A 60,948-nucleotide genomic window follows, 5' to 3' on the forward strand; every position below is an offset into this window, starting at 1 on the left:
TGCTGCAACACAAAGCATCAGGGAATCTAAAAAATAAACTCCACTGATAAATACAGGCTGCACTTGTTGTAAATATGAGTGACACTTCAGTGAAAGTTTACTGGCAGCTTGGGCCTTTTGACAAAACAGGTAGCACTGAGCTACCTCCAGCTGCTTCCACTACATTTTCTAAATTTTCCTCAGACAAGGCACTCATTTTCTTAGTCTCTACCTTTCATCTTCACTTCAATGCGACATGTTGATGGAGTCGAGTGACAGGAGTCAAGTTTACATTGATCTTCAGGTGTCTTCTGTTTTACTGATCCAATGATCAGGGTTACATTATGTATTGTGAGGTCAATGGTCACCATGGGAATAAAGCTGCAAGTGCAGAAATCAGGGAGGAGGGGACTTCAGAATAAACCTTTGCAAAAAATCCCTTCTACTTTGTTGCTGTGTGCAAAGACTGTGCATGTTATGAAACCTGCTTTCATTTCTTCATGGTGTTTTCAGTTTAGGGGACGGGACAATGGGGCGGTATGGATTCCTCATTGGAAATTTCCCCCAGCTATATAAGCTTCAATAAGTAATGCAGTGCACTAACCTATCATTTGATATTCCAATTTGAATAGCTTTCTTAAAGTTTTATTCTTATATTGTATATCATTTGTACTTTCCACCAATCTGTCAATAATGCTTTTGAAATCAAACTAAAAGTGTTTGTAAGAAATGACCATGGTCTGCTTTAATACCATTGCAATGGAAAGACACAGAATAAGGTGACTTCAAATAAGTTTAAACAGTCAAGCTCCTCCTTTCTCACTTCTCGAAACAGATTTTATTTATGAACATCAAGAATCTTCAAACGTTAGCAAATAATGAGCTGGAATTCTAAAATAGCAACTGTTTGTGCCATAACTACAGAATACTCTCTTACCAAGTCCCTTAGTAAAACATTTTTATTAGGGAGTTTGTCAACAATGCTGCCATTATGGCATTAAGGAAATAAGTTGATTCCAAAACTTCTGTTTCCTGGCAACTTTAGTAAAAATTTCAATTATAAAGGGTGTATGACCTCGGTCTCTGGAATCCCTCAGGAAACAAACTATTTCCTGGATTCCTACAAAAGTGCCAACTAGTCACCCATCTCAGCAGTGGTAACAGATGAACACAGATCAGCAGGTGCAGTGCATACACAGACTTTTCCCAGAGGCTAATGTGATGAAAGGAGGAACCAGTTTTAAATTGATAGGCTTTGAAGGTTAAAACAGAAACATCTAAAAAAAAAAGCTACTGTATGGGATGTACCATGTTTTTGTATATAAAACTGCATTTATATCAATAGCTTTTTATCTAGCTTTGATGTCTCAGTCAAGGCAGACCTAGCATTGCAGACCTTCTCTGTTTACTGTTTATATGGCACAATCTAGTGATTTAAATGAATGTTTCCATAGAATCATACAGCAGAGAAGGAGGCCATTTAGCCCAATGTGCTTGTGCCAGCTCTTTGAAAGACTTATTCAATTAGTCCACTCACCACCCTTTCACCAAAGCCTTGGCCAGTCTAACTATTTTTCTAGCATACTTCTGAGTGATTTTCTTTTTAAAAATAGTCATAGTACCACACATTCACATAGCATTCTTTGTTTAAGTCGAAATCTCGGGGTTTTACAGAGGAAGAGGAGTAGAGGAGAAAAGGTGGTCACAGAAGGACGTACAGGAACTTAAAAGGATGGAAGAATTTCACAGTTGAGCATGGCAGTGGGAGGATGAATTCATCACAAAGAAAGAACTTTCCCCAGTCACAAAGTAATATAATTAACCTTTATCAATTTGTTCTCATCTATTCCCATTGCTTTTTTTAAAGAAAATGCTTAACTAGCAAATCCCCTCAACTTTGAAGACTGGACTATCAGAATTAACAAGTTTGGCAAAGTGAGTTAATGAATTAAACTAAAGAGCAGAAACGGTGCAATTATTAAAGCAGCCTGAGTTAAATATTGCACCGATTAATACACACTGCCAGATTACACAAGGGACACAGGTGAAATTTAATGCAGAGAAATGTGAAGTGGTACATTTTGGTAGGAAGAATGAGGAGAGACAATATAAAATAAAGGGGACAATTCTAAAGGGGGTGCAGGAATAGAGAGCCAGGGGGTATATGTGTACAAATCATTGAAGGTGGCAGGGCAGGTTGGGAAAGTGGTTAAAAAGGCATACTGAATCCTGGGCTTTATAAATAGAAGCATAGAATAGAAAAACAAGGAAGTTATGCTAAACCTTTATAAAACACTGGTTTGGCCTCAAATGGAGTATTGTATCCAGCTCTAGATGTCAAGGCTTTAGAGAGGGTGCACAAATGATTTATAAGAATAATTCCAGGCATGAGGGACTTCAGTTATGTGAATAGATTGGAGAAACTGGAGTTGTTCTCCTTAGAGGAGAAGGTTGAGAAGCGATTTGATAGAAGTGTTCAAAGTCCTGAGGGGTTTACACAGAGTAGATAGAGAGAAACTGTTCCAACTGGCAGAAGGATCAAGAACCAGAGGACACCAATTTAAGGCAATTGACAAAGGAACAAATGCAACATGAAGAGAAACTCTTATGCAGTGAGTGGTTAGGATTTGGAATGCACCATCTGATAGTGTGGTGAAGGCAGATACAATTGGAGCTTTCAAAAGGGAATTAGATTAGCATCTCAAGAGAAAAAAATTGTAGGGCTACAGGGAAAGGGCAGAGCTGTGGGACTAGCTGAGTTGTTCTTACAGAGAGCCAGCATGGAGATGACAGTCACATGTCCTTTGGTGCTTTAACCATTCCATGATTCTATTTTATGACTACATTACAAAAGTACTTCATTGGTTGTAAAGCACTCGGGGACGTTCTGATCTTTAAAAGTGCCTTAAAAGGCACTTTGGAAATGCAAGTTGTCTTACTTCCAGCAACAGATTTAGGTAGTCACATTGGCTAAGGCATGGGAGTATATTATCAATCCATTCCCTCAGTAAGCACATTGCTCCAGAGAACTAGAGAGGGATTAAACTAATGAATACCCTATTTATGTGAATAATTCCTAATGTGTCACTTGTCCTTTTATAAAAGTTCTGTGGGACAGGGTGGCAAGGATTTGTGTGATACTAATTGAAACACAATTCCTCACATAACTAGCTCGCAATCTTGGTTGTGCTATCAGCAGGAAATTTTAATCCAGAGAAAAATTTACCATGGGTACTTGCTAGCAGCCAGTCAATGAATGGCATCAGTAAAGACAATAAGAGCAGGTTAATTTCTCAGTCTCAGCCAAGGAATAGTATACAATTGCTGGAGATCTCAAGATAGATGAATAAAAATATGTTCTGTTGGTAAATATAAAGCTCAGATTACAAAGACTGCCTCTGGGGCAGTACTCGAAGCCAACATTGTAAATACCATAACTATACCATATAAGGCTATATAGAAAGATTAAGATAGAGAGGACATATTAAGGAGCAAATATGAAAATGTTTCCAAATTTTTGCATGCTTTTGAATCTTTAGACAAAACCGTCTAAAGCCATAATTTTGAACTGGTTTGTGTGACTGCGGGACTGCCTTACATTACTGTAGGGGCATTGATAGTTTAGATAGGAAGAAATTTTTTCCCTTAGCGGAGGGGTCAATAAACAGGGCTCCTAGATTTAAGGTTTATAGGGGATTTAAGGAAAAATGTTTTCACCCAGAGGGTGGTTGGAATCTGGAACACACTGCCTGAAGAGGTGGTAGAGGCAGGAACCCTCACAACATTTAAGAAGTACCATAGCATACAAGGCTATGGGCCAAGTGCTGGAAAATGGGATTAGAATAGTTAGGTGCTTGATGGCCGGCACAGACACGATGGGCCAACGGGTCTGTTTCTGTGCTGTACAACTCTATGACTCCAACAAAAAGCAAAAAATCAAATCATGTACTTGTCACCCCAAATGACAAAGGATATAGTCCCAAGAATTTATGAAGAAGTCCTCTTTAGAAATACTGGAGAAAGCCTGGAGTATTGTGCCTATAGAGCTCCAGTATCTTTCATTCCTAAAATACGTAAAGTTTCATAATTTGTCCGTTTCCAGTAATTCAGCCACGTTCATTTTGTCATATATGGGACACAAACAGCTCAAGTTGAGTGAGTCTCAGCTGTAGTATTTTCTACTCCTAACTTCATAATTAATCCCAAGCTTCATGTAGCACTCCCACATCATTTATGATGTCAAGTAAATAAAGGCACTTCCTGGGTATTTGTCATTACAACAGTTTACAGCGCTGAACATTTACAATAGAACTCAAGAGGACCACCTGCTGGTTGGATTTTATCACTGCTCTTCATTTTCCTTCACTGAAGATTTTGCTGTGACTGCTGAGCTTAGTACCCAATAAATGGAATACGTGTATTTATTAAGTGCATCAGTGTCTCAGTAGCTTTCCGCAGCTTGATGTCACTCCCCTAAAAGCTTCCTCTTGTTCACCTCCACGTTTTAACTAGAATTATGCTCATAATTCAGTCTTTGATGGCTTTCTAAATCCAGTGTCAGGGTGTAGCCATGGATAGCAAAGCCAGCATTTGTTGCCCATCCTTATCCTGACTCTGGGACTGTCAGCCAGACTAGGTAAGAACAGCAGGCTTCCAGTTGGGTTCTATCAACAATCTGACAGCATCATGGTCACGTTTTACTGTCACCAGCTTTTTATTTCCTTTTGTTTTATATAGGACACTTAGCAGACAGAGGAGATATTCATCCCACCAGCCTGGGCTGATCCAACTAATAGCAGGCCAGTTTAACCCCTGTACCAGCATACCCTTGCAAAATCTTTCTTTAATGGAGAGGATCTATATCTCAGAAAAGAACTTGGGTGCTGGAGTGAGAGTAGGAACATAGGAAATAGGAGTAGGCGTAGGCCATTTGCTCCCTCGAGCCTGCTCTGCCATTCAACTACATCATGGCTGATCTTCTACGTCAATGCCATTTTCCTGTACGTTTCCCGTATCCCTTGATATCTTTAATATCTAAAAATCTATTGATCTCTGTCTTGAATATACTGAGCCTCTATAGCCCTCTGGGGTAGAGAATTCCAAAGATTCACCACCCACTTAGTGAGGAAATTCTTCTTCACCTCAGTCCTAAATAGCCTACCTCTTATTCTGAGACTGTGTCCCCTAGTTCTAGACCCCCCATTCAGCAGAATGGCCTGGTAGTTCACAGAATCATAGAAATTGTAGCACAACGAGGCTAATCAGCCAACTCCCCAGCTGGAGCTATCTAATCTCATTATGGGCCATTCCTCATGTTTTATATTGTTTTTTTTTCAAAATATACCCAATTCTCTAATGAATTATGTTATACTGAAATACCAAATTATAAAAGCACAGTTAATTCACACTTAAATAGTTTAAACTCCCTTTATGACCAAAATCTCAGTCACTGCTTATGTTTAAGCATTCCATGTTCTGTTGAAAGGTCACAGATCTAAAACATGAACACTGCTTTTCTCTCCACAGATACTGCCTGACCCTGATGAGTATTTCCAGCACTGTCTGTTTTTATCCCTAATTTTTCAAGATTTTTTCATAACTATGGCTTACCATTCCAGATATAATTTTTAGTGAATCTTTGTTGTATCCCTTCCTCAAGGTTCCGATATCTTTCCTATAGTGGAATACCTAGATCTGCATACAAACTTATAACAGTCACCACCAGTCATGTACAAAATTCAACATAGTTTCCTTGCTTTTGTATTCAATGCCCAGATAAAACCCAGAATCCCATTTGTATTTTTCTGGTGTTTACCATCTGCACCCCTCCATTCTGTTAAGGGTATGTTTCCTTTAACTTTTCCTCCAAAATATATTACTTTACATTTCCCTGTGTTGAACTGTGTCAGCCTCCTCTTAGCCCACTCTGCTAACCTGTCTATAAACCCCTGCAATCTTAAAATTTTCCGTGCCAAACATAAAAGGATAACTACAGCTTTAAACAATTAATGTGGCTTTAGGCTGAAAGAAAGTTGCAAAAATAAAACATTGAAAAGTGTCAGGACTGTTGGAGGTAGACTGCGAAAGGCATGTAACATGACTGTGCTACCACTAGCAGTCCCTAAGGCGCATTGTAAATGACTCCATAGAAAGAGACAGCATAGAAGCACTGTGATTAACATCCCTCTTAAGTTAAAGATAGATTTTTCACAAAAATCTAAAAATTCTCACCTTTAAAGACTACTTAAAATACAGTCCTGACCTAACAAGAAATACAATCAACTAACAAACAAAAAATGCCATAGTTCTGTGCTTTACATCTTGAATTTCATTGTTCACTCAAATTTGAGGGAATGAAGGAATGTAGATATAGAGGGAATAAAAACTGAAAATGCTGGAAATAGCAGGGCAGGCAGCATCTGTGGAGAGAGAAATAGAGTTAAGAACTGATGGTCAGATGAAAAGTCAACAACATGAACTGTTAACTGTTTCTCCCTCCACAGATGCTCCTTATCTGCTGACCATCAACAATTTATTTTTATTTCCGATTCCCAGCATCCACAGTATTTTGCTTTTGTACCATGGCTGCATGGCTGATGCAGGATGGCAAGAATCAAATTAACTTTGGTGAAGTAAATTGGATTTTTGATACCTATTTTTCCATGCCAGCAGCACTCATCCCTCAATTCCTACATGGCAGCTTGCATATCTCCAATTTTCACTTGAATCCCATAATGCCTTACCCATTTTTAGCAACATAGGAATTGCTAGTTGCCCCTCTCATCAGTTCTCCCTCTCACTAGTTTCTCCTATTGCCAGTCATCCCTCTCACCAGCTGTGCTTGTCAATTAGTCTACAACAGACCTATTCTTCAATTGCTTCTGGTGCCCCTGTAAGTTTCAGCCAAATGCCTTCCAAAAACACGGATTACTACGTATCAGTCAAGTAATGACATATTAATTCAGATCCTACTTTTATAATAGTGGGTTCGTTTGTCTTTTTACTGCAGTTATTCTTGGCTTCTGTACTTCAGATACTCTCATTGGTGAGCTCTTACTTTCACTTGTCTTGATATCTAGATTAACTATTGTAGCAGCTCAGAATAACAGAAAACCATTTTTTAAACACTGTTTTAGCTATGGGTTCTATTTCATACTTCCATTGAATCTTCCTAGTCTTTGAAAGATAGTAGAATATCACTAACCTAAATCTTATTTTCAGCTTTAAATGCTAAACAAATTTATTAAACCATGAATGAAATATATAACAGGAATATAACATTTCTATAGTGGTTCTTAGACCATCCTAGTTGTTCACATGGAAAGAAAGAATTTGCATTTATATAGCAACTTTCACTTCCTCAGGTGCTTCATAACCAACAAATTGCTTTTGAAGTGTGGCTTATCTACCATCATTGTTTTAATCTAATTTCTCAATATACTTTAGTCCCCTCATACCTTCACAATTGGCTTTAAGTTTAATACGCTAGTTTTGGACATAGCACGTCCCTCTCAAACTCAATGTGAAATTCTAACATATTATGATTACTCTTCCTCAGAGGATCCCTTATTATGAGATTACTAATTAGTCCAGCCTCATTGCACAAGTCAAGATCTAAAGTGCTGTTCCCTGGTTGGTTCCACAATCTATTGTTCTAGGAAATTATCTCAAATGCGTTGCATGAACTTGTACTCCAAACTACTTCTGCCAATTTGATTTGTCCAGTCTATATGATTAAAACCCTGCACTATTATTGCATTGCCTTTGTTACAAGCTCCACATATTTCTTGATTAATACTCTGTCCAACAGTATAGCTACTGTTAGGGGTACCTATAAACTATCCCCCCAACAGTGTTTTCTGCCCCATTATTTCTTATCTCCAACTATACCAATTCCATTTCTTGCTCTTCAGAGCAATGATCCTTTCTCACTACTGTCCTTATTTCATCCTTTATTATCAGTTACCAATCCCCTTTTCCAATTTGTCTTTCTTTTTAAAACATCAAGTACCCTGGAATATTTAGATCCTAACTTCGGTCACCATGCAACTATTAGATCAAATCCATTTATCTTTATTTTTGCCATTAATTCATCTATCTTGTTCTGAATGTTTCACGCATTCAGATAACGCACCTTTAATTTTAACATTTTGCTATTTTTCCATGATTTGACCTTATTCACTATTACCATTAGAATAAAGAACAGTACAGCACAGGAACAGGCCATTCGGCCCTCCAAGCCTGCGCCGATCTTGATGCCTGCCTAAACTAAAACCTTCTGCACTTCCGGGGACCGTATCCCTCTATTCCCATCCTATTCATGTATTTGTCAAGATGCCTCTTAAACGTCGCTATCGTACCTGCTTCCACCACCTCCCCCGGCAGCAAGTTCCAGGCACTCACCACCCTCTGTGTAAAGTCTTTGTCCCTTCTGTCACACTCCACTTATCTTTACCCAAATCGCTACACTACTCTACAGCTTTGACTTTTCTCTTTAGATATCCCCTCACCGGAACCCTCCCCGCCACCCCCCATTTCACCTTTAAGTTGCTTCAGCTCAGTGAAAAGTACACCCCTAAAAACCACATAACATAAGAGGCCACAGGGATCAGAATCATTATTGTAATTCACCATACATTTTATATACACATATAGATATATCTAACATTAACAGATCTCCCATGGTATTGGTGAATCTAGGAAGGAAGGGGGCAATCATGAAGGGGGCAAGCAGGGACCAACAGCAATCCGTAGTCTCAGATTCAGGTGAATATTATCTTTCCTTTTGGGTGTCAGTCTCCAGCAGTTCCTTTAAGGACCATTCCTTTGGCTCTCGTGCGCCTAAGAAAAATGTTCACAGTCTGCACGGCACATACTGCGGTCAGTTACAATACATTTTTGCAAAGGAGCCTGAAACAGGTGTCAGGTCATCCACTTGCAGAAACAGTGAGCCATTTAACAGTTTCATGCACGTGTTCGGGACAACTAAAGGTTGCCTGACCAGTATGGTGTGCACTGCACTTCTAATGCAGACTGAGTGAGTGCATGTCCTATTGTGCCCTGCATAATGCTAGGCCATGGTCTTTTAGAAGGACTGGCACACCCCAAAGTCCAGAGTTATGTGTTGATCAAGGCACTAACGCTTGGGTGAGCCGCCGCAAAGGCTCAATGGGGTAAGGCCACTGTTTAAGGCCCTCCTGCCCTAGCACACCAAGGAGCTGCATCCTGTGTAAAACCACCTCAGGCTGTTTGTTTGACACAAAATGCATGTTGTAAATATAACCTATAATTAGGTGTCTCATTACACTCAGAGTGCCACATACGGTAATTAAAGAAATTGAACTGTGTTGCACTTTATGTAAAGTAAAATTTTAATTTTATGTAATGTACTTTTACAAATTTTATGAAAGGTATATTTTTTGGAAAAAAAGGAGGTCGACCTGATGTTCCGTTCATTGCTGTAGATGAAATTATGTGATTTATGGGAACAGGTTATTTCATTGGCAAAGATTAAGTGAGAAGTGTAGGAGCAATTAAGTGCATTTGGGAAATCAGTTGCAAGAGTCATGAGTTTTTAATAAGGTAAGTATTAAGAATTTTTGGTGTATTTTCTAATAATATTGAGTAGTTGGTGGGTAGATGAAGTAATCAAGTTCAGAGTATTCAGGCAGAAACAGTAGCAATGAATGAAAACATGCAGAGCAGATACCCAGATTTTGGTGCGTGGAGCAAAAAAAGATAGTTGCAAATTGAAAAATAGGAGAAAATGAGGAATAGGTTTTTGTGGGAGGCGGGGGGTGGGGGGGGGGGGGGGCGAAATTAACTAAAGGATCAGGCATTTGCATCCAGCAATGCACATTGCTTCATGCATTAGCTGGTTTTGTTGGGTAGTCTTGAAAGGGAAGATTTTGCAGATCTATGGGGAAAGGGCAGGGGGTGTGGGGCTAGTTGGATAGTTCTTTCAAAAAGCCAGCACAGGCAAAATGGGCCAAATAGCCTCCCTCTGTGCTGTATCAATCTCTAAGAATGAGGGCCATGAAAAATAAGATTTTCACTCATACAATAGTGGGCAGTCTTGAAGTTGGGAATCAGGCCAATTGTTACAGCACAGCAGAACAAACTTTGCTGCTCTGGAAGTGATCAATGTCAGTTCTGGGAACCCAAAGTGGAACAAGTGTTCCTATCATTCCCAGGCACTGTCATTCCACATCTTAGTAAACACAAGTATTTACTAAAATATTTTCATTAAAAATTTTCAAAAATTGTTAAATTCAGCTGTGGTGTGATAGCAGCAATTCTGAGCATCTAAGGATGTTTAAAGGTGCATTAACACCACAAACCAGACTGACACTAAACATGTCTACTATAACTTGGAAGCAATACAACATTTGTATTGTAAATGAGCACTTAATTGCATTAACTTAGGAACTTAAACTGATTAATATTCTAATTTCAGGACCATTAATTCAATACACAAGACTGCAGAAAAACAAATACAGAAAAATTACAAACCACAAAGTGTTATATTTAAAATATGACCTTACTTTGAGAACACTGTTCAATAATCTGAACAATGCAATGTTGTTGAAAACTGCAGTAGATAGCGTTATATATTTGCCTTCTGTGATTGTTCAGGCTCAAAAAGGATTTCCGATAACCAGCATTACAGTCTTATCATAGATGAAACACAGGGTCATCTTATCACCAATGATGTCATTTTGTCAGGTGTATTTCAGTTTAGTGCAGAATGAACCTTGCAACGAGATATTTTTCACAGCTTTTTAGTAAATGAATTCTACTGATTATGCTTGAAACCCTGCCAAATCCCATAAGTTTTTTTTTTAAAGATTGAAAAGTATTTCCATCTGTTACACGATCATTTACTTCACTGTCCTTCTGAACTGTCACTACCCAGGCTGGGAAGACATAGTGCTTTTTGGAAACCTAGATCAAGTTCATTTTCAAATAAGAGACATTTAAGGTTGTTTGCTGTGTACGTTAAAACATTTTTGGTTTAAGTCACGTTCAGTCTGATTTTAAAGTAAACACTTCCTGAAAAGGTACTCCAGTTAGATTTATTCTCTACAGAAATCAGCATTCTATCACTTTTAGTTAAAGCACAAGTTTCCAACCTGGATGAAACAGGTTTGCAAGATTAGAGGTTCTTGGTGTAATGCATGCATCCAATAGCATATATTGGAGATTTTAAATATCTTGTACATCAGTTTCATTATGATAATATTTAAGCCATGAATTAAATGAACCGCATAAGATACCAACAACAAATTCACAAGTGGAGTCAACTGGCAGAAGTTCCGCACAGTTGCATGTTTTTTTTCTGCGCAATTCACCAAAAATTGGTTAACCAGTGCAGAAAATAGAGAAATTTTAAATTATTTATTTATTTGCACTGAAACAGGACCTTCGGCCCACCAAGTCTGTGCTGACCAAGAACCACCCATTTATACTAATCCTACAGTAATCCCATATTCCCTACCACCTACCTATACTAGGAACAATTTACCTATCACCTGCAAGTCTTTGGCTGTGGGAGGAAACCGGAGCACCCAGTGAAAACCCACGCGGAGAACTTGCAAAGTCCGCACAGGCAGTACCCAGAATCGAACCGGGTCCCTAGAGCTGAGAGGTTGCGGTGCTAACCACTTCGCCAATGTACCGCCGATTACATCCAGCACAGAGTTTCATCTTTTGCACGACTTTAACAAAGTGCTAGAAGCTGGCCCCGCCCAGAAACTGACCAGGCTCCCAGATTGAATAATCAATATTGCAAGTTTTCCCTAATTGCGGCCTTTTGTGGGTCTTCGAGGAGGCTCCTAAAATTAAGCTTTCTTTTAGGCACAAGGACACAAATTGGCACATTTTAGAAGCTTTTTTTTAAAAATTTGCTAAGAAAATAACTCGTACACCAATGTAACTAGTAAATGGTTCTATTTAGTTTTTTTTAAAAAGTAATTTTCAGTTCTTTAAAATCTGCTTACTCGGATGTGGTGGACTAGATACTCTGATTAAAAATGTTTAATTTTATTATGATAAACCAATTTTCAGCGGTATTAATAAAACCACTGTTATTTGACATTTTTAATGCAATTTTTTAAAAATTACTATCTAAAATGTTGCCAATTGCACTGAATCAGGGAAGATTTTATGTTGACAATATGCAAATGAGTGTGAAAACATGAGCAATAAAAATCTTCTTAAAATTAGTGCAATTCTGAACGCAATTTGCATCCAGCTCACCGATTGCACCCAAAGCGAAACCTCTTTAACACTGGTACCAGACACCGATATTACATCGTACTTCTACAATGATTATTATTAATTATTAAAACTTAATAGCTTTGGTCATAAATATAAAATAAACACCTTGGTTGCATACCATGATGAAATCAGCATGTTGGATTTAAGTCCTGCTGTTCTTTAGACATTTACTACTGTAGTTTATTTGACACTTTTACAACACCTTGCTACATGGTTGACTTCATCTAATTCTTACTGTATTGGAATGTTTGGATTTCTCTTTTGACTGAACTCTCACTTGAAGACAGTGATATCAGCATGACATCTGATTACATAATGACAGCCATGACAATCAAAAACATTCTCATTAAAAAGTGTTGTCAGGCTACAGCCATTGTACAAATATTGCATCCAAACGGAATTATTTGCAAAATAAATTGATTCAAATCAAATTTTAGAGTATGAAAGTTAATTCATAAGACTTGCGCTCCATCTTCCCAACATATTACTATTCCAAATATGGTCAAACGAAATGAACAGCATTAAACATGGATGTTAAAATGATCATGAAGAATGAAATAAAAATACAGGTCTACAATGTTGACTGTAATGGAATTACTGTATATGAATGATCTCTGCCATTATCAAGCCTGTTATTTTTTCAATAATAATGTTTTTTGACACTGGAACAATCTTTTTCACACAAATCTGATTTCTTCTTTAAAACATTTTTAAACTCCACAATTTCTGCACTTGGGCGACAGGGAAACAAGGCTCAAAAGTAACTTTCTCTGAAAACTTTATTCCAATTCCAGGACTTAGATTAGTAATTATTGCGTTCATCTGGAACTGTCTTTGCTAAACATTGATGGGAAACAAAACCCATTTGCCAGCGTAATTTGTATCAAAATACCCAATTTTCTTTTGCATGTGGCATGCTAGAGGTACAGCACATTTGAACTCCAGTACACTGTGTACGTTTGTTTAGGATTTCAACGCTAACACTTAATTGCCAGTCTCCGTCATGTTTACAAGGGTATAGGGGGAGGGAACGCAATTTCTGCAGTCTTTCAGATTCAGTCTTTGGTTCCTTCAGTAATATAACGCACTTAAGGGGCATTTTTTGCGGATGAACACAAGCTATTCCAGCAGGTCCAATTCAATGGGGTTATTATCTTCTGCAATCACAAGCTGCGAAGTGTTGTACAGTTAAGTGTTCTCACTTTACACACCAGCTTTAGATGACCTCATAGGTCTCTGCTTATGCTGTTCTTCAGTCAGTTGCTAGGAAGTGCACAATTGCATTCCCCTTCCCCATTCCATTCTAAACATGGCCGAGACTGGCAATTAAGTGGTAGTAGTGAAAAGACACAAACCCACACACTGTACTGGAGTTCAAATGTGCTGTACCTCTAGCAGGCCACATGCAAAAAAAGGGGCATTTTGACAAATTACACCAGCAATTGTTTCCTAGCAATTTTTAGCAAAGACAATTCCAGTAAGTGAGCAACTTTTGCAGTACTATTTTCAGTATTTGGTTCTTTCAGTAATATAATGCAATTAAGTGGCAATTTGTACAGATCAACACAAACAAAATAGCAATACTCCTGGAAAAGATCTGTTTATTTAGAATATGGTACCCCTTAAAACCCTGTCTTTGATCAATCTCCTGAAATGCAGCAGTCTTTAAAAAATAAAGTAGAGCCAGTGTCAGGAATGACAGTCACCATCCTCAATTCCCACATTTAGCAGAATAGTCTTTTGAATGTAATGTTTAAAAAAAAGCTTGAAGGAATTTGCAATGATATAATTCCTCGTGTTTGCAAGAGTAATATGCATCATTCAACTGCAAATTATTTTCAAAGATGCAGACTTGAGTGAAAGTGGGGGAGTAGAGTTGAAGCACTGTACTTTAAGATCCAACACTGCTGATGGGCTACTAATTAGCCCCATAAAAATTAGTCACTTTGCTACTTTGGGCAAAGTACTGATTTCTATCGGGTTTATACTTTTAGAAGGCAGACTAGTGATAATTATGTTTTTCATCACCCACATTTGCTTGATCAGAGATTTATCACTTGCTTTAATATCCACTGTTTGCAGTGCTTCAGGAACTGCTTTCAGACTCAAATTAATGTCCAAAGACTCAGTCACAGTGCATGTATACTCCGAAGTGGATGAAAACTCTCACCATTTCAGCCTATTTAAAAGCAAACATTTTACTACAGCATTGGTATGAAGGAGAATCTGAGGTGTTGCACAATTGTGGACTACAGGCAACACCAGGAGACACGTCAGCATACTCGCATCAAATACACAATCTTTTAGCAAGTACAGAGACTAGAAAAGCTGGGGTCCTTAGAGCCAAAGAGGTTAAAGTGAGATTTGATAGAGGTGTTCAAAATAATGAAGGGTTTTGATAGAATAAAGAAGGGGAACCAGTGACAGTAGGGTCAGAAACCAGTGGACACAGATTTAAAGTAATTGGCAAAAGAACCAGAGGCGAGATGAGGAGAATTTGTTTTTATATAGAGAGTTGTTATGAACTGAAATGCACTGCCTGAAATGGTGGTGGAAGCATATTCAATAATAATTTTCAAAAGGGAACTGGGTAAACACTTAAAAGGGGAAACAATTTGCCAGTCTATGGGGAAAGGTCAGGGAAGAGCAACTAATTGTATAACTCTTTCAAGGAGACAACATGAGCATAAAAGCAAAATACTGCGGATGCTGGAAATCTGAAATAAAAACAAGAAATGCTGGAGATACTCAGCATGTCTGGCAGCATCTGTGGAGAGAGAAGCAGAGTTAACATTTCAGGTCAGTGACCCTTCTTCAGAACTAGCAGATATTAGAAATGTGAAAGGCTTTAAACAAGTAAAGCGGGGGTGGGGCAAGAGATAACAAAGGAGGTGTAGCTCGGACAATGTCACAGAGAATAATCGACCAGAAGGTCACGGAGCAAACGCAAACAATATGTTAATGGTGTGTTGAAAGACAAAGCATTAATACAGATAGGGTGTTAATGGACTGAAAACTGAACAGCCACAAGCACAAACATGAAAAAAGTGGGTAGGCAAACTGAACAAACAGACATAAAATAAAATAAAACACAAATATTAAAGAAAAATAACTAAAAGAAAAATGGTGGGCCCGTCATGCTCTGAAATTATTGAATTCAATGTTCAGTCCGGCAGGCTGTAGTGTGCCTGAGATGCTGTTCCTCGAGCTTGCATTGATGTTCACTGGAACACTGCAGCAATCCCAGGACAGAGATGTGAGCATGAGAGCAGGGGTGTGTGTTGAAATGGCCAGCAACCGGAAGCTCGGAGTCATGCTTTTGCACTGAGCGGATGTGTTCCGCAAAGCGGTCACCCAGTCTGCGTTTGGTCTCCCCAATGTAGAGGAGAGCACATTGCGAGCAGCGAATACAGTATACTACATTGAAAGTAGTACAAGTAAATCGCTGCTGCACCTGAAAGGAGTGTTGGGCCTGGGATAGTGAGGAGGAGGTAAATGGGCAGGTATTAGACCTCCTGCAATTGCAGGAGAAGGTGCCATGGGAAGGGGGCAAGGTGTTGGGGGTAATGGAGGAGTGGACCAGGGTGCTGCAGAGGGAACGATCCTTTCGGAATGCCAACAGGGGAAGGGAGGGGAAGATGCGTTTGGTAGTGGCATCACGCTGGAGATGGCGGAGGATGATCCTTTGGATATGGAGGCTGATGGGGTGGAAAGTGAGGACAAGGGGAACCCTATCGCGGTTCTGGGAGGGAGGGGAAGGGGTGAAGGTAGAGGTGCGGGACATGGGCCCGACACGGTTGATAACATAAGCATGATGGGCAAAATGGCCTCCATCTGTGTTGTATTATTCTATGATTCTATGGGATGCATTTTAAATACCCGCTACCAAAATAGGCAGCAGGTGGAAAAATATGTGGCCCACATACACGAGTCCCATGTCTCAGAGCCAGCGCGATTCCAAACGGGATGGCTCATTAGCATGGCCGGGGCGGCACTCCCCCCCCACAAAAATGACATGGAGGAGGGGGCAAGCGAGCTGTCCCCGGCAACAGTGACCGGTGCCAGTGCGCAGGTGCAATTCTTAAAAGGCTTAAAGCCCTCAATGACCCTTTAAATTTTAAAGGAACAGTGACTTTAAAGTTTGTAAAAATGAATAAAATAAGTTTTCCATGCCCACTCCCACCCCACCACCCCCCAATGGCATTACACATCATTTCTACCCTTTCCCCCCCCCACCCCCGGAATACCTACCATGAAAGTCAGACCTCCCCCACCCAAAGTTCAGAACCTTTGTCCTTTACCCCTTCCCATCACTCCCCCAACCAATCCAAAGAGTTCAACCCTGCTCCCCACCCCCCAACACTGAGAAAAGTACCACCTCCCCCCTCCCCACAGGAGTCGCGCCTCGATTCCCTGAACGGGGATTCGAAGGTGCAGCATTGTCGGAATGAAGATCCCAACCTGCTGGCAGAATCGCTGCTGCCTGCATATTAATTAAAGGTAAGTACCCATTTGCATATTATAATGTGGGTCTCGTCTCTGAGCGGCGGGGCAGCCGCCATGAGGCCTCCCCACCACCAAGATCGGGACGGGACCTGCCGATGTCGGGGTCGCTGACGGGCCTCATCCGTTGCTATCTTCATTCCCAGCGTTGGAGAGCCTTTAAAATCCAGCCCTGCGTATCACAACTATGTGAATGACCAATAGCAGGAAATAGATAGTACCCACAAATACTGGATTAATAAGGAAAAACTCAGATATAGATTAAAGGTCAGAATGCTGAACTAGACTGTTCTGCCCACTTAAACCACTGCCACATACCTCCCTTTACTCAGGGTGCATAGTTCCGTCAAAATTAGGGGAAGAAGTTGGATTCTGCCTTGTCCTAAGTTTACTTTTGATTGATCTTAAGGACAAAAGACAATTTTGTATTTTATTGATCCTTTTAAAGATCCAAGTTTAAAAAAGGAACAAGAATTCAAATAAAACAGCAAAAATGTGGTATAAAATACATAAAAGCTATTTCCTAAATAATGTCCAACTGCAGATAATAAAACTCTAAATTACCTTCACCAAAAACAGAGCTTCATCAAGAGATTAGACAATAGAATAGATTACACTTCTTCTAAAGCTTTATTTTGACAATTTGCAATATAATTTTTTATTGATAATTTGTAGTTTATGTCCCAGCCAAGATTCCTCATATGTATAAGCTAAATAAGATTAATCAAGTTGTCCACATATTACTATTTAAATATTTCCTAATGGATCTGTTTCACATGCAAACTTTCTAACAATTATAATAACCACTGGCTTCATTAGTAGAATCCAATAAGACTCAGGTAGTTACGTTAAATATAAACAGAGGTTACAAAAATCGATTTATACAGCACTTTTAATATGAGTACCATACTGAAGGTAAATAATTGGTCCCATTTGGGCAAATATGGAGATATTTGTTTCACATAACAAATTGCTGGAAACTATTTACACTTTGTTCATAGTTTTAACAGGACTGAAATAGTTACATCTTGGGGTAATATTTTTCAATACTTAAATGTAAGCAGTATTTTTACAATCCAATCAAATTCAGCTGGCTCAACTATGCATGTTACGGATTAGATACGAACAAAAACATTGTATCTTACAAATTTTAGCTTTTAAATGGTTGCTGCAAATATGAGCTGTGGCATTTCTTAGGCAGATACTCCTGCCAATTATGTAACAGCACACAGCTGAAGAAAAGAGTAAAAACACAAAATAGTTTAAGTTGGAAACAGTTATGCTTAGCTTCTGAGTGGTCACTTAACTTCCAATTAATGAACATTAAACAAGACATTGCAAGTTTCTCTTAATGTGCTTCCATTTCAATACACGTGTGAACATAAGACTTGAATTTGTTTCATCATCCTCACAACTAACATCCCGGATAATTTAAAAGTGTTCCCAATTTCAATTCCCACTTGATGTGTGTTACTCTTATTCTAGCTCTATAAAAAAGGAAATAGGCGTTTCTTTAAAATATATACAACAGTTGCCAAAAACAGAGCCAATGCAAGGAAAATAAGCAGCTTGTCAGTCAACTCTCGGCGATTGTATTTTGTGATCAGCTTGCGTCCCAGCTGAATTGTGCCGGTCATGTTCTTAAATTCTTCATTTGTCTCCTGAACAGTCCTTGAGGATGTTGCTTAAGTGAAAGGAAAAATACTAATTAAAGATTTACATTAAACAATACAATGCAAGACAAACAGCCACATTCCAAGTAATGAAACTTAGATAATTTTTTTAAATTGTGGCATCAGAAACCAAGTCAAGCTGTAAAATACCAAACAAGTCAGTGAGTCAAGGTGCATATTGTAACTGAGTGGTAACTTGATTATATTTCCCACTACATTACTGAAAACTAACCAAAGCACATTCACTTAAGAAAGGAGAATAACCACTAAAGCAATGACTAAAGAAAAAGAAAGAAAAAATTTATATAGTGCCTCATCACATCCTCAGGACATCCAAAGCACTTGAACATTCAATAAACTACTCAAGTGTAGTCACTGTTTTTATGTAGGCAAATGTACCAGCCAAACTACATGCAGCAAGATCCTACGATCAACAAATTCAATGATGAATGAACAAAATTTGATGCCACCCAATAGTCCTGATGTATTTTCCCATCAGTTTGTTCCATGTTCTCACTTCTCATTTATGAAACTTATAAAATAATACAAGATTGGGTTAATGTGCTAAAATTGATACAGGCATGAGCAGCACCTTGCATTTCAATAAAGTTTTGCAAATGCTGGCATTAAGGTTGATATTTATACTTAAACTTTCCAATTATGTCAAAGATATTTTGACATTATTGCAAATGATGATCTTTTAAATACATGTATGAATTTCAATACTAGATTCTTACACTGGTAATGGAACAGGCACACTACTTTTTGGTTAGCTCCCAACTACCAGAAGGCTTAACCTGTCTGTTAGAGCTGGAAATGGTAGAATACTGCATTTATAGATTTCTATGCAAGACTGCGATTAGATACAGAATTTGCAGTTTTATTAATGCAACTAACTTGTTCAGCAAAATAACATTTATTGATCAGGGAAGAATTAATTATGATGTCCATAATTTAGCATTACATTTCAGATCTTTACATTTGATAATACCATTAAAACAATTTACCTAGTCATCTGTCTGATTTCTGTTTGTGGGAACTTGTGTGCAAACTGAACGCCACATTTGCCTGTATTACAACACTACACTTCAAAACTAATTCATCGGCTGTGAAGTGCATTAGGACATCCTAGGACATGAAATGTGCTATAAAAATCCAAATTTTTTCTTTCAATATTTCCTTGCATTCTGCATTAAGTACTTTCATAAGTGGATCTTGCATCCTATACAAAACAGTGAGTGTTTCGCTGCCCAATTTCTAGGTAAATGCAGTAAGATGCAGGGGTCAAACATAGAACCCTTCTCACTGTACGCAACCCTACTGGAATATATTACGTGGTGCTACGCAAATTCCTTGATTTCTGTATGTGGAAGAATAAGACCATGACTACAAACCACCAGACAAATTTATTGCACATAAAACAGATAGAAAAGTTTTCAATACAAACAGTACATTTACAGTAATTGCAAACATTTGCTAATCTCTTCAGAACACCAAAAACAAAGATGCATATCCTATACTCACCTTCAACACAAGAGTGACCCTGAAAACACGGACACTTAATTTTTGTGACACTCTCTATCATTAACTAGCTTGTACCCTTGATGTTTTCAGATTGACTGGAGACAGTCAAATATAAGTGCACTATTAGCTCCTGGCTACAGATATACCCATCAAAGAGACTACAAAGAATCATAGCCCTGGATCTTTCAAAGACCAGACTCACATCTTCATCTCAGATACAACTATCAAACAAAATTCTCCAGGATGTCAATCACATGCAATATTTGAACTGAATGGCTTGACCCCTTTCTGAGAAACATACTGCTCTCTTCTAATTACTTCAATGAAGTGGTGCTTAAAGGAATTTAACACTCAACTTCAATTTAACTTCAACCATAAGAGATGCCAGTTTGGATAAACTAGGTCTAAGATTCTTAACAGATATCAGCATAATTAACTATCTCTTGTCCTAAAGGAACAAGCTACAGACACATAGTAATCTCCTTGGTATACTAGGCAGTAATGTATATTCTCTACACCTTAAAAAAATCAGCCAACAGTACTTAGTTTTAACCCTGTGTGTATTGTGACTGGCAATAATCCAATACATAATTCACCAGACAGTAATCCTTCATTTGTGTCACATAAAAAATTAACATGGAGGAAATTGGAAGTATTCATACATTTCTTCAACCTTACCTAGTGTCTGCACCGACTCTTCACTCTGCTGCACCTGTTGTGACATCATCCTACTGATACTCATCAAACTCTCTGTAATGCTGCTTGCAGTCTGTACCAAGCCTTCCTTTGTCAATTTTCTGAAACCCAAGAGAAATTATTCCACTTCAGCATTTATGATTTTTCTGTTAACTTTCTTCACTGTTTGGTCTCATTTCGCTGAGAAATGCCAAAGTATCCTGGACAGTTTAATCATAGTTTCTAACGGGACTATATGAACTGTGATAGAAAAGAAAGTAACACTCACAAAAAGCCCCGTGTTACAGAGCTTGTTTCAAAGAACATCCAAAAGGTATAAATGTGTTAAAAGTGTACACTGAATGTAAAAAGCAATCGCAATTTTTTTGCTCAAAATCTTTTCTTCAGCTATCACTTTTCCACATTTTTAAATTTCAGGCAGTAAAATATCTGCAAATGGGGATCTACTTCAAGTATTCTTCAATATATAATTTTTGAAGTTAGTGCTTATACTTTTTTGTTTAATAAAGGCAAAGCGATTGGTTTACTTATCTTTACCAAGACTGAAATATGATTATACTCAACACGGCTTAATTTTTGAAAAAATTTTGTAATTTTGTAATTCTAAATTCATGCTTCATTTCAGTTATACATGCATATAAATATTCAAAAGCTCAGGTCATGTCATATTACTGTAGTTTATCACAAGAGGGAAGGAGAGAAATGAGCACAAGAGGGAAGGAGAGAAATGAGCACAAGAGGGAAGGAGAGAAATGAGCACACGAGGGAAGGAGAGAAATGAGCACACGAGGGCACAATTACTTAAACATTAGAATTAAAAACTGTAGAAATGATCACAATGGATCTTGCGCTGACAGAATCACAGACGTGACATCCTCAGCATTCTATTATTTAGGGCATTAGGTTCTGGGATCTTCTCTGAATTATTTTAATGTGTGCAAAACAACAAAGAATATTCAATAGGTGTCTTCACCAATGATCTGTGCCTATGATTCATGTAAAGGGATTTTATCATTGAACAGGGACGCTGTTAATCACATCTGTATGGTCACGAACCATGCACTGCAGATGGGGACTTCTGACTTGCTACACCTCATGCACTTTGAGAAAGTAATTGAGTCAGTCTGGGAGGGTGAGTTAAGCTATATCCAAAACTCCTACATTTGAATTATTGTATATCAAGACATCTCAAGACACTGAATAATAATTCCTTTCAAAACCAAGTGAAGTTGAATTATGCATGATATAATGTTGTAAGATTAAATAATATGCACTTTCTAAAAAAAAACACCTAACTTACCGTTGTCGAACTGAAGAATCTCCACTTTGCAGCAATTCATCTTTTTCATAATTGTCTATGGCCAGCTTGCAGGCCAGGTTTGCTTTTCGCCAAGCAGTTTGGTTGCTTCAAAGGAACACAGAATGACATTAGTATGCTGTGAGGGAATGAACTAGTTATGGACAATCACCTGCACCTTCCTATTACAACAATGTCTCTGGTTAGCTTGAGACTCCTCATTCAAGATGGTCGCACAGTGTGGTTGTAAACAAGAATGCTTTGTATTCAGAGTGTAAACGTTGGGAACTTGTTGAGAGGGGAAGGAGCTGCTGCTTTTTGCCACCGGTACCTGTGGTAGTTTATGAAAGCTTGAGACATTAAGTATTTTAATTTTTTGTCCAGTTTTTTAATGCTTAGTGTAATTTAGTATGTAGAAAAACAAAAACAAAAAAATAAAATGTAGACTATAGACTAAAATGTAGATATAGACTAAGATATGGTAGAGCAGGTTGTGTCCCCGGGCTGCAGCATGTGCGAATTTGTGGACAGCACAGAGGGAAGTATGTTATTGCAATTCATGTTGGGAATGTAGGGAAAAGTAGGCAAGAGGTCCTGTTTGGAGAATTGCAGGAACTAGAAGCTAAATTTAAGAACTGGACCTCAAAGTTATAATCTCTGTATTATTACCTGAGCCATGTACAAATTAGTATAGTGATAAGCAGATTATGGAGGTGAACAGGTAGCTGAAGGGGAGTTGTGGGAATGAGGGGTTCCATTTCATGGGACATTGGCAGCAGTAAGAGATAGGAATGAACTGTACAACTGGGGGCTCCACCTGAACTGGGCTGAGACCAGGGTCCTAGCAGAAAGGATAAATAGGGCAGTCACAAGGACTTTAAACTAGTAAACCTGGGGGGGGGGGGTGGTGTTGGGGGGTGCGAGTGTGGTGGAAGGAAGAAAGAAGAAAGAAGCTCAAGTGGAAAAAGTAGCATAAATAATAGTTCAAAAACAAACAAATGGCAAGAGAGTAATAGACATAGAACATAGAACAGTACAGCACAGTCCAGGCCCTTTGGCCCACGATGTTGTGCCGAACCTTTAACCTACTCTAAGATCAAACTAACTACCTACCCTTCAGTAGAGTCAAAAAATGCTTCAGGCGCTATAGGTAAAGTGAAAATTAAATGATGTGATTAAAACCCACATGCCAAATGGAAGATATTAATTTCCTCGTGTGGAACTTTGCCTGAGACTTTTACTGGAAATTGTTACAAATAACTTTTAAAACAGAACAGCTATAAGGCAAGATGGACACGAACAATTGCATTTGAAAAAAAACAAAAGGATTAGACTAGAGACTGATATGACTGAAGCAGCCTAAAGTGATTCTTGACAACGCAGCCGGCCGGTGTTGTCGTCAAACTGCACTAAGCTGCGCACATGCGCAAACGGGCTTCTGCTCTCTGCATGTGCACTGTGTTCCAGATTGCCAGGACTGGTTGGCACATGCACATATGACGTCATCGCGTTACACGGGGAAGCGGGGAGGGGGAAGCAGGGAAAGAGACGGGGGGAAGCGGCGATGGGAGAGTGGGGGAGAAGCGGGGAGAGAGTGTGGGGGGGGGGGGGGGAAGCGGGGAGAGAGTGGGGGTGAGTGCAGCCGAAGATCTTGGTAGCGGTGGGTACAGGTGCACTCTCCTCCTTCCCCCTCCCCCCCACCAGCCTGCTCTCCACCCCCCTGCCCGCCAGCTCGCTCGCTCTCAACCTCCTGCCCACTCACTTGCCACCCCCTGCCCACTTACTCGCTAACCCTCTGCCCGCTCATGCTCTCCGGCCAGTGTGTGCTGCCATGTGTTTACTTTGCCTTTGTGTGATTATTTGAGCAGCGCCATCTTTAGTCCTGGTAGCTGCCTGAATGTCGCAGACGGTGATGTTTTAGTGGCACAGGCTGCATTTACACATGTGCCCGTACAGTGCCACCTAGTGGTTGCGTTGTCAGCAAACGCAGCCCCAGAACAATAGGATGCTCTCAAATTCAATTATCTGGGATAGCCTCATCAATGCTGGTCGTCAAAAACCATCAACACCCATTGACTTTGAAAGAGCCAACCCACCCCCCACCAAGTATGTCTGGGCAGCCTGAAAGAAGGGCCTTGAATTTCAGAGACCATTCCAGAAGATTCCCATTCAAACACAAAGAAGTGGTCATGTCATGTGACCGCTTATGCAAATTTGGGAGATTGTGAATTATGACTCAGAACACAGGCCGTAACTGAAATCCAGCAGGGGAACATCTCTCTCCAGTAAAGTGCCAAAGAAGCCTCGGCTACAACTACTAAACCTCAAGCCCTTCACAGCCAGCAACTAGGGGACACGGATAAAGCCCCTCTTCTGCCTTCTGGAACCGAAGAAGCAAGCCCGAACTGTGCACGTGGCCCAGCAAGGGCTTCAAGACTACAATTTCAACTATGAACTCTGGAACTGAGGTTCAGTATTTAAATTCAATTTATTACAGACCTCCCAACTCTGTGTTTCCTTCTTTAATCTATTTGTGTGTGTATGTGTGTGGCTCTAGTGTGAATGTGGGGCGTGGTAATTTTAGCAATTTCAACCGGTTTAGAGTGATAAGGTTAATAAACTTATATCTTTCTCATTTAAACTCAAGAAAACCTGTCTGATTGGTTCATTTGCAATATATTAGAGGAACAGGAGCAAGTGCTCACTGAGGTGGTAAGATAAATCATTATGTTAAAAAAGATCAACCCTGTTGCGGTCAAACCAGAGAAGGGATGAAAGGCGAGCCTGAGACCCCCTCCTCACCTGGTCGTAACCATGTAATTAAACCAGTAAAGAGAAATAAGGAATGTGTGAGTAAAACATTAGAGCAGAAGGACAGTTAGGATGTGTGTCCCAAATAAGCGTTCTCTATACAAACACTGAGCATAAGGAACAAATTTAATGAATTGCAGATGCAATTTCAACTTGCAGAATATGACATAGTAGCCCTTACTGAGACATGGCTGCAAGATGGTCAGGACTGAAAACCAAATATACCAGGTTATACGGACTATAGGAAAGATAGGGGAAATGGTAGCGGGAGAGGAATAGCCTTAGCAATTAAGAATGAAATCACTTCAATGATAAGAGAGGCTATAACAAGAGGTGAACAGGCAGTGGAGACTTTATGGGTTGAATAAAGAAATAGAAAAGAATTTAAGTGGGAGTTGTGTATAGCTATGAAGTGGTACAATGTATAAATACAGAGAGATTAGACAAATATGCGGCAAAGGAAGAATGATTTTAATGGGGTATTTTAAATTCAGTATAGATTGAGAAAAACAGACTAGCACGCCATAAAGGTAGTGAATTTCTTGTGTGTTCAGGATAGTTTCCTTCAACAATATGTCCTAGAACCAAGAGGGCAGGACATATTAGATTTAGTAATGAGCAATGAGCCACATTTAGTTAACAGCCTAACAGTGGGTGAACATTTATCTAATAGTGATCATAATATGATCGAGCTCAACATAGTTGAGAAAGGGAGAACCACAAAACAGCTACTAAGATTCTAGAGTTAGGTAAGGCTGACTTCAATGCGATGAGACAGAGATGGTCCACAGAAAACTGGGAAATCTATTAATGGATAAAAAGACAGATGATCAGTGAAGGTGTTCAAAAAAAAAATTGTGATACAGAACCAGTTTATACCCCAAGGGGCAAGAGCTCAACTTACCAACAAATTTAAAACAACCATTGACGAGAGATAAGCGATTACATAAAACTAAAAAAGCATACAAAAATGCAAGAAAAAAAGCACAGATCCTGGCGAATGGGAGCAATACAAAGTACAGCAAAGGATGACAAAACAGAAAGTAAGAGCTCGTGAGGATAGGAAGAAACCTGAAAGGAATATCAAAATTAACACACAATTTTTTTACCATTACATAGGAAAAAGAAAATGGTCAGGAGCAATGAGGGCCCTTGAAAACTGATAATGATGATACTGTCAATGAAAATAAGGAAATGACAGACATGTTTAGTAACTACTCTGCATCAGTATTTACAGTAAAAAGAAAAAGACTTGCATTTATATCGCACCTTTCACAACCACCAGATGTCTCAAAGTGCTTTACAGCCAATGAAGCACTTTTGAAGTGTAGTCACTGTTGTAATGTAGGAAACACAGCAGCCAGTATGTACACAGCAAATTCCCATAAACAGCAGTGCGATAATGACCAGATAATCTGTTTTTGTGATGCAACCCAGCCTAATGCCACCTTCCAGCATTTGGTCCATAGCCTTGCAGGTTACGGCACTTCAGGTTAAAGGCCTGCTCGGGTCAGGAAATAAAAACCCGACCCGAACCCAACAGAACCACATCGGACCCGAGCCTGACCCGAGCCCAAGTCCCTCCACTTTTTCCCGCGCCAGTCCCGACCCGATCACCGGAATGGTTACCTACCTTGCCTCCGTAGTGCACTCACTCACTGTACCACTTTTGGATTAAGGAAGCTGCAGCATGAGCGTGATGATGTCATTGAGACACTCACTCGCTCACTGCGCAGACTCAAGAGTTTCGCTCCTTGACATCCCGGACTCCAGCTCAGGTAAGTTTTTCAACTTTTACACTCTCCACTCCAGCAGAGCAAAATGCAACACTTCCTGTGTGTGTTCAACTCGGACCCGACGGGACCCGGCTAACCCGAGCCCGAAAGCCAGACCCGGAGGAGCGACCCGACCCAAACCCGACACGTTGTCAGGTTCAGGTCGGGTAGCAAGCCTTTTCTTCAGGTGCATATCAAGACACCTTTTAAAAGAGTTGAGGGTTTCTGTCTCTACTATCCTTGCAGGCAGTGAGTTCCAGACCCCTACCATCCTCCTGGTGAAAAACATTTCCTCATTTCCCCTCTAATCTTTCTACCAATCACTTTAAACCTATGCCCCCTAGTCACGGACCTCTCTGCTAAGGTAAATAGGCCCTTCACATCCACTCTATCCAGGCCCCTCACAATTTTGTACATTTCAATCAATTCTCTCCTCAGATTCCTCTGTTCCAAGGAGAACAACTCCAGCCTATCCAATCTTTCCTCATAGCTGCATTTTTCCAGTCCTAGCAACATCCTCGTAAATCTCCTCTGTACCCTCTCTACTGCAATTACATCCTTTCTGTAATGAGGTGACCAGTACTGCACACAGTATTCAAGTTGTGGCCAAACTAATGATTTATATAGTTCCAGCATAACCTCCCTCCTCATATTCTATACCTCAGCTAATAAAGGAAAGGATTCCACATGCCTTCTTAACCACCTTATCCTGCTACCTTCAGGGATCTGTGGACATTCACTCCAAGGTTCCTTACCTCCTCTACACCTCTCAGTATTCTCCCATTAATTGTGTATTTCTTTGCCTTGTTTGACCTCCCCAAATGCATCACCTCACACTTCTCCGGGTTGAATTCCATTTCCCACTTTACTGCCCACCTGACCAGTCCATTGATATCTTCCTGCAGTCTGCAGCTATCCTCCTTGCCATCAACCACACAGCCAATTTTTGTGTTGTCTGCAAACTTCTTGATCATTCCCCCTACATTTACGTCCAAATCATTAATATATAGCACAAAACGCAGGGGACCGAGTACTGAGCCCTGCGGAACCCCACCGGAAACAGCCTTTCAGTCACAAAAACACCCGTCAACAATTACCCCTCGTTTCCAGCCAATTCTGTAACCAGCTTGCTACACTTCCCTGGATCCCATGGGCTATTTTAACCAAGCTGCCAGGTGGGACATTGTCAAAAGCCTTGCTAAAATCCATGTAGATCACATCAACTGCACTGATCAACCATCTTCGGAGTGTTCCCACTCTCTGCAACGTCCAGAGACAGAGAGAAAGAGAGATAGAAAGAAGGGGGAAACAGACAGAGAGAAGAGGGGACAGAGAGAAGAGGGGACAGAGAGCAGAGGGGACAGAGAGCAGAGGGGACAGAGAGCAGAGGGGACAGAGAGCAGAGGGGACAGAGAGCAGAGGGGACAGAGAGCAGAGGGGACAGAGAGCAGAGGGGACAGAGAGAAGAGGGGACAGAGAGAAGAGGGGACAGAGAGAAGAGGGGACAGAGAGAAGAGGGGACAGAGAGAAGAGGGGACAGAGAGAAGAGGGGACAGAGAGAAGAGGGGACAGAGAGAAGAGGGGACAGAGAGAAGAGGGGACAGAGAGAAGAGGGGACAGAGAGAAGAGGGGACAGAGAGAAGAGGGGACAGAGAGAAGAGGGGACAGAGAGCAGGAGAGAGGAAAAGGGGACAGAGAGAGAAAGGGGGACAGAGAAAGAAGGAGGCACAGACAGAGAGAGAGAGAAAAAGGGGACAGAGAGAGAAAGGGGTACAGAGAGAGAGAGAAAGGGGTACAGAGAGAGAGAGAAAGGGGTACAGAGAGAGAGAGAAAGGGGTACAGAGAGAGAGAGAAAGGGGTACAGAGAGAGAGAGAAAGGGGTACAGAGAGAGAGAGAAAGGGGTACAGAGAGAGAGAGAAAGGGGTACAGAGAGAGAGAGAAAGGGGTACAGAGAGAGAGGGAGGGCAGAGAGAGAGAGGAAAAGGGGACAGAGAGAGAGAAAGGGTACAGAGAAAGAGAGGGGGAAAGGAGGATAGAGAGAGAGGGAGAAAGGGGGACAGAGACAGAGCGAGGAGGATGGGCGGGTGGTGTGGGGGGCAAAGAGAGAGAGGGAGAGAGAGTGATCAAGATCACTCCTGACAGAATGACATCTATCCAGAATACTCCGCATCACTACAAGTGTGCAGGCAAAAATATGCCAGGTATCCCACTAAATTACTGTCCAACATAGTGACCAGAACATAAGTCAATAAATTAGCCTTCTCATTTAAAGCTTCTTCACAAAAATGTACCACTGTTGTTGTTTTGAGTAATAGTAAGATAAATTTTAATGCCTTTATCGTTACGAAATTGTCTCACTGACTCGTCCATGTAAGACAAAAATTGTAATGTGGCCACCCCCCACTCCACGCGAAAAGGTTGGATAACCCCGGTTTATCGTCTCTCAGAATTAATTTCATTAACTGCCCACTACTGAGGTTAGACTGTCTGGCCTGTAATTATTTGGTCTATCCTTCGCTCCCTTTTTAAACAAAGGCACAATGTCAGCAGTCCGCCAGCACCACACTTGTGAGGATTGGAAAATGACGATCAGACCCTCCAATATTTCCTCCCTGGCTTCTTTTAGCAGCCTCGGGTACATTTCACCCAGCCCTGGCAATTTATCCACTTTCAAGGATGCTACTCGCATTAATAATCCCTCTCTCCCTATGTTTATCACATCCAATACTTCACACTCCTCCTCCTTAACTACAATATCTGCATTGTCCCCTTCTTTTGTGAAGACAGACGCAAAGTATTCATTAAGAACCATATCAACATCTTCCACCCCTACACATAGATTACCTTTTTGGTCTTTAAGAGGCCACACTCTTTCCTTAGTTATCCTCTTACTCCTAATGTACTGAAAAAAACATCTTTGGGTTCACCTTGATTTTGCTTGCCAATATCCGTTCATGCCCTCTCTTTGCTTTCTTATTTTCTTTTTGATGTCACCCCTCCACTTTCTATACTCCTCTTGGCTCTCTGTAGTATTGAGTTCTTGGTGTCGGTCATAAGCTTTCCTTTTCTGCCTTACCTTACCCTAAAAGCTCCTTGACATCCATGGGGGGCTAGATTTGGCTATCCCACCCTTTTTCTTTGTGGGAACATGTTTACTCTGAACCCCTTGAATCTCCCCTTTGAATGCCTCCACTGCTCTGACACTGATTTACCTTCAAGTAGCTGTCTCTGTCTCCAGTCCACTTTTGCTAAATCACTCCTCAGTTTAGTAAAATTGGCCTTGCCCCAATTGAGAACTCTAACTCCTGTTCTATCTTTGTCCTTTTCCATAATTATGTTAAAACTGACTCAATTATGATCACTACCACCAAAATGCTCTCCCACTGCCACTCCTTCCAACTGCCCAGCTTCATTTCCTAAAACTAAGTCCAAAATTGCACCCTCTCTTGTTGGACTTGCTACACACTGGCCAAAAAAGTTCTCCTAAATGCACCTCAAGAACTCTGCTCCCTCAATTCCTTTCACACTAAAACTATCCCAGTTAATACCGGGGTAGTTAAAATCCCCAACTTTTTTTTTTATTCATTCATGGGATTTGGGCGTCGCTGACCATCCCTAATTGCCCTAGAGAAGGTGGTGGTGAGCTGCCTTCTTGAACCGCTGGAGTCCATTTGGGGTAGGTACACCCACAGTGCTGTTAGGAAGGGAGTTCCAGGATTTTGACCCAGCGTCAGTGAAGGAACAGCGATATTGTTCCAAGTCAGGATGGTTTGTGACTTGGAGGGGAACTTGCAGGTGGTGGAGTTCCCATGCATTTGCTGCCCTTGTCCTTCTAGTTGGTAGAGGTCACGGGTTTGGAAGGTGCTGTCTAAGGAGCCTTGGTGCATTGCTGCAGTGCATCTTGTAGATGGTACACACTGCTGCCACTGTGCGTCGGTGGTGGAGGGAGTGAATGTTTGTAGATGGGGTGCCAATCAAGCGGGCTGCTTTGTCCTGGATGGTGTCGAGCTTCTTGAGTGTTGTTGGAGCTGCAACCATCCAGGCAAGTGGAGAGTATTCCATCACACTCCTGACTTGTGCCTTGTAGATGGTGGACAGGCTTTGGGGAGTCAGGAAGTGAGTTACTCGCTGCAGCAGTCCTAGCCTCTGACCTGCTCTTGTATTCACGGTATTTATATGGCTACTCCAGTTCAGTTTCTGGTCAATGGTAGCTCCGAGGATGTTGATGGTGGGGGATTCAGCGATGGTAATGCCATTGAATGTCATGGGAAGATGGTTAGATTCTCTCTTGTTGGAGATGGTCATTGCCTGGCACTTGTGTGGCGCGAATGTTACTTGCCACTTATCAGCCCTATTGTTCCTGCACTTCTCAGAGATTTGCCTATATATTTGCTCTTCTATCTCCCTGTGACTGTTGGGGATCTATAATACACTCCCAGCAGTATAACTGCCCCTTTTTTGTTTCTTAGCTCAATCCATATGGCCTCATTTGATGATTCTCCTCACAGCTGTAATTGTTTCTTTGACCACAATTACCACCCCTTCCCTTTTATCCCCCTCTCTATTGCATCGGAAAACCTGTAACCAGGAACACTGAGCTGCCATTCCTGTCCCTCCTTAAGCCATGTTTCTGTAATAGCTATGATATCATACTGCCACGTGTCTATCTGTGCCCTTAGCTCGTCTGTTTTATTTGAAATACTCCTTGCATTGAAGTTTATACCCTTGAGCACTGCCAAACCCTTTTTATTTTTTAACCTTAATTTGCTCTGCCTTCCAGACTCATCCACTAATTTTGTGCCTTCCATTTTAATTTTGTCCCAACTGAATCTACCCTCAAGTCCCCACCCTCCTACCAATCTAGTTTAAACCCTCCCCACCAGCACTAGCAAAACGTCCTGCAAGGAACTCAGTCCCGACTCTGTTCAGGTGCAACCTATCGGGCCTGTACAGGTCCCTTCTCCTCCAGAGCCGGTTCCAATGTCCCAAGAAACTAAAGCCCTCCCTTCTACACCAACTTTCCAGCCACGCATTCATCTGTCTTATCCTCCTATTCCTGTACTCACTTGCGCATGGTATTGGGAGTAATCGGAGATAACTACTTTTAAGGTCCTGCTTGTTAATTTTCTACCTATCTCGCTAAATTCTGATTGCAGGACCACATCCGCCTTTCTACCTATGTCGTTGGTTCTGATGTGAACCACGACTGCTGGCTGTTCACCCTCCCCCCTCAGGATGCTCTGCGGCAGCTTAGTGACATCCTTGACCCTTACACCAGGAAGGCAACACTCCATCCTGGAATCATGTTTGCAGCCACAGAAGTGCCTATCTTCTCCCCTAACTATTGAATCACCTATCACAACGGCTCTTCCAGTCTTCATTGTACCCCCCTGTACAGCTGAGCCACCTAATCGTCCCCCTGCAGACCCCAATAGTAACAAAGGCACCCGAGACAATCATGGAAGTGCACAAACTTCAAACTTCCCCAAAAATCACATGTTTATAGGGATGCCCATTCCCAACATATTGCAAGCTGATAGTAAAGAAACTTTAAACCCCTTGGGCAACACATAACTATCAGACCACCTCCAGGAAAAGGGGAAGTGAAAGCAGCACTGTTACAAAGGAAAGTTAAGATGTAACAATTTTTAAGATTTCTGAATGACTGAGAATGAATGAGTGAAATGCATGTGTGCTTTCCTGTACTGTCTCTTCCTTCTAATTTATAATGAAATGCTCTCCTAATGTTGCATTTCATTCGGCAAGAGGTGGAGGTGTGACGGAAACCACACCTGCCAAATGGAAACACATTAATTTCATCAAATGGAGCATTACTTGAACACTTTACTGGACATTGAACATAACTTGTTTAAAAGGGCCACAGAGCCGGACAGCTAAAACATGGCTGCACGTTTGCATCCCGAGAGACAGTTGCATAGAGAGAATATGGGAGTGCTCCCTGATTCAATTAGCAAAATTGGTTTTGTCAATAGTGATGATCAAAGGACATTGAGAGCCATTGTCCGTGTAAGAGCCAGCCCTCCACCCCACCACCGAGTGTGTCTAGAAAGCTTGGAAGAATCAACAACCCTTGCAGACGACGCTGTTTCAAATAAAGAGCTGTCACATGATTAACCTGCTGGCCAGACTGGGAACTGTTGAATTGTGCCTCACAGAAAAGTTTGGGGCAGACTGCAATTCGAAGACAAAAGGGAAGGAAAGTCTCTCTCTCTCAAGCGAAGTCCCAGGGACCCACAGAAGCAACTTAAACCGCAAGACAGAGGACCTCTTCAGCCTTCTGGTACCAGAGAAGCCAATTTGAAAGTGTGCATTGGGCCCCAGCGAGAACTACAACTCCACAATTCCAACCAAAGACTTTACAGCAAAACTAAAGACAGTAACTGAATTCCATCTACTACTCCAAACCCTCCCCCTTTAATTCTTTCTCCTCCTCTGTATCTATTTGTGTGTGTGTGTTTAATTCGTATGCATGCTAGTGTGGTTGCATCACGTATTTTTAGTAATTTTAACTGAGTTAGAGTGATAGGGTTCATAAACTTACACCTTTCTTGTTTAAACCCAAGAAAGCCTGTCTGATTGGCCCATTTACAATTACAATTAGAGAGCAGTGAGTAAGGACTCACTGAGGTGAAGCTAAAACACTGTTCATAAAAATTAAACCCTGTTACGACCAAACCAGGAAAGGGCCAGAGGGGAGCCTGAGACCCCTTCCTCACCCAGTCGTAACAATGACAGAAAGATAGGCAACATTGTAAGCAATTAGTTGGGATTACAAAGAGATATTAATAGATTAAGTGATTGGGCAAACCTGTGGCAAATGGATTTCAATGTAGTTAAATGTGACACCATCCATTTTGGAACTAAAAAGGATTGGAGAATACTTTCTATGTGGTGAAAAGCGAGAAATAGTGAAGGTCCAAAAAGACCTGGGTGTCCATGTACAAAGGTAATTAAAATGTCATGAACGGGTACAGAAAGTAATCAGAAGAGCTAATGGAATGCTAGCCTTTATATTTAGAGGACTGGAATACAAGGGTGTAAAGTTATGCTACAGCTATACGAAGCCCGAGTTAGACCATGCCTAGAGTAGTATCAGCAGTTCTGGGCACCACAACTTAGGAAGGATATACTGGCCCTGGAGGACGTACAGCGTGGGTTTACCAGAATGGTATCCAGACTCTAAGGGTTAAATTATGAAGAGAGCTTATACAAACTACAGTTGCATTCTCTGGTATTTAGAAGGTTAAGGGGTGATTTGATCAAAGTTTTCCAGATATTAATGGGTAGAGATAGGGTGGATCGAAACTATTTCCGCTGGTTGGGAAGTTCAGGACTAGGGGGCTTAGACTAAAAATTTACAAGTGAAATTAGGGAATACTACACACAAAGGGGATAAAAGTTGAAACTCTCTTCCACTAGTGGTAACTGATGCTAATTTTAAATTTGAGATTGATAAATTTTTGTTAACCAAAGGATTTAAGGAATATGGAGCAAAGGCAGGTATATGGAGTTGGGTCACAGATCAGCCATAATCTCATTGAATGGCAATCAGGCTCGAGAGACTAAATGGCCTACAACTGTTCCTGTGTTCCGAAGTCTGCTTTTCCAAGTACATGATTTTATGAAAATGTATTCTGATAATAAATAAATCAAAGCCACTGATATTTGATGAACACATTAAAATATCCAAACTACTGTAATCAAGGAAAGAAGCTTTTAAACAAAAATATACTTTCTGTCAGTGTTGGATTAAAGCAATGAAGTCTCCAAATGTAATTAATTTAGAATACAGTTAAAGTGTGTAAACTTTCATGTGTCCAAGACAATGAACAATACTGCACTATTAACAATCCTTAGGCTGTGTTGCCTAAACTTGTTTCTTTTCATGGACTACGAGTTATCATGGAGCTCCATGTACTGCTTATAAAAAGCTATGCATTACTGCTCCTGCCACAGTTAGTAACCCGCTTAGGGTTACCCTCTTCAGATCCGTTTAATGCTTTGGCAATTTTTCCTCTGCTCATACAGTTTAAGTAGGCACTCTCTTCCATTCATCTCAGGTGAAGGTAATGCTTTTTGCCTCCTGCTCTCTGTTCAGAATGCCATTCTTCTCCTGCTCACTTCAAATTGCAGTTTTCTTTCCTTTCTCCATTAATTCAAGTAAGCACTTTTCTTCTTCCTTGTCCCCAATTTTACACTAATACTTCCCTCCCTCCCTCAATTTTTCACTGTAAATCTCATGCCCACAGAAAAGCTCGAAACTTCTCCCCTCCTCGGCACCATCTCCTGCTACTAATCCAAACAACTGAACATCAGTACTTACTGTAGGTGGGAATTCCTTGCCACAGCACAATAATGTTTAATCATTCAGCGTAGCATTCGTGCATAGGAACCCGCAGAGGCACGGAGAGGTCAAAGAGTTATACAGCACGGAAACAGGCCCTTCGGCCCATCATGTCCGTGCCGGCCATCAAGCACCTTTCCTAATCCCATTTTCCAGCACTTGGCCCGTAGCCTTGTATGCTACAGCGTTTCAAGTGCTCATCTAAATGCTTCTTAAATGTTCTGAAGGTTCCTACCTCTACCAGCCCTTCAGGCAGTGTGTTCGAGATGCCAACCACCCTCTGGAAGAAAAGATTGTTCCTCAAATTCCCTCTAAACCTCCTGCCCCTTATCTTAAATCTATGCCCCCTGATTATTGACACCTCTGCTAAGAGAAAAAGTTTCTTCCCATCTACCCTATCTATGCCCCTCATAATTTTGTATACCTCAATCAGGTCCCTCCTCAGCCTTCTCTGCTCTAAGAAAAACAACCCTAGCCTATCCAGTCTCTCTTCACAGCTGAAATGCTCCAGCCCAGACAACTTCCTGGTGAATCTCCTCCGCACCCTCTCCAGTGCAATCACACCCTTCCTATAGTGTAACAATTCCAGCGGTGGTCGAACTAGCATTTTATGCAGCTCCATCATAACCTCCCTGCTCTTATATTCTATGCCTCGGCTAATAAATGCAAGTAACCCATATGCCTTCCTAATCACATTATCTACCTGTGCTGCTGCCTTCAGTGATCTATGGGCAAGGACACCAAGGTCCCTCTGACCCTCTGTACTTCCTAGGGTCCTACCATCCATTGTATATGCCCTTGCCTTGTTAATCCTCCCAAAATGCATCACCTCACACTTCTCAGAATTAAATTCTATTTGCCACTGCTCTGCCCATCTTACCAGCTCATCTATATCGTCCTGTAATCTAAGGCTTTCCTCCTCACAATTTACGACACCACCAATTTTTGTGTCATCTCCGAACTTACTGATCATACCTCCTATATTCACTTCTAAATCATTAATGTACACTACAAACAGCAAGGGTCCCAGCGTCGATCCCTACGGTACACCACTGGTCACAGGCTTCCAATCGCAAAAACAACCCTTGCCCATCACCCTCTGTCTCCTGCCACTAAGCCAATTTTGGATCCATTTTGCCAAACTGCCCTGGATCCCATGGGCTCTTACCTTCTTGACCAATCTCCCATGCGGGACTTTATCAAAAGCCATACTGAAGTCCATGTCGACTACATCAACTGCTTTACTCTCATCTACACACCTAGTCACCTCCTCGAAAAAGTCAATCAAGTTTGTTAGACACGATCTCCCCGACAAAGCCATGCTGACTATCCATGATTAATCCGTGCCTCCCCAAGTGGAGATTAATCCTGTCCCTCAGAATTTTTTCAAATAGTTTCCCTACCACTGATGTTAGACTCACTGGCCTGTAATTACCTGGTTTATCCCTACTACCGTTCTTGAAAAATGGTACCACATTTGCTGTCCTCCAGTACTCTGGCACCTCTCCTGTGGCCAGGGAGGACTTGACAATTTGTGTCAGAGCCCTTGCAGTCTCCTCCCTTACCTCACATAACACCTGGGATACATCTCATCTGGGCCTGGGGATTTATCCACTTTTAAGCCCGTTAAAACCGCTAATACCTCCTCCCTTTCAATGCTAATTTGTTCAAGTGTATCACAATCCCCCTCCCTGATCTCTACACCTACATCGTCCTTTTCCACAGTGAACATAGATGAAAAGTAATCATTTAATACCTCACCTATGTCCTCTGGCTGCACACACATATTGCCACTTTGGTCCCTAATGGGCCCTACTCTTTCTCTGGTTATCCTCTTGCCCTTAATATACATATAAAATGCCTTGGAATTTTCTGTTATTTTGCCCGCCAGTGTTTTCCATGCCCCCTATTCGCTCTCTTAATTACTTTAAGTGCCTCCCTATACTGTCTACACTACTCTAGGGCCTCCGCTGTTTTCAGCCCTCTGAATCTGCCATAAGCCTCCTTTTTTTTCCTTATCCAATCTTCTATATCCCTTGATATCCAGGGTTCTCTCAACTTGTTGGTCCTACCCTTCATCTTTACGGGAACATGTTGGCCCTGAAGATGATTGATGAAGGAAGGGCAGTGGATGTTATCTATATGGACTTTAGTAAAGCCTTTGACAAGGTCCCGCATGGCAGACTGGTACAAAAGGTGAAGTCACACGGGATCAGAGGTGAGCTGGCAAGATGGATACAGAACTGGCTCGGTCATAGAAGACAGAGGGTATCAGTGGATGGGTGTTTTTATGAATGGAGGGATGTGACTAATGGTGTTCCACAGGGATCAGTGCTGGGACGTTTGCTCTTTGTAGTATATATAAATGATTTGGAGGAAAATGCAGCTGGTCTGATTAGTAAGTTTGCGGACGACACAAAGGTTTGTGGAGTTGCGGATAATGATGAGGACTGTCAGAGGATACAGCAGGATATAGATCGGTTGGAGACTTGGGCGGATAAATGGCAGATGGAGTTTAATCCGGACAAATGTGAGGTAATGCATTTTGGAAGGTCTAATGCAGGTGGGAGGTATACAGTAAATGGCAGAACCCTTAGGAGTATTGACAGGCAGAGAGATCTGGGCGTACAGGTCCACAGGTCACTGAAAGTGGCAACGCAGGTGGATAAGGTAGTCAAGAAAGCATACGGCATGGTTGCCTTCATCGGTCGGGGCATAGAGTATAAAAATTGGCAAGTCATGTTGCAGCTGTACAAAACCTTAGTTAGGCCACACTTAGAATATTGCGTGCAATTCTGGTCGCCACACTACCAGAAGGACGTGGAGGCTTTGGAGAGGGTACAGAGGAGGTTTACCAGGATGTTGCCTGGTCTGGAGGGCATTAGCAATGAGGAGAGGTTGGAAAAACTCGGATTGTTTTCACTAGAACGACGGAGGTGGAGGGGCGACATGATAGAGGTTTACAAAGTTATGAGCGGCATGGACAGAGTGGATAGTCAGAAGCTTTTTCCCAGGGTGGAAGAGTCAGTTACTAGGGGACATAGGTTTAAGGTGCGAGGGGCAAAGTTTAGAGGGGATGTGCGAGGCAAGTTCTTTACACAGAGAGTGGTGAGTGCCTGGAACTTGCTGCCAGGGGAGGTGGTGGAAGCAGATACGATAGCGACGTTTAAGAGACATCTTGATAAATACATGAATAGGAAGGGAATAGAGGGATATGGGCCCCGGAAGTGCAGAAGGTTTTAGTTTAGGCAGGCATCAAGATCGGCGCAGGCTTGGAGGGCCGAATGGCCTGTTCCTGTGCTGTACTGTTCTTTGTTCTTTGAACTCTCACTATTTCCTTTTTGAATGACTCCCACTGGTCTGTTGTAGACTTTCCTACAAGTAGCTGTTCTCAGTCCACTTTGGCCAGATCCTGTTTTATCATAGTGAAATTGGCCTTCCCCCAATTCGCCACCTTTATTTCTGGTCCATCTTTGTTCTTTTCCATAACTACCTTAAATCGTACAGCGTTATGGTCACTATCCCTGAAATGTCCCCGACTGACACTGCTACCACTTGTCCGGCTTCATTCCCTACCATTAGGTCCAGTATCGTCTCTTGTAGGACTTTGTACGTGCTGGCTCAAAACGCTCTACTGGATGCACTTTAAGAATTTCGCCCCCTTTAAGCCTTTTGCACTAATACTATTCGAGTTAATACTGGGGAAGTTGAAATCCCCTACTATTATTACCCTATTACTTTTACACCTCTCAGAGATTTGCCTACATATCTGCTCCTCTATCTCTCCCTGACTGTTTGGAGGCCTGTAGTACACTCCCAGCCAAGTGATTGCCCCCTTTTTGTTTTTAAGTTCTACCCATATGGCCTCATTTGAGGAGCCTTCTAAGATATCATCCCTCCTTACTGCAGTAATTGACTCCTTGATCAATGCCACCTCCTCTTTTACACCACCCCCACTCCCAACCCGTCACGCCTGAAGATTTTACACCCTGGAATACTGAGCTGCCAGTCCTGCCCTGCCCTCTACCATGTATCTGTGATAGCAATAATATCACATTCCCATGTGTTAATCAATGCCCTCAATTCATATGCCTTACTTGTAAGACTCCTTGCATTAAAATAGATGCAATCCAGCCTTGCATTATTCGCTTGTGCCTTAACAGGTCTATATTTGTTCTGCCTTCCAGACTGACTTAGTTTCTCTTCTATATTTGTCTGTGCACCACCCCCTACTGTACCTCCACTCTGTATCCCATCCCCCTGCCAAATTAGTTTAACCTTCCCTCCAACAGCACTAGCAAACCTCTCTGCAAGGACGTTGGTCCCGTTCCAGTTCAGGTGTAACCTGTCCGACTTGTACACCAGAAACAGACCCAGTGATCCTGGAAGCTAAAGCCCTCCCTCCTGCACCATCTCTTCAGCCACACATTCATCTACCCTATCCTCCTATTCCTATACTCACTAGCACGAGGCACTGGGAGTAATCCAGAGATTACAACCTTTGAGGTCCTGCTTTGTAATCTGCTACCTAGTTCCCTAAATTTTTGTTGCAGGACCTCATCCCTCTTTCTATCTATGTTGTTGGTACCAATGTGAACCACGACCACTGACTGTTCACCCTCCCCCTTCAAAATGTCCTGCAGTCACTCCATGACATCCTTGAACCTAGCACCAGGGAGGCAACATACCATCCTGGAGTCATGTCTGCGGCCATAGAAATGCCTATCTGTACCCCTTACGATTGAATCCCCCATCACTATAGCTCTGCCACTTTTTTTCCTCCCCTCCTGTGCAGCTGAGCCACCCGTGGTGCCATAGACCTGGCTCTTGCTGCATTCCCCTGAGAAACTATCTCCCCCAACAGTGTCCAAAGCGGAAAATCTGTTAGAGAGGGAAATGGACCCAGGGGACTCCTGCACTACCTGCCTAGTTCTTCTACTCTGCCTGCAGTCACCCATTCCCTTTCTGCCTGAGCAGTCTTTACCTGCGGTGTGACCACCTCCCTGTATGTGCTAGCCACGATGACCTCAGCCTTGCGGATGCTCCACAGTAAAGGCCTGATACCCGACATGAACCTGACAGGACACAACGACATGTGTCGGGTTCGGGTCGGGTCGCACTTCCGAGTCTGGCATTCAGGCTCGGGTTGGGTCGGGCCGGATCGGACATGCTCTATCACCACCTCAGGTAAGTGACTTTAATGTTAATTTACTTTTTGGACTTTAAAGGTGGATTTGCTACAGTTATTTTAAGCTTGTGCAGGTAAAGAACAAAGTGAAAAACGGAAGGTAGGTTAACTGATGGTTGGGCCGGGTCGGGTAGGGCGCGGGAAAAAAACGGAAGGACTCGGGCCGGGTCGGGCTCGGGGTCAGATGGGGTTCTGTTGGGCTCGGGTCGGGTCTCATTAGCAAACCCGAGCAGGCCTTTATTCCACAGTGCCCCCAGTTGCTGCTCCAGATCCAAAACGCAGATTTCGAGCAGCTGCAGCTGGAGACACTTCCTGCACACGTGTTTGCCCTGGACACCGGAAGTGTCCCTGACTTCCCACACTGCATAGGAGGAGCACTCCACGCTGCCGAGCTGCCCTGCCATGACTTACCCGTAATATACTCCCTTAAATTACTCAAAAATTAGAGGTTATTTACACTAGAGACCTTGATTCCCTAAAAAACATTACTTGCTATATAAAAAAATCTGTAGACCTTATCTTTCTCTTTACTTTAGTTACTAACCCAGCAATTTACTGATACTCCCTAACAGCGGTTACTCACCAACTAATCACCTTGCAGCTTTCCTGTGATGTCACTGTTCACTTTGTTTTCAAACTCCAGCGCACCTGGATTCCTCTCCGTTGCTCTCCCAGAAGATAATTTCCGTAGGCCGCAATCCTCGGCTCTATTTATTGGAATGCTGCTCCGTGTTCCTCCCGCAGGTCCACTCCTCTCCTCTGCTCCCGGAAGATAAGTGCTCTAGGCCACGATCCTCGGGCTCTATTTATTGGCTTGCCGCTCCATGTTCTTCCCGAAGGTCTGCTTCTTTCTGCTGCTCTCCCAGAAGGTGAGGAGTCTGGACTGGTGCTGAGGAGACTGGAATCAGGCACTGCCCGGAAAGACAAGAGAGGAGTGGAGCAGCAACATTGTATATATTTAGGCTGGATGTCCAAGCTCGTGACTGGATCCAGACCTCAAGTCTTAATTCGGACATCTTTAACTTAGGCCTTTAAAAACTAAAACACTCTTTACATACTTGCTACAAGTGATGGCCCTCTTTTACATGTGTCAGAATATACTAGATTCTTACCCTTTTCTAGAATATGCATTATTTTTGTGGCTTTGTAATAGATATTAACAAATAGAGGAAGTTTATGTTGCTCAGCTGTCCTTTACTCTTCATGGTCATCTATTAAAAAATTTTACATTACAAAGAAGTCATCAAATCTGCTACTCATCATCTTAACTTGTGAAAGATGTAATTTATTTTTACAATGATAGAAATAACCCACATCATGTGCATATCTGTGAGGCAGCCTTGTATAAAAAAAAAATGCAGGCAACCGGTGCCACCAAGCACCACTAAGATTGACATTACACAATAGCGATGGATCAGAACTGTCTTTTTTGTGTGTGTTAATTGGGTCAATTCAATTCCTTGGAATGTAAGCCCTGTTATGTTCTTTAAAATCAAATTTTGCTTCTTGCAAGCAAGAACATAATTTTTAAACTGTTTTGCACTGAAACAGACACACCCTAAAACATTTTAGAACCTAAACATTTTTCCAAGTAATGAGAAATAAAGAAACACTTTTAAAAGGAATGTCATTCAGGGAGTTTCTAAAATCTGACAATGGATAGCTATTGCTCACAAAAGAACTACAATTCCATCTCTTAGAAGTACAGTAACAAAAAGCAGAATTTCCAGGTGGCTATGCTTTATATTAACAATGTGATCACCGATAGACTATGGATTATCAAGAGATGCCTCACTTAATAGTAGAAGTGGGAGAGAAACTTGTCCATCTTCCCACCCATCTATTACTGGTTTCACTTTTCCTTATTGCTACTGACTTGCTTAAACATATGTGAAAATGCACCTTGTGAATTTGTGTATGGTAGACAAATTAAAAAAACTAGTAAGGCAGTATGGAGTAAGTAAATTCCAGAAAGTTTGTTGTTGAAGGATGATACTGAAGCCAATCTTTACTTGGTGTTAAAATTATTATACAGAGTAAAAGGATTACAAACTCGTAGCATCTTATTCAAAAAACTTCCACCAGTCTTAGTAAGTTCCCCTTGTAAGTGCTCAAATAAAACTCTAATTAACACCCTCCACCTGCACATAATTAAACAATTGATACACAACTAACAGATTCCCTTCTCTCTCTTAGAATAAACTTAGATCAACATGCTCAAGCAACAGTTCAACATAAATTCCATATTAGGTACAAAGTATTACACTGCGAGACACCCCTCCTCCAGGACCCAGAACAATTTCTTTGGACTAGCATTTCTTTTTGTAAAATAATTGAACAGCTGATGACTTGCATCTACGCATTTAACTTTCGAGATTTCCTTTTTCTCCAGCATTTGTTTCAATACAGCAAGGTCAATTCGTAGTCTTTTCACACACACACACACACACACACACTTTTTGTAGAGTGTACATTATCCCACAAAGATTGATTATCTACATTACATTCAATGGGTATCCTATCTTCAGTATGCCCCTTGTACAGAATCTCAACTAAATTATTTGACAAATAAAACCTCATATCCAATGCCTACCGTAAGACCCAATGGTGGAATTTTACACCACCCCATCGAGCTTGGTGGTGGCTGGGGAGTGGGGTAAAATGGAGCGGGAGGCTTTCCCGACCCACTCCCACCTCCGCCACCCCCCCCCCCCCCCCACCCCCACGCCTTTACGGAGGTAAGGGAAGCAAAAAATGGCCTGCCCGCCCCAGGCCAATCAAGGTCCTTAAAGTGGCCACTTAACGGCTTTCGCCCATCTCCACACAATGTCCAGGAACTATGGTGTGGTGATACTGCGGAACTTTAATTACCCAAATATCGATTGGGATATTTTAGAGTAAAGGGTAAGGAGGAGGAGCAATTTCTGAAATGAGAACTTCTTTGATCAGTACGTTCTTAGCCCAACTAGAAGGAGGTATTGCTGAATCCGGCGCTGGGAAATAAGGTGGGCCAAGTGGACCAAGTGTCTGTTGGACAGCACTTGGGTAAGAGTAATCATAGTATCATAAGGTTTAGAATAGTAATGCAGAAAAGCAAGGAATGAAATAAGGTAGAATGTCCAGTTTGGAAGAGGGTTAATTTCAACGTGAAGGGAAGGGATCTACCAGGGTAGAATGGAACCAAAGATTGGTAGGCTGAGCTGTTTCAGAGCAATGGGAATTTTTTTTTTATTTCTAGTGATACAGCACTGAAACAGGCCCTTTGGTCCACCGAGTCTGTGCCGACCAACAACCACCCGTTTATACTCATCCTACATTAATCCCATATTCCCTACCACATCCCTACCATTCTCCTACCACCTACCTACACTAGGGGCAATTTACAATGGCCAATTGACCTATCAACCTGCAAGTCTTTGGCTGTGGGAGGAAACCGGAACACCCGGCGGAAACCCACGTGGTCACAGGGAGAACTTGCAAACTCCGCACAGGCAGTACCCAGAACTGAATCCGGGTCGCTGGAGCTGTGAGGCTGTGGTGCTTCACGTACAGGCTAGGTACATTCCAACGAGGGCAAAAGGTAAGGGAACCAACAATAGGCTCCTTGGATGGCGAGGCAGAGAGATTATGAAGAAACAAAAAAAAAAAGAGGGTGTATGATGAATGTCAGGTAAATTCTTCAAATGAGAACCAGGCCATATACAATGAGTTGAGAGGGGAGTTGAAAAGGAAAATACGACCGGCAAAGAGAGAATATGAGAACAGAATGGCAGTCAACACAAAAGGGAACCCAAAAATCTTCTACCAGCATGTAAATAGTAAGCAGATAGTAAGAGGTGGAGTTGGGCCCATTAGGGACAGACAGTAATATATGCTTGGGGTGGAGGGCAAGGCTAATATACTTAATGAGTCCTTTGTATCAGTGTTCACTAAGGAAGTGGAAGAAGAGAGTGGAGGCAATGGATAGGGTAAAAATTGAGAGGGATAGGTACTAAAAAGGCTGGCTATGCTTAGAGTAGATAAGTTGCCTGATCCGGATGGCTCGCATCCCAGGTTGGTAAAGGAAGTGGGGATAGAGATAGCGGAAGGATCTGCCGTAATCTTCTAATCTACAGGAGAGGTGCCAGAGGATTGGAGAGTGACAAATGTGACACCCTTATTCAAAGTAGTGTAAGGACAGTCCCAGCAACTACAGGCCAGTTAGTTTAACATCAGTGCTGGGACCACTGCTTTTTTGGATCTTGGAATACAGAGCAGTATCTCAAAATTTGCCCATGACACCAAACTTGGAGGAATGGTAAATAATGAGGATGATACAAACTGCCTGCAACAGGACATAGATAGACTAGCAGAATTGGCAGACAGGTGGCAGATGGAATTTAATATTGACAAGTGTGAGGTGATGCACTTTGGCAGAAGGAATAGAGAGAGGCAATATATACTAAATGGCACAGTTCTAAAGAGTGTGCAGGAACAGAGGGACTTGGAGGTGCATGTGCATAGATCTTTGAATGTGGCAGGACATATTGAGAGAGTGTGGCTAGTAAAGCATATGAGATCTTGGGCTTCATAAATAGAGGTATTGAGTACAAAAGCAGGGAAGTTATGCTGAACCTTTATCAAGCTCTGGACAAGCCCCAATTGGAGTACTGCATCCAGTTCTGGTCACCACACTTTAGGAAGGATGTGAGGGTCCTTGAGAGGATGCAGAGGAGGTTTACCAGAATGGTTCCAGGGATGGGGGATTGTAGTTACAAAAAGGTTGGAAAAGCTGGGGTTGTTCTCCTTAGAACAAAGGAGATTGAGGGGAGATTCAATCGAAGTATACAAGATTATGACCGGCTTAGATAAGTTAGACAAGGAAAAACTGTTCCCATTAACTAATGGTATAAGGACCAGGGGACACAGATTGAAGGCTTTGGGCAAGAGATGCAGGGGGAATATGAGGAAGAACATTTTACACAGCGGGTGGTAATGACCTGGAACTCGCTGCCCACAGGGTGGTGGAAGTGGAGACAAATCAATGATTTCAAAAGGAAATTGGATGCCCACATGAAGGAAATAGATTTGCAAGGCTACGGGGATCGAGCGAGGGAGTGGAACTGAATGGGGAGCTCGTGGAGAGCCGGCATGGACTCGTCGGGCCGAATGGCCTCCTTCTGTGCCATATATGACTCTATGACAGTATATTTAAAGTCCCCACAAGCCTGACTCCTAATCGTAAATTCTGCCCTAATCTTATTAAAAACACATTTGTCAAATTCCTAAGAAATCAATAATGGGCATCATGAAGATACCTGAAAGTTTCCCTTTATGATACCATTAAAACGTTACGGGATCTGCTTTTAGTTTAACATAACCAGTTTTCAACAAAACTGATCTCACCGAGAAATACCACAGCCTGGAAGCATCAATAAGGCCATTGACATATATGTTTAGTTTCCATAGTTTTCCTTCTGCATCTGCTGCCTCTTGAGGCAGTTTCAGAAACACTTGTCTCTGAAAAGTATCACCCTGCAGAAACTCGGCTGTTATGTCGATTCACCTACACTCCCATGAATATGTGGCCAAAGGAGCTAACAAGATTTTCAAGATTACTTTTCCAGCTGTAGGAGAGTCCACTCTAACATCTTATCAGCCAGTCGCTCTTCAAAACGCCTCACAACTTGCCTCGTTTTAGTGTTATAAGTCCCATCCGCAAGGACCTTTTCAGTACAAATCCATCTTTGTAATAAGGCTGGCTGTCCCTTATCTGGTACCTCAGAATAAACATCAAACTCTCTGCAACCCTCTTAACTCCTTTTGTTTCGCCTCGCATATTAGTTTATTCTCAAGTTTATTGGCAGCCACTAAAACTTCACGATCGTGAGGACTTATGCTTCTCATTCTACTGTGAGACTGTTCTTTAGCCTTCATTTCATTGTGTAATCTGTTCAAACTATGGCCTCTACTGGCACTCTGATGTCTGTCAGGACTGCTACTGCAAGATCTCCCTTTCGTACTTTCGGAGGCTCTATGACTGTTTCCTGACGCAGGAAACCTCCAGATCCACTATCAGAACCTGCACTGCACTTTCTTGCTCTCTACTCTTTCACCCCATTCTGCCAGTCCTTCTTGGACCTCACTTCTTGGCCATCATCCTGAACATTCAATTAATATTTAAACTTGCCAGAAGATTTTCCTGCATACCCCACAATTGTTGCAACCCTCCATTCATTAGACCTCTCTGGAATATATGTCATCTGAGTGCCTGCTCGGGGCAATTGGCCTTGGGATGCGATAGCTCTTCCCTGTGAGTCATAATCGCTCACATTACTATCCATCCCTTGATCCACTATATCCAGTTCCTCAGGATCTTCACAAAACACGAGTATTTGAGGTACAAGGTGCCTCGTTTCCCTATATCAGCTGCTCAGATTCTGAGATTTTGTAATCAATCCCGATTAAATGTCAGGAATGAACCTTAACAGCTTGATTTCTATGCTTGATGACTGCTGTCTTACCATCACCATTTATTACCTTACCAAGGCCACCCTCTTTTTATAATACACCAAATCTCCTGAATTAAATTCTGTCTCATATGGCCTTACATGATGCCTCAGTGCTCTCCAAGTTTTCTCAGAGACCTCAGCCTTGATGAAAGCCCATCTCCTTGCAAGTAAAACATTCAAATGTGCAGAAAAATTAAACTAATTGTCGTGCCTTTAAGAGTAGGACTGTTGCACATCACAGAAGGCAATTTGAGATTTCGCCCATAGACCAATTGTTAGGGACTATACCCTCCAACCATCTGAAGCAAATTCCTTGCATGAACCGCCCATGCAAGGGTGGTTGTCAACTTGCAATTTGATTAGTCAGCTAAGATTTTATGCAGCATTTCATCGATCACCGTTTGATTCCTTTCACAGAGCCCACTGCTGAAAGGACTTTCAGCTGCAATATTCATAAACATAATGGTCATGCTCTCACACATGTCTCTGAACTCGTTATTGATAAATTCCCCTCCATTATCAGTCAGAAACTTAGCTGGTTCCCCAAGTCCGGTCCCTATCCATTTCTCTACAATTTTATCCGTAATCACCCTTTTGTTCTTGCTATATATTATACTGTATATAATTCTATATATTGTAGAAAGACTAAATCTGCTTGCCAGGTTTATAAAATGTAGAATGAAAATATTCCTGTCTTTGTCCCATGCCCTTAAATCCATGGCAACTACCTCGTTAAAGTCACGTACTGGCGTCCTCCGATAATTTTACAGAGTCATAGTCTCATTTACAGCATACAAGGAGGCCATTCAACCCACTGAGTCCATGCCAGCTCTCCATGGAGCAATCCAGTCAGTCCCATTCTCACACTCGATACCCGTAACAGATTTCACACTTTTTGTTAATCTCTTCCATTATCCTGGTATACTCTTCATCAATCACACCTGCATCCTATAGCAAGGTTTTTAATCTTTGACAAGAGTGAGCAAATTGCCTGTGTAACTTTCAGACAATTTGCTTTTTTTCTCTCTGAATCTCATCACCTGAAGTCATTAATACTTCTCTAACACTTTGACTAGAAACATCAGGTTTTGTTAAGGGAATACAATCAATCCCCGACTGGGTAAACTGCAAATCCACTGACTTTCCAAAAATAATTGCCTTATCATGCTCCATACAAGTTTAATTTCTGCCTTTTTCATAGGTTTAACTCAACAGTTAAAGGTACCTCACTAGTGACTACATCAGTACTGATAAAATGGCTTACTCCAGCTATTTTACACAGAATCACAATTCTCTTCAGTAACTTCACTGTGTTGTCATCACCAAACCTAAAGCAAGTAGTACTTTTATACTCCTTAACCTTGTGTCGATCTTCACAACAGAGTGATTCCAGATAGCATTTTAACCAATCTGCTCCACATAATGTCGATGTACAAACACTATCTAACACAGCACTGTTGAACGAATCCATGACTAACACATTCATCACAGGATTAAAACTCCTTGTGACTCGTACAATTCCTTTGGATTCATCATTACCCTCCTCTTCTGCCTCAGAATTCTCTGTCTCATGTCATTTCGAGGACTCCGCCCCTCCGCTTTGGGCAGTTCATTGCATAATGATACTTCGAGTCACACCTGAGGCACCAATTAACTGTTCCTTAGGCATTCCTGGGATTATTTGTCTATTATTACTGTTCCAATTCTATCTTCTGCTGTAATAGTTAGACCTGCTAAAGATGCTTTTATTCTTATTCCTCCTGACCTTAATTCTTCCATTGTACTTATGCCTGCATCCAGTATCTGGATCATTTCGAAATCCAGTAATCACTGAATCCTCCATTCTTTGTGTCACTACAAAATGCCCAATTTGTTCTACTAGGACTGCAGGAAATGACTCTCTCCCCATGATTTTTTTTAAGGCAGCAGACATCTGATCTAACAGGGTTTCTTTTTCTGAGAACGAAACCCCAGTTAGAACCAGGAGCCTGTCCATAATCTAACACCCTAGCACGACCTAGCAATTTAAATGCCAGCACTGAATCAGGGATCTCCAAAATGAATTTTCTCAATCTTCTATACAGTCTGTTAAAGTCTATGATATATTCCTCCAGTGAATAACTATCTGTTTTCTGAAATCTATCAAAGTCTGACCATGCCTCATACACATTCAATAGGTCATCTTTCTTGTAAATTTCATCCAAGAATTCTAACAGAAGATCCAAACCTTCAACAGTATCCAACTGCCATCTCACAAAACACTTTACTTCTGATTTTACTTTTGGTAGGAAGTGATAACACCAAGGCCATACCTTGTTTTCTCTTTGGTAGGGACATAACCCATGTCCACATATCCACTTCATTGTGCCACTGGTCATATGGTTCAGACTCAGAGAACATCAGAGGGTTATCATACCCTGACAATTTACACTTGCTTTCTGCCATTTCCCACAATAGCCACTGAGATTTTAGTTTTCTATATGTAAAAATATTTTTTCTTAGTTTCCAACCTTCACTTTTAGGCAACCACCTTCTGCTACCATGTTAAATTCCAGAAAACTTTTTGTTGAAGCATGACGCTGGGGCCAATGTTACTCAGTGTTACATTTATTATAGAGTAAAAGGATTACAAACATGTAGCTCCTTACTCAGAAAACCTCTACCAATCTCAGTAAGTGTCTCCTTATAAGTGCTCAAGTAAAACCCTAATTAATACCCTCCACCTGCATATAATTAAACAATCGATATATAATTAACATAAAATAACAGCAAGACAAGAAGAACTGGTTTACGGGAGGCAGAACCACTGAACGAGTGAGAGCAGTAACAATTCAGGAAGACATGCCGCTTTATGCTGGTGGACAAGCCTGGGGAAATGCCCATCTTGAATTGCTTCTAAAAAATCAAGTTAAGTTAGATTTGGGGTAGTTTAATAGCAAAAAGAAATCAATTTTGGAATCAATCCAGCATTTTCCTGCCACTATAGAGTAATAGCTCGTAAAAATTGTTTTAGAATTCTATGAATTGTACAGCAATTGATGAATTCTACTAACGATTCATGTTTAAAAGCATGTATATGATCTTTTCATAATTAATTAAGCTAACTGATCATAATGGCTTTTAGATTTTTTTCCCTTTATAAAAATTTGACTTCCACAAAATTCTGATACAACCGAAATCAGCCCAGCCTTTGCTGCTCTACTATTTTCCTATCCCAAGACCGGGTTGATGTCAAAGGCATATGTACGCAGCACAATTCGCCAACAGGCAGAATTATTACTTTCTTAAGTGACAGAGTTAATGCCTGTTACAACAGACATAACCTCTTTTTTGTTGGAATGATTTTACATTAAATCAGCAGCACTTGGGGCTCAATTCCAATCAGCATTCAACTAGCTTAAGTCAGCATTTCTCATTTTGTTTCTAAAATAAATGGCAATTTAAGACAATTAAGAACTGATAAGAATCAAACCCCTGGCAAGGACAGAAATTAAGTTCATACTTCACTCAACACAATTCTGTCATTCAAACTGATTGATAAATTGTTCTTTTAATCCCTGTTATGGACTTTTCAACATCCAAACACAGTTAACAACAGGACAACAATATACGACAATAAACTTTAAGTTAGGAATCTGTCTAGAATTAGAAACCTGATTACGAAAATGCTATTTTGAGAATTAATTTACTGTAGAAAGTACACTGGATCTGATGGGCATACAGTTTCCTTACAGATTTTGCTACAGGAAGAATTTGCCCGAACTTGTTACTTGAGATCAAGTCACAAATTAGTACTTTAATGTGTTTTAAACAGAAATAATATCCTAAAGGCATTCAGTTCTTAAAAGGAGAGTACATAATAGGAAAAAATTCACTCAAGGCTACCATATTCTAACAAGCTGGAGCAGTGAATGCACAGTGAGGTTTGCAGAATATTAAGCTGTAGTTGCAACGTAATGGAAAAAGCATAGACAAACAAGCTGCATGTTCACTGTTCAGATGATAGTGGAAAGACTATTATAAATTACTTAATTTTATTAATGCTACCTAAGTTAGATAATGTCCTTCTGTTAAAAATATACTGATACTGTAGTAGCAAATCAGTGTAGGACTCTCTTAAAATTACATTGTGGTAATGTTATAGCATTATTATAAAATAATTCCATTTGATATATGTAGCATTTAAAGCAATTTGGGACAAAATTACACAGGGGTTAATGACTACAAGTCTTCTGTTTGTCTTCATTTTGACTTGTGAAAACTTTACTTAAAAAGGGAACAGAATCCTTGCAAGCCCAAGAAATATGTATAATCCATACCCAGTAAAGCTTGGGACTAAAATTACCCGAAGGTTTTCAGACTTACATCGCAATGATCATTTACCTTAACATCTGCTTGCGATGATTCTCCACTTCGGCCAGCAGAGTTTGTTTATCAGATTCTTTGTCTTGTTCTTTTGCCATTTGTTCCAGATCCTTCAGAACAATTAGGAAAGTATGTCAGCATTCATACATAAGAGACCACTAAAAAACCTGAAGATGAGTCATCAAAATTATAGCCAAGCCAGAACATCCAACTCTATATTGCCAGAGATTCCAGTACTTTCCATTCTCTTCTCAGTTCCTCACCTATCTACTTTGCACACACAAAATGGGGAAGCACTGTACCTAGATTAAAGATAAAGTGAACGTCATCATAGTTTGTTACCCTTTTCTATTGTAATATTTTACTTAGTAGAGCTGTGAAAAATCAACTATTCCAAAATATCCCTGGGAACTGATGGCCTAAAAGGGTTCTAAAAGAGATAGCTGCAGTGATAGTGGATGCGCTAGCTATGATTTTCCAAAATTCCTTAGATTCAGGAATGGTTGCATCAGATTGGAAGCTGGCAAATGCTTTTCAAGAAAGGAAGGAGAGAGAAAACAGTGAACTGCAGGCGAGTTAGCCTAACATCAGTCATTGGGAAATGCTGGAGCCTACTATTAGGAAGTCTTAACAATGCACTTAGAAAAGCATAGTATGATTAGAACATGTCAATATGGTTTTACTAAAGGGAAGTCCTGTTTGACAAATTTATTAAAGTTTTTTGAGGATGTAACTTGTAGGGCAGATAAAGGGGAACCAGTAGATGTAATATACCTGGATTTCCAAAAGGCATTCGATAAGGCGCCACACAAAAGGTTATTAGGCAAGATATGAGCTCATGGAGTTGGGGGTAATATATTAGCATAGATAAAGGATTGGTTAACGGACAGGAAGCAAAGAGTAGGCATAAACCGGACATTTTCAAGTTGGCAAGCAGAAATAGTGGAGTGCTGCAAGGATCAGCACTGGGGCCTCAGCTATTTACAATCTATATCAATGACTTAGATGAAAACACAGAGAGTAATATATCTAAGTTTTCTGATGATACAAAGCTAGGTCAAAAGGTAAGCTGTGGGGAGGACACGGGGAGGACACAGAGAGGCTGCAAAGAGATATAGACAGGCTAAGTGAGTGGGCAACAAGATGGCAGATGGAGTACAGTGTAGGGAAGTGTGAAGTTATTTACTTTGGTCGTAAGAATAGAAAAGCAGAATTTTTTTTTTTTTAAAAAGGTGTGAAATTTGTAAGTATTGCTGTTCAAACAGACTTGGGTGTGCTCGTACAAGGAATGCAAAAAGTTAGCATGCAGGTACAGCAAGCAATTAGGAAGATAAATGGCATGTTGGCCTTTATTGCAAAGGGATTGGAGTACAAGAATAAAGAAGTCTTGCTACGTTTGTACAGGGTTTTGGTGAGACCACATCTTGAGTACTGTGTGTAGTTTTGGTCTTCACATTTAAGAAAGGATATACTTGCATTGGAGGTGGTACAGCAAAGGTTCACTAAATTGGTCTCTGGGATGAGGGGGTTGTCCTATGATGAGAGGCTGAGTAAATTGGGACTATATTCTCTGGAGTTTAGAAGAATGAGAGGCAATCTCACTGAAACATACAAGATTCTGAAGGGGTTGGATAGGGTAGATGCTGAGAGATTGTTTCCACTGGTCAGGGAATCTAAAAATGGGGACACAGTCTCAGAATAAGGGGCCGATCATTTAGGACAGAGATGAGGAGAAATTTCTTCACTCAAAGGATTGTGAATCTTCAGAATTCTCTATCCCAGAGGGTTGTGGATCTTCGTCGTTGAATACATTTAAGGCTGGATTAGACAAATTTTTGGTCTTTCAAGGAATCAAGGGATATAGTGAGCGAACGTGCAATGGAGTTGAAACCCAAGATCAGCCAAGATTGTATTGAGCGACGGAGAAGGCGCGACAGACCATATAGTCTACTCGTGTTCCGATTTCTTGTGTTCTTGTGTAAAGAAGTGCTGATAGAATTATTTTAAAAGGATGCAGACTCAGCATAGCATTTCACCAACTCAAAGACTCAAAACTTCCATTTCACCTTTTCCGTCTGTTGGAAATTTATCTCAAGGCTTTGCCCGATGACATTTATAATATTAAACAACAGAATAAAGATTTATAAAATCTCATTTCTTCATTGTCTCTTCACTCTTTCCCCTCAGGCGAAATGGCTCCAATATCAACAGGGCGAAGCACTTTGTGAAAACAGAGATTCTGAATTTTAGAAGTTGGCCATTTATCCCTCAAGCCTGTTCTATTGCCAAGATTTGTACCCAATCAACAAGCCTCAAACAAGATTTAAAAAGTAATGTTCCTTGAACAGCTAGGCAGTGAAGAATTAATGTGAAATGAATATCTTGAGGTTTCCTTCATTTACCAGATGGGGTTCAGAGAATTGTTCCTCAGAAGATGAAATAGGATGGGGGGGGAAAGAGTCTATCATAGAACAAACTGCCCGTAATCTATAGAAGGAATACGCTTCATGGTTGAAGGGTCTTTTGTTGCTCTATACTTCTATTATTATAAATCGCTGGCCTACCACCAAAGACAGGACATTACCCTGTATCCCCATTAACTCCTTACAAGAATGGCAGTAGCGTTATTCCATTTTAATGTGCAACATTAAAGGGCCAGAAAGAAAAATGAGGTATTTCCCGAAAAGGATGCAGGAAATGAGCAGCCTCACATTAAGCAAGGAGTTTGAACTGCACACTCAGCAGCTAAACAACAAATCAAACATAGCGATAATACGACTGTACCCCCACCTTACCTATCTCATTGTTCAGTATGTTTTATTGACACTGAAATGAAACACTTTGTGCTTCAAACCAAATGGTGCCTTACCTAGTACGAACTTTGTTCGTCTTCAAGGAAATTGAAGGTGTACACATTTGTAGAACATGAAGTTCCAGTCCAGATCAAAATGGAATGTCACTGTCCAAGGTCCTCTTACTGCATAAATACATAGAGCAGTGGGTGCCAATTTCCATAAAAGGAAGGTGCTTAGGCCACTTAAGAGAGTGACTAACAACACAACTCAAGGAGGTATCTACAGCCGACACAAATTTGTAACATTACCTCTCCCTACCTTCACAAATCTCCTCAAAGTCTCTCCCTTTAACCCTGCCTCCTCTAATTCTATTGCTGCTCGGGTCTGTTTTCACTTTGATGACGTGTATCGGGCTGTTTACTATGTTAAAGGTGCCTTCTGAACTCAAATTGTTGCTGTTGCTGTGGGCATCGAGAATAGAATCAGGTTTGGTTTGGATGTTCCCGATGGTTGAACCAGCTGTCAGTACTCCCTAGTGAGGTACTAGAAGATTGCTGACACTGCTTTCAAAAGAGGCTGAAAAGGAGAGAAACTGGAGAAAACAAATTGAAAAAAAAATGAAAACCAACCCAAGAATTTCCTGGTTTTCATTTTAGCTACTAGAGTCAATATGGAAACTGAAGCCTCTTGAGGTATATCAGTGATGTATATCAGAAAGGTTTCTATGAAGCACTAAAATCTGTCAATGGACCAGCATATCAAACCCAAAACCCCGAAGAGCGCCAATGACAAGACCCTACACACCAACAAGGAGTCAGTCCTGGATCGCTGGTCGGAGCACTTTGAAACTCTCTTCAGCGCCAAGTGCACAGTGCATGATACTGCCATCAATTGCATCCAACAACAGCCTGTCAAAGAAGAAGTGGCTGAGAGCCCAACTCTGGAGGAAACTGTGACCACCATCAACCAGATGAAGAACAACAAAGCCCCCGGAGCAGACGGAATTCCACCCGAAGCCTGGAATCATGGTGGCCCAACCCTATACACCAAGCTCCATGAGTTTTTCACGGAAACAGGGCGGGATTCCAAAGGATCTTCGTGTTGCTGTTATCATCACCTGTACAAAAACAAAGGAGAAAAATCAGACTGCTCCAACTACCGTGGGATCACCCTCCTTTCTATTGCTGGGAAGATCCTGGCTAGAATACTTCTGAACAGGCTTGTGCCTACCATTGTGGAAGAAAACCTCCCAGAGAGCCAGTGTGATTTCAGAGCAAACAGAGGCACCACAGACATAGTATTTGCACTCAAGAAAAGTGTCTTGAGCAAACAAAGTCCTATACGTCACTTTCGTAGACCTCACCAAGGCATTTGACACTGTGAGCAGAGATGGGCTTTGGAAAATCTCTGAAAAACTTGGATGCCCACCCAGGTTCCTGGCCCTAATGAAGCAGTTTCATGAAAATCAGTAAGGACAAGTCAAGCAGAACAGTGACCTCTCAAGTCCCTTTCGTATCTCCAATGGTGTGAAGCAGGGATGTGTGCTGGCCCTGACCCTATTGACCATCTTTTTCAGCATGATGCTGCAGCAGACAATGGAAGACCTAAAGGAGGGAGTTTATGTATGCTTCTGGACTGAGGGAGGCCTTTTCAACCTCAGGCGTTTACAGGGTCACACAAAGACACAAGAAAAACTCATCCATGAACTTCTTTTCACCGATGACTGTGCTCTTCCGGACCCACAGTCAGTCAGACCACCGAGGTGGCACAACTCTTCAGACTAAAAATCAGTTTAAAGAAAACTGAAGTCCTGCATCACTAAGCATGGTCATCGAGGGAACCAAGCTGAGTGCCGTCAAGCAATTTACTTATTTGGGGAGCATCATCTCGTTTGATGCCACCATAGACAAGGAAGTGGACAATAGGTTCTCAAAAGCAAACAGTACATTTGGCACACTCTACAAATGGGTGTGGAGCAACCACAGCCTCAGAGCACAGACCAAACTCAAAGTGTACAAAGCCATAGTCCTCACCACCCTTCTGTATGGTGCCGAGTCATGGGTCCTATACTGACGTCATGTACGCCTTCTAGAGCACTTCTATCAGCGCAGCCTCCGCAGCATCCTCATGATCTGCAGGTAGGACCACATCACATTGAAGTCCTGGAAACAGCCAACATCACCAACATCGAGGCCACCCTCCTGCAAAGCCAACTGCGTTGGGCGGGACATGTTGCCTGGATGGACGACAGTCGCCTGTCCAAGAGCGTGTTGTATGCAGAGCTGACCACAGGTAAAAGGAACAGAGGGGCCCCATGCAAACGTTTCAAGGACTTTCTGAAGAAGTCCTTCCCTGTGCGTCACATCGACCATCATCAGTGGGAAGTGCAGGCCATTGATCGTGATGCCTGGAGATGCTACATCAGGAGGGCTACATACACCTTTGAGACTGAGCAAAGAGCCAGCACGAAAGAGAAAAGGAGGGGAAGGATAGATCCAATTGCCCCCAGCAGTGACTACACCTTCACTTGTAACCGCTGTGGGAGAATCTGCCGGTCAAGGATAGGCCTGACTAGCCACCAGCGAGCCTGCAACCTTCCCAAAATTTTCGTCCGCAAAGAAATGCCAAGAATATCAGAAAGATTAAATACTGGAACTTACATTATTTCTGTTCACAGATACTGGTCTAAATAATCAAAGATTTCCAAAGTAGCAAAAGTACAATATCATACCAAAAAGATAAATATGTATGCACCTGTGTTTTGAACTAAAAGTAGCCAATGAACACTAGGTGTTAAAATTTATTACTTATTCAGGTCAGTGTCCTAAATACACTGAATTACTTGTCTTTTGATGTTGAGTACAATTGCTCAGTTTGTTCACATGCCTGGTTTAAAGTTGGTGTATTCCTATTTCGTGCCGGACACTATTTTAAGCAGAAAAGAGTTATTCAATAATCACTCAAGTCCTTACTCACCTGTATTCGAAGTCGGAGTTGTAGAAACATTTCTTTCACTTTAGCATTTAATTCTGTGAGTACACTCAAGGGTCCAGGACTGTCTCTGATATCCTGCAGGGAAATCAACAGGTGTTCACGACCCAGCTCTTCTAACCCAAACATTGGGTTTAACATTACACAAACATACCCCATGAGGGATTCTTATCTAATGACATTTAAATTCAAGCCATAATTGTTTTTCTGATTATCTAATGGGAATGAAGTACATTAAGTTGAAATATATGCAAATTAGCCATGCTACTAATATAAAAAGTACAAAATGCTGAAAATTCAAAGCAGTTTGATCAGCATCTGATAGAGAAAAATGTTCACATTTCAGGCATGACCAACAGAAATTTGTATAATTTAATAAATGTAATACATTACTAATCTGTTTTGTCATCTATCATTACAGTAAAGCTTTAAAACCAAGTTACAATTTAACAAGAGAATGAAGAACTTTCAACTGTTTGCAGTCGATTTTTCATTAAAGCTTGGATTATGCTTTAATTGGCAGTATTGAAAATTACTTTAGCCAAATTAATTTGGATGGCAAAGTACAGCAACCTTATAGCAGAGAGTCCTTAGTTGCTTTAACGCTAACAGAATTCTAAAGCTTTTAACAACCAGTTATGAAACTTAATAAAAATAAAATACTGCGGATGCTGAAAATCTGAAATAAAAACAGAAAGTGCTCGAAATACTCAGCAAAACGGTTTGGCAGTATCTGTGGAGAGAGCAACAAAGTTAAAGTTTCAGATCTGTGACCTTTCATCAGAAACTTAATTTGACTTCCATTGTAGCATGGCCCAATAACATGTGTCATGCAAAAGCAGTGGGCAGTACAAAACTGTGATATCACCGAGTCATGAGAATGCTACTGGAGGTTTCACCCTGCACCATATGAATCCATTTTTTACTGCTGTTTTTTTGATCCCTTAGGACACACAAGAACACAGGAACAGGCGTAGGCCATTCAGCACCTCCAGCCTGTCCAATTAGATCATGGCTGATCTCTACTTCAACTCCATTTACCTACCTTTGATTCTTATTTCTCAATATCCTTACCTAAGAAAAAACGGTTGCACTCAAAGTCCTGAAAATTTTAATTGACTGAGCAGTCACAGCCATTTACGAGAGAACTACAGATTTCCACAACCTTTATAGCGAAATAGGGTTTCCCGACTGTACTCCTGAATGGTTGAGCTCTAATTTTAAAGACCATGCCCCTTTGTTTTGGATTCTCCACCACAGGAAATAGCTTCTACCCTATGAAATCCTTTTATCATTTTAAACATCTCAATTAGATCACCCCTTGATCTTCTAACCTCAATGGAGTACAAGCTACGTTTATACAACCTGTCTTCCTAGCTGAACCCTTTAAGACCTGGTACAATTCTGGGAAGTCTACACTATACCCGGCTCCAAGGCTAATATATCCTTGCTGATGTATGGTACGGGACCCAAAACAGAGTGCAGATGCGGTTTGACTGATACTCTGATACAACTGAAACATCACTTCCTCACATTAGTATTCCAACCCCCCTTGAGATTAAAGTCAACATTCCATTAGCCCGTCTACTAGCTTTTATTGACTTGTGTACATGGACACCCAAATCCCTTTGTTCTTCCACAGATCCTAGTCTCTTGCCATTAAGAACATAATCCTGAACTTCTCCCCCTAACAGATTTGCATAAAGTACTAAAGGTGAAAATTAAGTTACAAATTGAGGACTGATTTTTATAACTCTTTCCTGCATCAGGCACATCACAAGCATGCAAGTGAGATGGAAGGTGCAGTCCTGGTCTTCTGCCTCATTTTCCTATGGTTATATTCGTTAAGCAGCTCAGTGAAAGCTGCCATTAGGATCTACTGTCTTATCCATGCAGACCAGAAATCGGCAGAGCCCTATGGCCAAGCCAAAGGCCAGGTGGCAACTTTTCTTTTTTAGTTATAAACCCCTGTGTGCTGTGTTCATACGACTGGGCCCTTCTAGACGTTGATCTCAATTAGCAACAAGAAAGCCCTTATGTCAGAGGCCCGATATATAGATACAGATCTGCATCTATGTACAAATCTGTGTCTATTTTTCAGGCAGGTTGCCCAGTTAAAGTGCACTGCTCCTATCCAACACTGAGGCAAGGGGTGGAAAAGGTTCAGCTCCTCAATTTCACCAATAAAGTGCAAACACAGCTTATTGTGATGGAACTGAGAAAATACACAATGCATTCACAAAATCCTACTCAACTGGTATAAAAAAACCTTCTCAACAAATCTAAAAAGTAAACAACTTAAAAAACAGAGTGAGTACATCTGAAGTCGAACCCAGCAACTACTGCATAGACTGAATTTCCACACACAACCCGCATATAAGTCTTAGCTCCAGCCTAACTCCATTTCTTTCATACTTATGGATGAAGAAGCCTATTCATCAATCTTAATTCCTTCATTCAGAACAGCCCTACACTCCACCTATGGCAGCATCCATTTCTTCTTTAAATAACTGCAGGATTTTCACCTCTATCACTGTGCTAAGAGGGCCATTCCAAATGCTGATCACTCTCCATGTTAGGAAAAACATAGGTTTAATCCTATGGTTTAAACAAATGTTAACATTAACTGAGTAAAACAAAACAACACACAAATTCTGGGATGAACCAAGGTATAAAAGCATCGTCTTCGTGAAAATGCTTCAGAGGGAGAAAAGGTGCCATGATAATGTAAACGATACCCTGATGTACTTGATGCAGTTTGCACCATTTTGTTGTAGCCACAAAAACAGTTATTCTGCCCAGTGATTAGGAAACTGGAATATAAACAATTATCCTCAATTTAGGTGACTGAAATGTGCATATATTGATCAATTATTACACTCCATCCCAAATTAGGTAGCTGCAATGTGTTTGTGTATTCACAGTCTATAAACTATGTATGTATATATATTATACTCATATACTCTACAGTCTGAACCCCTACTCTCTGTACAGTGTATCCTAAATACACTCTGCCTGTGCCGCTTCTGTCAGGTCATTCTGGTCTAATTGCTTTTGTTGGATGGTGAGACAGCAAGTTAAATATTCACGGTTTCACCTGCACCAACGCCTTAATTTCCAGATCATATTTGATGATCTCCTGCGCGCAAATCCTGACGTGAACATCCTGAGTCAGCGCCATCTTTACACAGCGGCTACGGCAGCCGAGAGCCAGCCGGCCGGAGTGTAACAAACGCGCTTTATTCCAAAATAGATTAGCAATCAAGAGGCAGCATTTCAAACTGCAGCATCTCCCGCTGTATTCCCTAAAATGCTGCATTTTTATTCTCTCTTTCTGTATCTTGGCCCAATGCCACCGACTTTATTATCTTTATAATAACAGCCTCATTTGAATGAGATGCATTACTTCTTTGAAATGTCCTGTTCTTATGTAATTTACGGGTGACTCAATGTGCAGCAGACCAGTGATTCTCAAACGGGTCCACAGACCCCTGAGGATCACACAGGGATTCCACGAAATGAGGTGAAAGTGCTTGGCAGCAAGGCTGACCTTTGGGGTGGGCGATGTGGGCGAAAGTCCAGGGTGCCATGGTTAGGACTTAATTGGACCACCACAAAGACACTTAGGACCACCTACCACTGCTTAATATCAGACCATCCTACAGCCACTCTTGCGAGGCACTGCAGGGCCACTGTTTTACCAGACCAAGTCAATCAAATTCAATCTTTAGTTACATGGGATTTTTACAGATATTTTGGGGTCTGCATTCTGAAATTCTTTCACAAGCTCCCAGGACAACAGTCTTGCTTGTACTGTGTCTTTATTGAACTGCCTTCTGATGGATGCCTGTAGTGAGTGCCTCATTGTAGAGGTCACATGACTACAGCAAGCCAGGAGGCACATTAGTACAGTATGGCATCTCCACCCCAAATATTCCCTTTTCATACAAAAAAAACAAATTTCATGCATTATCATTTACACTGTGAGTTGCCCAGGTTACCCACTATGCATACAACTGTTCTCATGCATTAGCAGTTTGTTATTCTTGTCAGTCTCTGCACATGCATTGCACACACAATCTTTAAATCATGCCGATCTCTTAAAGGTGCGCGTGCGAGTTGTCGTTGGCTGTTCATCTTGGTGCTTTTTCTTCTTTGGGGAGTGTGGTTTCCCATGTCACTTGTTGCCACGGTAACTATTGTTGTTCCACTTCC

At 41.3% G+C, this 60,948-nt stretch overlaps 1 protein-coding gene across 1 annotated transcript; it reads right to left on the minus strand.

Annotated features, from left to right (window-relative positions):
• Positions 1-17,368: 17,368 nt before the first annotated feature.
• LOC137375581 (vesicle transport protein SEC20-like) lies at positions 17,369-59,922 on the minus strand. Its single transcript, XM_068042942.1, has 6 exons — positions 59,831-59,922; positions 56,719-56,811; positions 50,966-51,057; positions 21,955-22,059; positions 20,637-20,755; positions 17,369-18,445 (listed from the first exon to the last, which is right to left on the minus strand). Exons 1-6 carry the CDS (start codon positions 59,912-59,914, stop codon positions 18,249-18,251), a joined length of 690 nt encoding a protein of 229 aa, XP_067899043.1. The 5' UTR covers positions 59,915-59,922; the 3' UTR covers positions 17,369-18,248.
• Between the last annotated feature and the right edge of the window lie 1,026 nt (positions 59,923-60,948).

The sequence above is a fragment of the Heterodontus francisci genome, chromosome 12 (genome assembly GCF_036365525.1).
Source record: "Heterodontus francisci isolate sHetFra1 chromosome 12, sHetFra1.hap1, whole genome shotgun sequence".
NCBI classification, from domain to species: Eukaryota; Metazoa; Chordata; class Chondrichthyes; order Heterodontiformes; family Heterodontidae; genus Heterodontus; species Heterodontus francisci.

What these genes read in the sequence shown, in the direction of transcription:
- LOC137375581 (XM_068042942.1), bottom strand. Translation starts at nt 59,914, where the DNA reads ATGGCGCTGACTCAGGATGTTCACGTCAGGATTTGCGCGCAGGAGATC. An exon ending in CATCGCAAGCAGATGTTAAG is followed by an intron (nt 22,060 to 50,965) that starts GTAAATGATCAT and finishes GTTCCTTTGAAG; the next exon opens with CAACCAAACTGCTTGGCGAA. An exon ending in GATTCTTCAGTTCGACAACG is followed by an intron (nt 20,756 to 21,954) that starts GTAAGTTAGGTG and finishes CTTGGGTTTCAG; the next exon opens with AAAATTGACAAAGGAAGGCT.